Below are 72,089 nucleotides of genomic sequence, written 5' to 3'. Positions count from 1 at the left end.
TTAAAATCCTATTACTAAAATCTAATATAACAATTACTAAATTACAATTTTAAAAGAAACCCTCTAACCTAAACATAACACTAACCAACTTCTTACTAACTTAACCCAATTCATATCTCATTAACCTATAAACTAGCATCCTTACATCTAACTTATTACTAACCCATACTTTGATATGCTAACATTTAAAACATATTAATTACTAACAAATAAAACAAAACTAATAATGTTTAAACACTAAAAACTAACTTAATAAAAGCATGCTAATTACTTTCTAAAACTTTATTCAAACAAAATACTAACCTAAGTCCTTACTAACATCTAATCTTTAAAACAAACCTAAACTAATACTAACATGCCACATATATTCTAACCAATCTATACCCCCAAGAGCCACGTACTCCTATTCTAACCATGCATTAAGACATGTGCCCAAACCCCTTCACTAAATTCTGCCCCCACCCCACTCTACTTAGCCCTTCCCAAGCGCTTACACACCAACCCCACGTGGGCTCTCAGTCCAAGGGTTGTCCCATCCCCATGCACGCTGACCAAGGCTGCAAGGACCGTAGTAATGACTTGGGCGGCCAGTAAAGTGGAGGGCAAGGGATTTATGAGAAGAAAAGTGTAACTTTTTCAAACACAACCTGCCCCATCATACATTCGTCCCTTAAACCCCATTTCTCCTTACTTCTTGCTCAGGGTGACATCATCAACACCATTGGTGGCTCTTTTTCCTCATTGCTATGCCTAGGGAGAAATGAGTGGGTGTAGTTTAAGGCACCGGCTATAGTGGAACATATTTGCACATGTCGAGCCCCTCCACGCCATCCCATACTGCTCACATAAATGCGATGCATTTGTACTAGTGTGTCAGTACTATTTACATATTCATTTCCGTGTGTTTTCAGTGACACGATGTTACTAATTTTTCACTTTAAAAATCATATATGCATTCTCTATAAAATATTTTCAAATGTAAATTAAAACTAATGTAATGTAAATGAAGTTTTTGTTTTTAAGATAAATAAATGTTTTTATTATATATTTTAAAATACATTACGTTTTACTATATTTTTTAAAATCAATTAAAATTCATTATATGCTATGTTAATTATATTTTAATATTATTTTTTATTTTTTATTTTTAAAAATAGTTACAATATTTTTTAATAAAAAAAAATATAAATTGAATTAAAGATGTCAATTCTTTAAATTATTTAATATAAACATTCTTTATAGTAACTAAAATTTGCATTTTAATTGACAAATTATTTATGTATAGTATTTTATTGTTAATAAAATAAATTTTGAATAGTAAAAATAATTATTATAGTGTTAAAAAAAGTTCAAATGTTTTAACTATAAATTAGTAAAAGAGTAGAATATGCATATACAAATTTAGAGTTAAAAGTGATTGCATTCATAAATATAGTTAACATAAAAATCTCACTATACATAAAGAAAAGGACTGACATTTATCATTTATCATTGTTAGTGTGATTTACATTATTAAAAGAGTTCCTCAAAGAAGTATTTATTTCTCTACTTCGTCATTTTTATACTTATAGTTTTCTTGAATTATATAATAAAAAATATATAACAAGTGCCACTTTGTAATAGTTTAAGATTAAAAATTTAATAGCTAGAAAATAGTGAGTTGAGGTAAGTTATAATAGTTTAAGAATAAAATTTTTAATAATTAACTTTAATGATTGTAATGATATTAATTTAATATAATTTAATCAATATTTATTTAAGATTACTTAAATATTTGAAAATAATAATTTCTTTTAGCAAAAAGGTAGAATATGAATATACAAATTTAGAGTTAAAAGTGATTACAATTATAAAATATAATTAAAAAAATCTTGTTAAGATAAGCTAATAAATATTCAATATTCAATACACAAAATCTATTAAGTGTTAAAACATATATTTTAAAAAGAAAAATTGTAGAAATTGATTATTAATTAATAAAGCTAATAATATTTCCATGTCTATTAATTGACTTTCTTAAATATTTTTATAATTAATTTATAAAAACTTATCTTATAATTATTAAAAATATAAAACATAATAAATAGTAAATATTTAGTAACTTAATATATAATGAAACATTAATTTATTTTAAACAATTGATTGAAAATAAATATTTATCATTAACAAATCAAAATATAAAAATATTTAGAAAGAGTTATATGCTCATTAAAAAATTAAATTAGTAAATATATTTAAATCAAAGTTTGCTCAAACTTTTATTATATATATTTTGTTATATAATTTAAGAAGTATAAAAATGACAAGCACAGAAAAAACTTTGAAATAGAGACTTCTTTGAAGAACTCTTTTAATAATGTAAATCACAGTAACAATGATAAATGACAATCCTTCTCTTTATGTACATACAGTGAGATTTTTATGTTAATTATATTTATGAATGCAATCACTTTTAAATCTAAATTAGTATAGTCATATTCTACTTTTTTACTAATGTATAGTTAAAACATTTGAACTTTTTTTTAACACTAATAATTATTTTTACTATTCAAAATTTATTTTATTAACAATAAAATAATATACATAAATAATTTGTCAATTAAAATTTACTTTTAACTCTAAATTTGTATAGTCATATTCTACTCTTTTACTAATTTATAGTTGAAACATTTGAACTTTTTTTAACACTATAATAATTATTTTTACTATTCAAAAATTATTTTAATAACAATAAAATACTATATATAAATAATTTGTCAATTAAAATTCAAATTTCAATTACTATAAAGATTATTTTTATTCAAATAATTTAAAGAATTGACATCTTTAATTCAATTTTTATATATTTATTGTAACTATTTTTAAAAATAAAAAATAAAAATAATATTGAAATATAATTAACATAGCATATAATGAAATTTTAATTATTTTAAAATATATAGTAAAATGTAATGTATTTTAAAATATATAATAAAACATTTATTTATCTTAAAAACAAAAACTTCATTTACATTACTTTAGCTTTAATTTACATTTGAAAATATTTTATAGAGAATGCATATATGCTTTTTAAAGTGAAAAATTAGTAACATCATGTCATTGAAAATACACACGGAAACAGATATCGTAAATAGTACTGACACACTAGTACAAATGCATCGCATGTATGTGGGCAGTATGAGATGGTGTGGAGGGGCTAGCCGATGCAAATATGTTTCACTGTAGCCAGTGTCATAGTTTAAAGACTTAGGATTGTGGGGGTAATAAGTTTTAAAAGTTTATTAGGTAAGGACTTGGGAAATTTTAGGATTTCCTTGATGAATTTAGTTATTTATTTAAAAATTCTTTTAGTATTAATTGAATTTAGCCATAGATTTTCAAAGGGAATCTTAGAAGAGTATTCTTTGTTTTCAACAATGGATTTATTCATTTCTCCCATACAAAATCCAGAGCATAATTGCTCTTGGGAACACTTTTTTTTGAAGGCCTATATTTTTCTAAGTATGAAATTTCAAATTTATTTATTAGTCAAAGGGTATTTTTTTTCTAAGTTGATTTATATCATAGATGTTAAATGTAATACTTGAACATTTGAAAAGGAGCACTATGCTACCTACTGCTCATGAAATTTACAAAGTGAAATACCCAACGTGTCATCGAATTCTCTTTAACATAGTTTGAACTTATAATTGCAAGATTATATTTCATCATTTTATCAAATTAACTAATTTGAATGAATATGATTACAAAACATAAGAATGCAGAAGTAAGGTAAACACCATCACAATTGATTTATAAGTACATATGCAAAAACTGCAACAAACTAGAACTATCATAAGCAAGTATATTACTCAAACATTTTTTTATTGAACCACTTGATTCAAAGGCTCCGCTGGGAAGGAACTAGGAAGAAAATTCAACATCGTTGCCATTTCCACAATGAGTTAAAATAACATTTTCACATAGGATTTCAATCCTGAGGAGAAATCTCCCAACATAACTGAAATCTAATACAATTATGAATTTCCTTCTTGGCCCTTAATAAGGGATCCATTTCGAATTTTTGCAATACATCATGGTGATTGTGGAGAGAACAAAAAATGACCAAGAGACAACCAATCATAACATGAAGACAAAATCAAATATTCACTCCCATCCCAAACTTCCACAATAGGTTTGACATTGAACCAAACTAGGGAGAAGGTGGATTTTTCCAACAGGAGATGTCAGACACAACACCAAAATAGGTGCCCTTTCAGGGCTATAACTCAAGAACTTCTGTTCTTCCATCCTTACATTCCAAAACTCATATGTGGTTTGTGCTGACGAGTAGGGGCCCATAACACCCTATCCTCTCTCCCTCTTCTCATCCTAAGAAGAGACTCTACACTGTTGGAGTCCAACTAAGGACCTTCCCCCATACATGGCCACTTTTTCCCTATCCAAGGGCGAGTAATGCCAATACACCCATAAAAATTCCTTTGAAATTCAAGCAAAACACAAAGGAAAGACATTTAAGAAAACATGTTATAATCTCTCCCAACATACTCAACACACACCCAAACATACATAAGCAATATAACTAAAACATGAACAAAATGAAGTGAAGTATTCCTACCTTCAAGAATCGGGTTATGGCAAATGAACAAGTTTGAGATGAGCTTGCTTTCCTCTCCTTTTCCTTCAATTATGAATTCCACTCTAAAACAAGAGGTTGGATGAACACTCAAAACCTTCTCAAAATTGCCTCTAAATAAGATCCTAAACTCAACCACCTCTAAAATGCAATAACTCCCCCACTTGCCCAAAAGCTCTAAAGGCTTCTAACTCAACTAGACCTAAGGCTAACCTTAAGGTGGAGTTAAATCCATCCAACCCATGATGAAATCAATCAATTTTCGCAATAAAACAAAAATTGGGCTTTTGAGTGACCATAAAAGTCAACAAAAGGGGCTAAGGGGGTGGAAAATGCCCCCAAACCATACCCATACCCCTTGGGTACTTAGATTTCATGATTTTAGGCCTTAGGGATTAATTAAGGACCTATCAAAAGTTAGAAAATTTTAGGACTATCTAACAACCTTCAAAATGCAAATTAAACACTAATCCAAATTAGGGATAATTAATCTCGATTATAAACTAATTAGCAAAAAGGTCACTAACTTAGTCTGACTTAGATCTTTAGGTTACTTAGTTAACCTTAACTATCATGTTGGAATGCATATACAATTCACGAGTGTCGAGTGACACTAAAAATCACTATTACAAAATATTAACATTTATTGATTACATAATGATATATTCATTCATCTCACGATACAAATAAAACACGAAAAATGAAGTTTGCATCTTTTGTTAGATTCAACCCTAGTTTTCACAATCAATACATAGGGTTTAGTTTCTTTTCTCCATTAGATTTTTCAGCTAAAATATGATAGACACTTGTTGCACACATCAGTAGCTCAAGAAAATCTCATGCATATATTCAAAACTTATCTGGATAGTTATAAAAACCATGAATCTTTCATTTAAGTAATCCTTTCTTATTTCTACACACCTTTAATCATCAGTAATTACATACTCAATATAACATAACTTTATTCATTAATTCAAATTAAAATACTAGAATAATCATTGTTAGGCGTGCATATAATTAAACATCATAAACATCGTTAATAAGGCATACTGAACTATCTGAAAGCATAAAACTTAATCATCGAGGTACCAAAATCAACACCCTCATTATCAGGTGAAAATACCTCACATCATTGTTAATGAAATTTTAATGTTTAAACACTTGAGATAGTGTAGTAGTTCTCAAATCATTGAGTATTAAAATATGGATGTATCAACTAATCTCAATTTTCATTAGGACATTCACAACATAAAACATTACTTCATATTCATTTCAATCTTCTATAACAATTTTAACAGAGAATTCATATTTGATAATTACATATGAGGAGGGACCTTACACAATGCACATAGGCCTAAGTTCATCATTGAGTATAATAGTTTTATAACAAATGAATGGACCCATGGGCATCTTATAGAGGAATTATTTTTTTAATATATTTGGCCTTCACCTCCGGATGTTAGTCTACATAAATATATTTCAGTGGATTTGGTTGTTGACGTGATTGATAATAATTGTTGGTGGACAGGTGTTGTTGTAGATAGTTTTGAGTCTCCTTTGAGTCACCAACAATTATTTGAAATTTTCTTTCCACATACTCAAACTATTCAAGCATATTCTCATTCCCAGTTGTGTCGAGCCCATGATTGGGTTAATGGAATATGGATACTAAAATAGTGGATTTGAATATGACATTGTTTTGTTTGTGTGGAGATTCATATTTCTTTGCAAGTGTATTACGTTTGACATAATATAAACTATTTTTAGCGAGTAAGATATTTTATTTCCAAGATTTAATCTTTCGTTACACTTCTTCCTACCATAAAATATTTCTTGCATCAATTATTTTATAATGTCTAGCTATAATTTTATTTCCATGTTTTAATATTTTATTGCATTACTTCATGCCATTAAATATTTCTTTTATAAAAATAATGGCGAATGTGTTCATTTTATATGTGTTTACACTTTTGTTTTGTTTGATCTAAATACATTTCTCATTTTCCTCTTAGGTTTGTTTGATTTTTTTTTTTTTGAATAATAATATTTTCAAGTTACAAATGTTATATTGTTCACTATGAAGTTTAAATTTACAAGGAATCTTTGGAAATTATCTAAGTTTGATTCAGCTTACAAAGAGATAGGAGACACGAATTTAGGGTTCATTGATATTATGGAATTTTCAAATAGAATGAAAAGGGGTGAGGACATGTCTCTTTTGTAGAATAGATTGACAACTTCAAGACTGGTTGAAGCAATTGCATTCCCTATTTCTTTTCAATCTGTGGAAATCTATGGAATTGGTTTTGGCATGTGCACAATATTACGATGCAGATGATAGGAAAGTTAAAAATTCACAGGGTGTAACATTGTTGGATAATACACCTGAAATTGTGAGAGAAGCATTCAATATTCCACATTATGACCAATATGCTATTGTTGACATGAGATTGCCAATGATTACTATTGTCAATCCGATTCAATTGCAAGACTATTTTTGAATGATAAATAAATGCATCAACATAGTACCAATGTTAAAAAATTGGCCAAAGAATTGGAAATCACTAATGTCATGAACAACATGCAATATTCCAACAATTTTAAATGATGATTTTGACAACAATGTTTATTTATTCTCTACAAATGATAATGTTCACAAACATAATTGAAGAAAACTCCATTCTCTTTGAGAACCAATTGCACATGTAATTGCAACAAAGTTGTCAAATTATAGTTCAATAGATGATAATTGTGCAGATGAACTTGATATTGAATTATTGACTTCAAGGAGATCAAGAGTTATGCTCACATCAAACTTGTGGATAGAAGCAGGCCTTGTAAATGGAGCTTTGGGTTATGTTGAGGAAATAGTTTACAAGCTAGGTAGTGCACCACCTCAACTACCATTATATGTCATGGTAAAATTTGATGCCTACTCTGGCTTTCCATTCAATAAAGAACACCCTAAAATAGTACCTATTAGTGTTGTACAAAGAGGTTCTACAACTTAGATGCCGTTGAGATTGACATGAGCACTAACAATACATAAATTGCAAGGTTTGACACTTGTAAAAGAAACAATTGATATTGGACCAAGATAAAGAATAAGAATGACATATGTTGCAATTTCTCATGTATAGTCACTACATGGTCTAAGGATAATGCCACCATTTTCTTTTGATCGTTACAAGAAAATGAAGAACGAAAAACAGTTAGAAAAAAGAAAAGCTGAAGAAAAAAGGCTAAAGGCTTTAGAAATAAACCATCATGTTTGTATAGTTTAATGAGGTCTTTTCTATAACTATTAAATAATATGCATTTGTATATAGACATGTTATAAGCATAGGAGTTATTCTATTTGAGCAAAGAAAACAAATTTGGACCAAAAATTAATAGAACAAATATGTTATTACTTTGATGTTCATCGTTCTCAATGCAAGTTGTAATTTTTCTATAATTTCTTTCTTCTTTTATATAACAAAAAATAGTTGGTAAAGATTTATCAAAAAAGAAAGATTTTAGAAAGTCTAATATTCTCATTCAATATTTTATTATTATTGTTAATCAATTATTTTTATTTAAAATGTTGTTGGAACTTAACATGGTTCAATCAATATTATTTATAGAATAGATAGAAAATATAATTTGTCTCTTTTAATCATTTTTAAAAAAAAATCCCAGATATTAGAAGGGAAAAAAATGATGAGGCAAAGAACAATTAAAGTTGATGACACATATCATCATTTTGATCTTCAAACAATACATGCCCACAAAAGAATAAATTATTTATCTTGTAAAAGACATCTTTTAGAAGTAGAATTGTTGAAATTTTATCAACCAGCTCTTCAAAATGTTGGTCACTTCTACCCAAATCCTATTTTTTCGCAATTGCTTTGTTGTGAAGATTGTGACCCCATAGAGCTTTATTTTGTTCCTGCAAAGATTTGGATTGAGCAATTTCCTTATCTAATGGACTCTGCAGAAAATGGTCCCATTTGGTTAGAAAAAATGCTTTGGTCTCCACAAACTAATACTTAAGGTCTAGCAAACTATCATTATCATGGTCAATTTTTTAGATATTCAGTGGATTACAGAACACCCTATGGAATCAAGTTGTTGTAGATAGATGGGGACCTCAAGGGGTCTTCCTAACTCTATCAATCCATGAAAGAATAAGGAAGATTGTTGCAGAGCAAATACCAACATGGACACATGCTACTTGTGATTTTCAAAGAATAAGGTGAGGAGTTACAAACACATGGTGTTTGCAACGCAAAACTTATGGACATCTTTATTTTCGATATTTTAGATCCTACAGACTCTATTTTGTTTCAACGAAACATTGTTTGATTTGATGATGATAGTGATTCTAATTAGAATATTTATCTCTTTGTTAGTTTCGAAAAAAATGTACCTTTCATGTTACTATAAAATTGGTGAACATTCCTACTTCATTTATATGAATTATCTATAAAGTTTAGTACTGTAAACATTACAATTTACATTCAGATATTTTATATGTCTATTTTATTTTTACAAATATATGATTTATATCCTTTTGGGTGTAATAATTTGATATATGGTAAGTATTAACATTTATTTTTTCACATTAAAAGATTACATAGATATTTTCAATTGTTTTAGAAATTGTTATTAATTATTAAAATTTTCATAAGTTGCATTAATTATGGAAATAGTTTTTCATTATCTTTTGAGTTGACATATGTTATCTTTGCAATTTACCTATGTTATACATTAGATTCATTTTTCTCATATATATATTTTACATATATTTTTCCCTTCATCTATGTCTCAAACTCAATATGATTATTTTTTTCCTTCTTGTCATTTGTTTTTCCTATATTTGTATTATATATTTGTTTCGTTCTTTAATTGATAAGTAATAATAGAATCTAATTCTTTCTCCAAATATTTCCATATTCAGGAAAGATAAAAAAATGGATTTATTAGACAATGAATCTAAAATTATCACACCAAGTCTCGTTATTTCTTTAAACTCGGATGGCTCACCTCAAACACCAATCGATAAATGCAAAAAGTCAGTACTGTAATTTTGTTACCAAATGATTCAACATTTTGAATCTACAACATTGTCAATAGATTATGTTTCAGATAATGATATTTTGTGAATGCAGATTATTGTTGATAAGGTACAAGAGATGTTTAATCGAGTATCTCGATTTCCAAAATATTTGGAAGAAGTGCAACGCGGTCATGATGAAAATGAAGGCCGTAACACTATTCTTATTAGTGACTATTTTATAAGGTCATTGCATCGTAACAATTAGTTTGTATCGTAACTTTTATGAAGGGACTTGTTTTAAAGAATTATGTTTATAGTTCAGATACATACTTCATAAAAAAAAGACCAATGTATTGAAGTATATATACATAAACAATCACATTTATGTTTTGTATTATATGTTAGACTTTCATTTGGCTTGAATTTGAAATTGTATGTTTTTTCTTATATTTCATGATTAGTAATTTTTATAGTTGATAGTAGTGTATTGAAGAGATATAGATTATTTTATACTACTTACAAATAATCATATTATTGTTTAAATAAAAAATATAAATAATCTTTACAATTAAACACTCATCCACCACAGATATCAGATATTTTCATATCTCATATTTGTGGTGGATGAGTATTTTCCTTCCCATGGTGACATAATAGAAAAATATGTCTTTATGTGTTTATCACTTCATTTAGGTATTAAAACATTATTTTACATTAGTATTTGGACCATCACATCATAGAGTATTAGGAAACAATGTACTAGCTTTGGTGGAGAGTATATTTGATTTTTTAATACAATTATGGGAAACAATGGTAATGAAGAATTTTCAATATACTAATATAATAGTATGAACTAGGAGATGTAACTTTTTAATTTTACTCATAATAGTATTTATTTTAATATAATTTTGAAGTTTCAAAGTTTATATCTTTTTAGTTTCACTTGTAAAACTAATCAAATCTGTCACTAAACTCGCTTACCTAATCTAATCTATCCTTGAACTCTTAAATGCAAGTACTATAGGTAACCAAGTGGCTCGATGTAAAGGACGATGAATGGATGTACCAGGGCTGGAGAACAAATAGAGATGTAATATTAAATGGAGCAATTTTCTTCCTATTCTAATCAAAAGCATAACGTTAGATTTTGAATTAGTTTCAAATTAAAGGTACACATAAAAATATGAACAAAATATTAAGTGCACACAAAGCGAGATTTTGTACCTGGTTTAAATGGTTTCCAGATGGTTTCTCACTCAATCTCCTTCGTTTTTCCTCTCTTTTTTTATTTCTATAATAGAACAATGACACATAGCTTAGTGGTTCTAAGGTATAAAAAGTTTAAATATTTCTATTTTCTCCCCCTATCTCCTTATTTTTTCTGATCCTCCTACTCTCCACCCACCTCCAAATTTCATTCTAATGAAAAGCATAACATTAGATTTTGAATCAATTTCAAGTTAAAGTCACACATATACATAAAATATTTTGTTGACATTTTTATGTGTGACTTTAATTTGAACCTTATTCAAAATCTATTGATATACTTTTGATTAGAACATAATTTGGAGGTGACTGGAGAGTAGGAGGAACAAAAAAAAGAAGGATATTAGGGGAGAAAATAGAAATATCTAAACTTTGTATAGCTTATAACCACTAAGCTTTGTGCCATTGTCTTATTATAGAAAACAAAAAAGAGAGAAAAAATAAGAAGACTAGGCGAGAAACAATTTGGCAACCATCCATACCAGGTTCAAAATCTTGCTTTGTGTTCACTTAATATTTTGTTGACATTTTTATGTGTGACGTTAATTTGAAATTGAATCAAAATATAATGTTATGCTTTTGATTAGAACAAAATGTGGAGGTGACTAGAGAGCAAGAGGTTCAAATAAAAGAAGAAGATTACGAGAGAAAATAGAAATATCTAAACTTTGTATACATTAGAACCACTAAGCTATGTGTCATTGTCCTATTATAGAAATAAAAAAAGAGACATCTAAAAGCTTTTGAGAAATGAAATCCATATTTTCTATGTTGTGTTATTTCTAGAAAAATATCCAACAAGAAAGATAGAGAAACAATTATTTTAATTATTTGTTGTTATGTTTCTTTCTTATCTTATCGATATCATGAAGTATATGAATAAGAGTTTAGGTGGTCTATTGGGTCCTTTCACACTTTCATACCTTTCCAAATTTACTGATCACAACTAACCTCTCACTTTATGATCGGTCTCATTGGTAATCTCTCCTGATTTTAAGTTACTTGAATTGTAACATGGATAGGACATGAAACCTTTGATAAATAGGCAAACAAAATGACAATGTCTTCTATCTAGAGAATCTAAATAAAAATGGTGTATTAATAAAGCATACTAAACATAACATAAATTAACTTAAACCACATTCTATATCTAGGCTCTTCCTTGAGGACTATAAGTGGTTTAGGATCAATTGGTTTCTTCAAATTTTCTTCATTTCAGATCTTTGACATTAATAAGTAGAGGTAATCAAAGAAATGAAACCTGTTCTAATGCTTGAATTTTAAGTCTATTATGCAACAATAGATTTAATATTATGCACAAAAAAAGAGTAGGTAGTTATGGTGAAAGGAGGGAGGTATAGAGATGGAGATAAAGATAGAGAGTAAGTAATTATACTAGGTAGATAAGAAAGAATGGGAACAAGGTGAGAGACATGAGGTAGATAAAATAATATAAATAGGGAGAATACATCACAAGAGTAGGAAGTGGATAATGTGTGTGTGTGTGTGTGTGTGTGTGTGTGTGTGTGTGTGTGTGTGAGAGAGAGAGAGAGAGAGAGAGAGAGAGAGAGATACATGTATAGTATATATAAGGTTACATATATATGCCCACATATATTAAGTGAAGTTGAATTATGTAATCCTTACCCAAATTGAACTATAATCTTAAACCTAATTAAATAATACACCAATTTTAATGAAAATTATAATGATGAGATGAGGGAGGGGATAAGAGATTTTAAGAGGGAATGAATGAAAAGGGACAAAAGAAGAAATAAAAATTAAGAGGGTTTAGAGGGATTCATATGAAATGGATATTGAAAAGGTACAAATTTAGGGATAAAAAAATACAAATGGTAATGGGGGAAGAGAGAGCTACTGTAGGAAAAGAAAGATAATAATTAGAAAATGGAACACACACACACACACACAAAGAGTAATTAATGTGAGAGGAAGAGGGAGGGGGTGAGATATGCAAGTTTTAAGTATATGTTATGTAGGGGAGAGAGATTATTAGAGAGAGAGAGAGAGAGAGAGAGAGAGAGAGAGAGAGAGAGAGAGAGAGAGAGAGTACATTGAAAAATAGAGTCAAAACTAAACCAAACTCTAATCACAAAATAACCTTAAATACAATTTAATGTTAAACCTTCCATTAATTCATTACATAATAACCCTACCCAAAAGCGAACCCTATTAGTGATTAAATTTTCACCCAAATTGAATCATAACCTTAAACCTAATAAACTTATAAATGGTAATGAATCCTAAACATAATACTAAATCAACTAAATACCATATCTTTAACACTAAACTAATTTTAACCCTAACTATAAACATCAATAAACTATATACATATTATATAATTAAAGACTACCTATAATTAAAAAATAAATCTAGATATGATAGACTAAAAAAACTAAAAATAAATATTATTGTTGACCAAATGATTAATCTAATGTTATATAGTAAATTAAGTTGAAAACTTACTTTTAAGAAAATTGTATCATCATAAATTTTCCTAATAAGTCTAGATATGACACACTAATAAAATTAGTGTTTCATTTAATTTTTAATGTGATATCAACACCCAGATTCTATTTGATTTTTTTAAAATAATTGAATAATAGGTTTTCTATTAAACTAAAATAAATGATAATACAAAACCAAAATGAAAGATAACCCTAACCCCAATTGATTAAAAAGTTATTTTGAGTACTAACTCATACATTCAATTAGGTTAAACTTTGCAATCTAAAACCTATTTTTTATTCTTTATATAATCTTATAAAAGCTCAATTATACATATAATCAAAACCCAATATTTAATTAATATACAATCCTATTATTAAAATAATAATAATAACCTAATTGTTATTCTTTATATAATTATATAAAAGTTCAATAATACATATAATCAAAACCCAACATTTAATTAATATATAATCCTATTATTAGGAAAAAATGTTATTTCAACCTAACCATATAAACCAAACTAAAAAGAAAAAAAACCTTGTCCCAAAACCAAATAGAACCTCAATCCTACTCAAATTGACCTTTTTCTATATTGAACTAAAAAACCTCAACCCCAACCACGTATAAAATTAGACCCATTTTCCCACTTAAAATCTAATTGTCTTAGAAAAGTAAATATTTAATTACAATTTTATACAAATCTGAATTAGAGAATTAATGTACTAATCTAATATTATATAATAAATATTAGAATTTTGTTCCCACAATGTCCCCTCCCAATGCTACTAGCTATATACATATTATATATTTATATAATGTATATAGATAAGCCTAGAGATATTGAAGCTTTAATTTATTTGCAAATTATCACAATCTAGATATTCTTGGCTTATCTAGTAATAATAATTTTGTAAGAATGATCTCCCCTCCTCTTATAGGACTTTTAACTACCTAATAACTTTGATTTATTTATTTTGTATGTTTTAATGTTTTGAGTTGAAACTCCATTTCTATATTAGAGAAATGACTTCTTCCATCCGTTTTTTAACATGTAATATTACTTTATAATTAATAACATATAAATTTATGTGTAAGAATTTTTTTTTAAAAATACACATTTAAAAATTCAACAAAGCTAAGATAAAGTCTCATTAATATAGAGAGAGACTTGATGTGAAAATCTCATTTACCTAAAAATCTAAAAATAATAAATAAAACTTAAAATTTTATTTAATAATAAAAAACTATTATTTTTTAGATTTTTTTGAAAAAAGTAGCTTTATTTTCAATGAAAAATAATAGAAAAGAAGATAAAAATAATTATATTCAAAAATTATTTTTAAAGAAAACTTTTTATCTAAAAACTGAAATAACTTTATTATCATAAGGAAAATATTAGGAAAAAAGAAGAAGAGAGATAATAATCTTCATTCAAATGTAAATCATTGACCTTACCAACAAAGTATTTCGAATATTGCTCTAAATAGATCACTCCATATTTTTATTTTCTTTTATCTAATTATATTTCCTAATATTTTTGAAGCAAAGTATTATTTAACTAATTAATGAATATTTAAACTAAAAAAAATTAAAACATTTACAATCAAACATACCCCCACCTTCCTAAAATAAATATTTCCCCACATGCTTTTTAAATAGGGATAGGGATATGACTTATTCCATGTGTACATGGCTTCTTCCATTTTATATAAATGTCTTATCACTTTGCACATAACCGATATGACTTCTTCAATCATTTTTCTTTATGTAATATTATTTTATTATTAATAATAAGAAAATTTATTTGTAAGGAAAAAAAAAAAAAAAAAACCGTATCCACTTAAATAAATCATACCAAGAATCAAATCTTTTGAATGCAAAAAGCTCTTCCACCATAAAGAAGAATGAGGGTGAGAAGTTTTAAACTTCAATAAAATAATAATAAATACAAATTAAATATTTATTTAATAAAATTTACTTTTATTCAATAATATTTTTAAATTAAAATTATATCTAAATAGTCTAAATATAGTCACCTTCCTAAAATAAGTATCTCCCCACATTTTTATAATCGATAGAAATTTTAGAAATAAAATAAAATCTAAATAATGAGAACATGGACCCCAGACTTACCAGTCCACCTTCCTTATATTAAAAAAAATCTGCCAACAATTTTTTATTAATAGGCTTACTTTTCATATAATATCTATAATAATAATAAATAATAATAATCTTCCAAATTATAAGTCAAATGTTTCCCTGCTTTTTTACGGTATCTCCACAATTATTGCATTGTTTATCCTATTTAAAAACAATTCTTCAAACGTGGCGTCACGCAACGGTAAAAAAAAATGTGTCCCCAACGGGAAGGGAAAGCAAAGAGAAAAGACCGGTCAAGGCCGTTTGGCTAGGACCAAAAAACCCCGGCCAAATTTCCCCTACGCGCTTTCAACAGTTGAATAAAACTAGTCGGTATAAATTATAACACGCTCTCGCTTCCTCTTCTGCTCGTCGGTTACCAAAACTCGGCTAATCGTTTACAAAACGGCAGTTTGGGATCTTTTTCATTGCCACGATCATTGCCGTGGCGAAGCTTCGCCCTTCTTTCTTGTTTGACCCTTCTTAAACGCCTCTGCCCTTCACACATTTCTCATTCTTTCGTCTTCCCTCTCACAGAAATTTCCGAGGTGAACAAAAATGGTGAGATTCAGTAACAATCTGATTGGCATCCTGAACATACTGACGCTCTTGCTCTCGATACCAATCATCGGAGGCGGAATATGGCTGTCTAACAGAGGCAGTACGGACTGCGAGAAGTTTCTCGACAAACCCGTCATTGCCATCGGCGTCTTCATCTTGCTCGTCTCCATTGCTGGTTTGGTGGGCGCCTGCTGCAAGAACTCTCTGCTTCTCTGGATCTACCTGGCTGTCATGTTTATTCTCATTCTGCTCTTGTTCTGCTTCACTATCTTCGCCTTTGTTGTCACCAACAAGGGCGTAGGGAAAGTGGTGGGAAACAGAGGGTATAAGGAGTACAAGCTGGGGGATTACTCACATTGGCTGCAGAAGAGGGTCAACAAGGCTTCGAATTGGAACAAGATCAGAAGCTGCATTCACGATGCAAAGATTTGCCAGAACCTCGGAAAGGATGACGCCGGCATTGTGGCTAACGAGTTTTACAATAAACATCTTACCCCAATTCAGGTTTGGCGGACTATAACCCTATTTGGGGATTTTTTGAGGGTTTATATAAAATGTTGGGTAAAGTTGTGAGTTGGCTATGGGTTAAGTTGGTATAGTTCCCTGCAAGGTGAGGTGTAGAATCTGTAGTGAGGGTTAAGTTAGTGGATTCAGATTTTTTCTCAACAGTGATTTTTCAAGTTTATGTAGCAGTTACAAGGTTCCATGAAATATGACTTCCCTTCACTTCTGGTTTCATGATAATCATTACCATGATTAAGATTGATTCATTTGAAAAAAAACTAATGCCCTAAAGTAGATCGCCATTCGGTGCAGTAGGTACCGCTGCTGAGAATCCTGAGCTATTTTGTTGAAAACTCCTCTGCCTTCACTACACATTTTTAGGAGCCTTATTGCTCTTAATATTAAGTCAGTCATTTAAATCAAAATTGTGTCTAGAAATGGATTTTCTGTTGACGAAAACCCCCTTCGATAGGCCTTTACGATCTTTATTTCCGAACTACAGGATTACTGTTTCAAACTATTCATAGACCAGAATTGGATTGCCATTCAGTAGAACTGAATTACAAAGTTATATCTCCAAGCTTCAGTAATTGGTTGCAACTGGCATGGCTAGGTTATGCTTGAACTCACAAGATCATTTAAATCAAAATTGTGTCTAGAAATGGATTTTCTGTTGACGAAAACCCCCTTCGATAGGCCTTTACGATCTTTATTTCCGAACTACAGGATTACTGTTTCAAACTATTCATAGACCAGAATTGGATTGCCATTCAGTAGAACTGAATTACAAAGTTATATCTCCAAGCTTCAGTAATTGGTTGCAACTGGCATGGCTAGGTTATGCTTGAACTCACAAGATATGGAAATGAATTATGGCGGCTGCTGCTGCAGCTGCTTTTTATCTTGGTCTTTGTAAATGCGATGTTTATTCAATGATAGGTTGGAGAGATACACTTCATCCGCTTCCTTATTCTGTGAGTTATAGGAATACGTTGCAAGTCAACTGAAGATTACCCATGTGTATATTGAATTCATATTCACACCCACTGTACTAGATCCCTTGGCTCAACTAACGGCAGCATGAAAATGGGTGCTACTCAGTAGTTTCCCTGAAGAGATTTAGTATAATTTTCTGAGTATATGCCAAGCAGAGATTGTCAATTAATCTAACATCCAATATTTTCAAATAATTTTATCCTACTCTCCCTTTAGTGAGTAACCAAATGCTCTCCTATACCTTCCAACTAAATTCCAGTAACCAAAAGCTCTCCTATACCTTCCAACTAAATTCCCTGACAACCATCCCTAACAAAGTCATTATAGCTGGGGATATCGGTTACAATCTAAGTTGTAAAATGGGGAATGTGAATGGGGATCGGTTTGTGAGTACAAAATGTTGGTATGGTAGGGGGTTGTGTGCGTTTTTGGTCTATATATAGACAGAAGCAGCTTTAAAATAGAATTACGTTTACATATGGGAAACAAAATCATTACAAATTTCATTTAACATTTACTTCTAATTTATATTCAAGTTTCTGCATCAAAGGATCAAGATAGAATCTCATGATAGATAACCTCAGAGCTCACGAATCAGCAGTCAATATCTAAAAGATCAAACTAGAATTACCAAATATTTCAGCATTTAAAAACACAAATCAAATCTCAGATGTGTTCTTGGAAGAGCTTCGAAACAGGTTCTGGTACATTAAACGTACTCTGAAATGCCCGGAAAAGTCCCATGATTCAGCAACCTAAGTTAACCATTATAATTATGCATCTGTCCAACTTCACATGTTAATATGTGGGTAGAATACTTGTTCCCTTTATATTTTTTATTAATGTTCAAGTAAATTTTGGTGTCTTTCTTCGATGCATGCGTAGGGCCTTGAAACCTCTGTAGCTATAATTTCAGAATGCAGTTTCTTTAAAATAGGAGGGGAACTTGTATTTCTGAATGATTTGAGAGCTCACTCCCTTTCTGCCTGGACTTTTTCAATTCCCAGACATATGTTTGTAGATGATGTTTTCTATATGATAGTTCCCGCATAGTGATTTCATATTGAGAGATGCATACATATTTTGAATGCTCAAGCTAGATACCATTTCAAGCTTCCTGCATTCATTTTAAGCCGTGGTAATTTGCTTCAAAAATTTCAAGCTTCCTTAATTCATTTGTTAAGTCTTGCTAGTTTTTACAAAGCTATTAATGCAATGGCTATATATCAATAAAGCTTTGACAGGGTACAGTTTGTGGGTTGATGTGTTAGTATCCTCTCTCTCTGAATTCCTTGCGTGCACCTCCTCTAGCCTTGCATGCTTTGTGTGTAGATTTAGTTGTGGTGGTTGTATTTAATTGATAAGCAATTTAATAGAACCAACAGCTTGCATGCTTTGTGTGTAAATCTAACTTGTGGTTATGTTCAACTAATAAGCTATTTAATAGATACACCGACAGCATTAATGGTTTGCCAACATTATAAATCTCATTACTGTGATGGCATTTTAAGAGAAAACTAGGGTAATTCATAACCGCAAGAGTACTACCTTGGTTATATCCCACAGGGAGCTAGTGGCAGAGAATATCACCAGCAACTGCTATGCAGTATGCACCCTTTGCCAGCCTGATGCCAAGCGATTTGGATGTGCCGCAACCTTGCTCTGTTTAAACTACAATCTTACCATTTTTGGGGGCAAAACTTTTGGTCAGCTGTCATCTTTTTAATTCTGTATAGCAGGTACCACTCCTGACTAAGTTGTCAAACACACATTTCAGTCAAGTTTGACCGCTCAGCTTACAACTAATGATAATTTCCTAAAGAAATATCCTATATCTGTTGATGAGGGAACACCTAAAAGTATATGTTCCACTCAGTTGCACCGTACTCGAATAAAACTATATTAATGTTAATATGCTGGTCCTGTTGCAGGGGTTGCATGAGAGTTGGCTTTATAGATCTATTGTAATTCTTCAATCTTGTTTATGTTATAATTATTGAAATATTGTAATAGAAAGTCTTACGAAAATTATACTTTTGTTTGCAGTCTGGATGTTGCAAACCCCCAACAGCGTGCAATTTCACATTTGTTAATGCAACTTACTGGAATGGAAACCCTGTTGGCACTGCCGATCCAGACTGTGGCAGCTGGAGCAACGACCAGGACCAGCTATGTTATAGATGTAATTCTTGCAAGGCCGGTGTGCTTGCCAACTTGAAGAATGACTGGCGCAAGATTGCAATTCTCAACATTATCATGCTCATAGTTTTGATTATCGTCTATTCAGTTGGGTGCTGTGCATTCAGAAACAACAGGAGGGACAATGGTGCCTTTGGCTACAAGGGTGGTGTTTAGGGTTTCATTGTTCCAATTCTTCGAAGGAAGAAAGTTCTGGATTTCTTCTTTTTCCTGGATTGTTTGTGTCTCTTAATGTTACTGTACAGCCAGTGCATACTGATTAATTTCTTTTACGCAGTAGTTCAGCCTTTTATATGAGACATAAATTGACCTATAAAAGTTCTACCTTTCGCTGTAAATGTTAATTAAAGACATATATTGACCTTATAAAAGTTTTGTATTTCCTTGTAAATGATTGTCACTCAGCATTCGAAAGTGGCTTGGCTTTACTTTCAGAGGGATCAATGGAGAGAATTTTTTAGCTTACCTTTCCTTGTAAATGATTATCACCTTAGTGTTGAAATGTAGCTTCGCTTCACTTTCAGATGGATCAATGGGGAGATTTTTCAAATTTTAATTGCATTTATATTACAGCCTTGAAAAAGCAAGATTAAAAAATCAACTAAGTACGATGTTGATGATATGGAGTGGAATTGAATCTTTCGACCTGTTTTAAAATAAAATAAAATTCTGTGCCTTTAAAGTACTTATTTTCTCAATACAATGTTGACAAATAACAGCAATGATTGTGAAACTTACGAATCATGGTTCGTCTATCATTCCTCTTACTTTAGTTGACCCAATTTATGCCAAAGGTTTATTCCTTTTTTGATTGCTTGAAAGATCAAATCTCTCTGGCCCTCGCCCAAGCCAAGTCCTCTTATCTTTCTTGCAGCAGTCATAAGATCTCCACTAACACGCCTCCCTATAGCGCTTCTCTTCCTTTTGTGGAGTGCATCTCCCAAAAAATTGGTAAAATCTTGACCAGAAGGGGCATTCGTGTGGCCTTCAAACCCCTTTCTAGTTAAGAAATTGTATCCCCCCACTCAAGGATTCAAAAAACTCTCTTCTAGACTTGGGAGTCTACAAGATTGAGTGCTCGTGTAGCATGCCTTACATAGGTGAAACTGGTCGCTCTGTTATCACGAGGATCCAAGAGCATAGTGCCGACATCAAGCATGAGAGGATACAAAAATCTGCCCTGGTTGAGCACTCAACTTCCACCAATTATCATATTTGTTCGGAGAATGCCAAAATCTTATCCAAAGAGGACAATTATTTCAAGAGGAAGTTGAAAGAGGCCATCACCATTAGCTATCATCACATTAACCTCAATCAGGATGATGGGTCGTTCATTAACCATTCGTGGCGCCCCACCACGCTTGATGCTTTTTCGGCTTCCTTTCTTGCTTGCTCTTCTGGTCCTTATGTTTGGTTGTTTCCTCTTCTCCTCCCCCCTCTCTTCTCCTCTTTCTTCTTTTCCTCACTCTTTTCGTTGGCCTGCTAGTTTGTGTCTACCTCTCTCGGTCTTGGTGCTTGTTACTTCTTCCGTGGTGTGCGTTGATCTCTCTCTCTCTCTCTCATATGCACATCTTGCATCTTTCTTTTTAGTGCGTCTGGTGCTTAGGCCTTTTGTTCTTGTCGACTTTTATTTTTGGGTCCTCTTGCTCTAGATTTATTTATTATTGTTGCGGGTTTGTCGCCTTTCTATTCTATGCGTCTCCCTGTCTGTTTTTATGTTTTTCTTTTTTATCAAAGCTACAAAGCACGTAAGAATAGAAAGATTTTCTCTTTTATCCTTACGTGCCCAATGGCTTTGATATATATATATAGCTATATTATAATATAATTGCTATTGTACTATTTACTTTTAATATATATACATAAGTATATATATATATATATATACTTATATTGTATATATTAATTTTTTTTTTTTTTATATTTAGCTATATATATTTATATATTTCTACATATATAACTTTATGCTCATTTAGCCTTTTTAGATTTGTATATGCTCACCTCGGGTGCTTCGATTTCAGATGGCTTTTATTTGTGCTCTGTGTTTTTCTTAGGTTGGATTTAGGTTTCTTTTTTATTTTGTCCCCTTGTTCCAATTTCTCCTTTTTAAGTTTTTAATTCTTTTTGAACCCCCTTTTTTCTTTTATCTCTTTTTATATTTTTTGTGGGTGTACCTTTTTATTTCTATTATAATTGTATTTTCTCGGCATTGCTTTGCGTGCTTCCCCCTTCTCTTCTTATATTCCTCGAGAAAGGTCTAGTCTGCATATCTTACTATCCTGCACTTTCTCATTCTGATGATGGATGCGATCCGAAATGTTGATGATAAATAAACACACACAATCGAATTCAGAAAACTTGGTATTTTACAAATAGATTGTGGAAATCTATTACTGTTAAATTATACATCTTGTTTCGTGCATGTTCTTAACTTTTTCCCAGTTGTCTACGTCGTATTGTCTGTACTGATGAATATGCGGCGTCATGTGTTGTTAACAATCTATCTTTCGAAAGAAAGAAACACGGACAATCTACATTCATCCACTTAAGACTAAAGTCGAAACTATGCACGGTAATGAGCGTGCTGCTTTTAGTGATATTTGCCGTTCGCCTTATAAACTTTTTCCCATTTCTTTATATCATTGCTCATAATTCACCAAAATTCTTTGCATATATATTTATTGTACATGATAATAAACCAACAGTTACATTAATTTTCTTAAGATATGGAGCCTGATGCTCTATATAATCTATCTCTGAGAATCAAGAACATGGATGTCCAACTTGTTTAAAAATTTACCACTGAAGGTTTGAACTAGTTCAAGGATATTCCTTACGCCCAAATCTGTCATATGCCTTCTCCTCATTTTTCAACGCACAGCAACCAATGGAATAAACAATGACGAGAGCAATGAGTACAACAACATCAACTAGGGCAATGTTTTGCCAGTCATTCTTCACACTTGCGACAACACTGGCTCTACAGGAGTTGCAGTCATAGCACAGTTTGTTCTCATCATTGCTCCAAATCTTACAGTCACTATCTTTGGAGGCATTCATTCTTGTGTGTTGATACCAGTGTGTACCATTGTCAGGGTGCAAGCCACAGATGGTTGGAGGTTTGCAGCAACCAGACTGCACAATTCAAATTTAAAGCCATCAAATGCCTTGACCACAATGAAATTTGTAGAAGGGCTTCTATAATTTTGTTACTTCTTTTGGCTTTTCAAGTCATTAAACATCATAGTTCAAATTTGGACGACCACAAGGAATAATTATGGAACCAGCTTCAAAATACAGACTATAATTTTAATCCAAAAGTTTGTTTTACAGCAATCCTTGTAATATTTTCTACATAGTACTTTTTCTTCACTTCAAATGTTTTAAAAAAATTATATGATCAGAAAACTGGAGACAATATAACTACAGAAATACCAACGAATTAATACTTTCATTACACTTGAAATCGAATACAGACTAGAAGATAACTTCAAAATGTGAAGTTAAATGAAGCCACCAATGGCGGAAAAAGTTACAGTCCTATGGATACCTTAATAATAAATCACACAGTTGAGGGAAGATGGGGAAGCTGCTTGTGTCTTTTTCCTAATACTAGCTATCAATTTGGAGTTCATACAAAACCTTTATTTTATCCTAATAAAAAATGATAGTCAAAAAATGGAAACAATAAACAATAATTGTTACAGACTAAGACAGAATTATCTTTATTATGTCCTTTAGTTTACCCTAATAAAAAAATCATACACTTCATACATGGGAAGAAGTTTGATGTATCTTCAAATATAAGTGATATGTTTTACCTATTATTAGTAACAATAGAATTGGAGTTCCTATAGAATCTTTTCTTTATTCTTAAAAAAGAAATAGTTGTTATAGACTAATCAAATGAATGGTGGTTTGTTGCATCTTCAAAATATATATCGCATTTTCCCATTACAACTAACAACTAATTTAAAGCCTTCATAAAATCTATAATCTACCCTAATAAAAAATAATACAAATAAAAAGATGGAAGCAAAAGTTGTCACACACTAAGCAAAGGAAATTGTGAAAACTTGATATATTTTCACCATAAATTTTACATTTTTGCCATTATAACTGGCAATTTATTAAACAAATTAGAAATAAACAAAAAGCAATATAATACTATCAGTATCTTGATAACAATTTTTAAAGCTCAAATTTCATACTAATAAAGTGAAAAAATTTATATTATACTCTAAATTTTAATTAATTTATTAACTAATATACAGTTTTCCAAATATTATAAATACAACTATAAAATGTTTAAAACTAAATTCTAATGAATTCATAACAAATTACTAGTGGCCCAAACTCACTCTCTAAATATAGATGTAGTTCTGTGACTTAGTAATTGACACTCAGAAAGAATTTTTTAAAGTTTTTTATACAAATGTCCTATAAATGCTGCTCATTATTTATAGCTTAATTTTACCCAGTCAAAAAAAAAGGTGATGAAAAAAATATATGAAGATGTGTCATTTTTTCCAATAAACAGTTGCTGCTCCAATCTTCTCTCATAGAGCTTCTAAATTTTCCTTTTTCCATTATTTTTATTTTTGCATTTGGAACACTAAATAAAAAGTATTGACATGCATCCTACTCCTTGAATATCACACTTTGAAAGAGGACTACGAAAACTCACAAACCTTATCTCTAAACAGTTATGACATCCAAACACAACAAGCCCTATCAAAAGATGAGCACAGAAAAATATTAATTTTTTCCAATGAACTACTGATCTTCGACTACAAGATTTTTTTAATTATTTTATAGAAATCCCATGTAGAAGGTGTTTTAATGTAGACTGTTTTGTAAATATACACTTTAAAAGACTATAATACAAATTTCTTTCCATTTTAATCAAAAGCTTTTTTCACCAATAAAATTTAAAACATAGATTAATAAATTTGATTTAAAAATTATACAGTTGATTCTTCCTAGCAACCTAGCAATATTACAATTTGACTTATTGAAAAAGTACCTTCTAGCTTCTATCCTTAGTAGCCAGATTTGTCCCAGACAGGATCCGAATTCGTGCTTGGATCCTTGATTCTGCCTGCAGATCCTGCCACGGATCCTCAAGGATCCACTGGCAGAGTCAAGGATCTTCCCGAGACCCTCAAGGATCCAAGCCTCAGTCTGAAGATCCAGCATGAATCCGTGGCAATACAAGGCACAAAAACATAAAATCATGAATGTGAATGTGCTGATTTTCTTTATAATCATGAAAATAGACCAATTATCAAGTATGCTAGATTCATAGATGCATACTAGAATCATAGATTCATACTATGAAATGATTTAGTTTTAGAAGTATGCATATTTATATACACACACAGTATACACGAATCCTCCACGGATCATTACTGGAAAAAAAAATTCGGAAATTGGATTCATGATTTGACAACTAAGCTTCTATCATTAAATTGATAAACTTGAAAAACTATTAAAAATGAAGAAGCAATAGCTGTTATAGTGTAAGCAAATAAATTTTTAAATAAAAAATATAATTTTCAAATTTTGATAGAAATTTAGAAAAGCTTTTGAAATGCAATAAAACTCATGAACTTTGCACAAACATAGCTAGATCCTCAAGACCAATGGTTCAACAGGTATAACCTTACAGTAAGGTAAAGTCAACAGGTTCAGTAGAGCCATCATCATCCATTCCAGTAAGGTACACCCTTTTGTCATCAGAATATCATGCCAACTGAGGGTTCATACAATTAGAAACTCCAGACTGTGGCGGCAGTCTGAAAAGGCTCTCCAATGATCAGTGCAAACAGTGTAGGAAAATAGAAACAACACTCTGAACTGAAGAGAAGTAACAGGATAGGCTACTATTTCTGGGGCAAAATCCTCTGCACCAGCACCAGAAGCTGTAATTTCATTCAGTTATAACAGATTCATATAGGAGAATAGTGCTTCTGAATTTTAATTACTGTAAGATTTTAGTGTGTGATTGTTTTGGAGTAAGATTTTTGTGTGTGATTGTTTTGGATCACATTCTCTGATCTATTATCAAAGCATATATCATATAATCAAATTTTAACTCGTCCGTAAGAGTTGGTCCATAAGAGTTGATAACAAACTGATGGAATTGTGTTGGTCCATAAGAGTTGATAACAAACTGATGGAATTGTTTTTTTAGTTATTATGATTGGATCGAATTTAAACCCTAAGCCTCACGGACATAATGCCTAGAGCAATTCACAGAAGTCGATTCTCGTCTTACAGCAAAAAATTAAGTTCATATGCCTGCCGGCCTCGCAGCATAGGTTGCAATCTTGAAATCTGTAACTAAATCACACGATAAAGTTAGAGAAAGATTTTAGACCAGAAATTACCTGAATTGGCGATAATTTCCTCTGAGATTCTCCTGCAAAGTTCTTGCACACTTTAGAATCTCGAATGCAGATCCTGATCTTGTTCCAATTGCCGCTTTTCTCCACCTGCTTCTGCAGCCACTTTGAGTAATCCCCCAATCTGTATTCTCTATATCCGTTCTTCTCTACTGAATATCCCGCCCCTTTTCTGGTGACCACAAAGGCCACAACGGTGAAGCAGAGCAGCAGAACTATGAGGAAAAACATAACAACGAGATAAAGGCAGAGCAGCCATTTTACCCTAAAGCACGCGGCAATGAATCCTATCAGAGAGACGAACATTAAAAAGATCCCTAAACAAATGACTGGCCACCGCAAGAAATATTCACAGTCGGATTTTTCTCGGACAGCCAGCCATATGCCTGCGGAGATTATGGGAATCGACAGCAAAAATGTGAGGAAATTTAGGGTTACAACAAGGTTGCTCAGACGAATCATGGCTGATTTCTCAGTTTAATTGAAGAAAATGTGGAGGATTTGTTGTGGCTGTAAGGGCTCATCTGCACTTATATGTTCTGTTGAATGCGCTGGAGATGGCGATTGCTTGTGAAGTAGACTGTTGAGCGTGTTTGACTGATTTCTCAAGTCTTTCAGTGATGAAATTTCTTAACGCGGTTTTCGAATGACCAAAACTATTTGATTGGTCACACTGGTTTTTTTCAATATTGTTATCCTACCACGCAGGAAAATGAGAAGTACGGTCATATTTTGCTCCATTGAGAGGTCCACATTGAAAACGGGTGGGCTCTTGGGTCATGTCATGTTCGTCCTTGTGAAGGCAAGGTAGGTGAACCTTTCAATCCAGTATGTACTATAGAAGATATATTCAATGTTATGGGCTATATTCCAGGTGGTTTTTTCATTGAGGCACATGTTTAGAGGTGAAGTATTTTTAGTTTTTTTTTAAATATTGATAATGCGAGGTCTGAACTAATGATCTCTTCTTCCAATTCACCGTTGTATTGTTTTTTTTCTAATGTGTAAACACTACACTTTTTTTTTCTTCAAAATTTTACTTTATCTTTCTTAAGCTTTAAGTTTTAAGTTTTAGTTTGGGATTTAGCCAATTTCTTCCAATGTTTGTGGAGAGATGTATGATAAGATATTTTTGTTGTTTATAAATAAATTTAAAAATTATAATACAAGAACGGAAAAAATGTCTTAGGTGGTTTTATATGTTATTGTTCAAACAATTCGATCCTTGATTGTTACACGTCTACTTGATATGGATGTCACAAATTTTAATTTGAAGTGGATAAAGATATTTAGTTTAATGATAAAAGATGAATGATTTTGAGATAGATATTATTTTGTGTTGAAATGGTACATCTCTTTATTAGTTACATCAAATTTGGTACAAGACTTATATCTTTTTTAGGTTGATTTCATTCATGTAGGTCACTTTTGTGTCCATAGATCTATTTTTATAGTGTAGTTACAATCTTGTTGGATTTGTGCTCTCATTCTTCGATTCACCAACTTTGACAACGGCTAAAGGGTAAACTATTTTGTTTGCTTTGGCTATGTCGATGGCTAGGCCTCCTACCATGCCCGTACACGCACCACACTGCCCTGCGCCCTATTCTTGTCAATTATCTCATCCTTCCACTTCCTTAATTCATTCTCTCAACCGTCAGTAATGTTGGCAACCGCGCCTTTCACAAGTTGTGTCATATTTTTAATTATTATTATTATTTAATAATGCTTTTTGATATATTATTAATATTATTATTATTAATGGAACTAAAAATGATTTATTTTTATTTTTTTAAAGCTATTTGTATTTATATGTATTAAATAACAATTTTTTAAAGTGTATTTATAATTTGTATATTATTTTATAGTTGTATAGTTAATTTAAATTATTAAATAATTATATTACAATATATTAATTATATTAAAATATATTAATTATATTATAATATTATAGTTATAAGTTTAATATATTATAATATAATTATTTAAAAGTTAGAAATTAAAATTATTATATTTATATATAAGTTTTTAACATAAATTGATATATTTTAGAATTATTGTAATAACTGACACAAAACTTGATTTAGTAATAATGTAGAACTGTTAACAAATATTAAATGAATGATTTCAAACTAGTGAATAATTTTAGTTTGCATTAATGTTCTTGGCATATTTTCACATAAAAAATGGTTATAGTATTTAATGGTTTATACTTGGTAGAGATAATTTCCATAATTTTAGTGGTAATGACTAAAATGAATGGTGTATAAATTGAACCAAGGATTGAGCCTATAATTAAAAAATCAACTACAAAAAAAAAATGATTAAGCACAATAGTCACAACAAAGTTAAATTACATAACTAAAATCAACACACAATAGTCACAAGAAATTTAAATTACATAATTAAAGTTAGATTTTCATAAATAAACATATACTTGTAGAAAGATAAATCTAATCTTTAGCCATTACAAACAACTCTATATGAAAATATAATAATTTTCTTTTTACATAAATTTAACAATTGTTTAGAATGAATTTTAGTTAGTTATATACTATGAAAATTATTTCATATTTTAGATTTATTTAGATATAATAATTTTTTTTATAATTGCAAGAATGATGTGTAATAATATGAATATGTTAATGATTTTTTAAATATTTTATATGAATGTTTAGAAATATTTAATAATATTTATATGTCCATATATTAATATTTGATATAATTATTTCCAAGAAAATATGATATATTAATATTTGATATAATTATTTTCTTTCTACATTATTTTTATAATGTAAAAAGAAAATTATTATATTTTCATATAGAGTTGTTTGTAATGGCTAAAGATATGATTTATCTTTCTAAAAGTATTTGTTTATTTATTAAAATCTAACTTTTATTATGTAATTTAGCCGATAGGCTATTTGTGGGAACTTTATTTCCAAACTTAATTTTTTGATGAAAAATTTGCAAGTTGACCGGAAAGTTGTCAGTTTGACCAAAAAATTGAAAATCCTTCCCATTAATTATTTACCAGCAAGTTTTTATCTCCCTCTACTTTTAACTCTTGTTTTAATATTTATTAGTTGTTATCTCCACTCTTAACTATTGTTTTTCTTTTTCTATTTATTAGTTGTGATCTCTACATTAGCCCATGTTGTGATCTATTCATTTAACTTTTGATTTTTAAAATTCATTCAGATTTTAGTTTTTAATTTATTTTTTATTAGTTTAATTTTTTCTTTAAATATTATTTTTAGTTTCTATAATTTATTTAGTCAATATAATATTTGTTAAACATACCTTTTTTTGTATTCTCTTATTAATTTTTCATAATAGATTTTTTGATGGATTTTTTTGAATGATTTTTTTTTCTATATTTGATAAATTTAATTTAATATTTATTAATTTATTTAAAATATTTTAATAAATATTATTTTATTTAAATTAAAAATTATTAATAAGCTAATTTGTTCACATAAGATTATATTTTAAATATCCACTTTTAACTATTATTTTTCTTTTCTTATTTATTAAAAAAAAATTACTTGTAATCTCCACTTTAGATTATGTTGTGATCTCTATTTATTAAACTTTTGATTTTTTAAATACATTTAAGTTTTAGTTTTTAGATATATTTTTTTTTTCAGTTTCTATAATTTATTTAGTCAATAGAATATTTGTTAGAGATGTCCCTATTTTTCATAATATTTTTTTGTATTTTTCTTATTAATTTTTTGTAATAAATTTTTTGGTGGGTTTTTTTAAATGTTTTTTTTTTCATATTTGATAAATTGAATTTAATTATAAAATCTTGAATTTTTTTTTTTTTAAAATCGATAAATGGTCGAAGCCTAGAGTAAATATTATTATTTGTTAGAATTAATTATTATTATTATATGTTAAGCAAAGGTAGATTCGAACTCAAGACCTCCCACATGAGAGGCTCGCAAGTTACCATTGCGTTGTAGGCTTTTGCCTATAAAATTTTGAAATTATTAAACATGTTTCTTAAGCAATATTTAAATTTCCTAAATATTGTAAATTTTATATCTATGTTTTAATCTTCAACTTTTTTATTTTTGTATTTTCATTTTAAAAAAACTTATATTTACATTATTTTATGTTCATTCTACATTTTTCTCTTAAATCTCATCTCCTGTCGACGCACTCGTTGCATGTACAAAAGCATGCGACTGCTAGTTTAACTTTGTTGTGACTATTGTGCTAAATCATTTTCTTTTGTAGTTGATTTTTTAATTATAGTCTCAATGCCTGGTTCAATTTATACACCATTCATTTTAGTCATTACCACTAAAATTATGGAAATTATCTCTACCAAATATAAACCATTAAATACTATAACCATTTTTTATGTGAAAATATGCCAAGAACATTAATGCAAACTAAAAATATTCACTAGATTGAAATCATTCATTTAACAGTTCTACATTATTACTAAATCAAGTTTCATGTCAGTTATCACAATAATTCTAAAATATATCAATTTATGTTAAAAAAATTATATATAAATATAATAATTTTAATTTTTAACTTTTAAATAATTATATTATAACATATTAAACTTATAACTATAATATTATAATATAATTAATATATTGTAATATTATTATTTAATGATTTAAATTAACTATATAACTATAAAATAATATACAAATTATAAATACACTTTAAAAATTGTTATTTAATACATATAAATACAATTATTTTTTTAAAAAAATCATTCTTAGTTCCATTAATAATATATCAAAAAGCATTGTTAAATAGTAAAAATTAAAAATTTGATACAACTTGTGAAAGGCGTGGTTGCCAACATTACTGACGGTTGAGAGAATGAATTACGGAAGTGGAAGGACGAGATAACTGACAGGAATAGGGTGCAGGTACAAGGTAGGGCAGTGCATGTATGGGCATGGTAGGAGGCCTAGCCATCGGCATAGGCAGGGCAAACAAAATAGTTTACCCTTTAGTCGTTGCCACCAACTTTTTCTCTATATGATTGTTATGTAGACTAGATGTACTTATGAATATATTTAGAGGGCTAATAAATCTCTAATGGATAAGTTTTCCTAGGTGAAATTTTGAAAATGACTCGCTACATGGACATATTGATGATTGAAGATAGCAAGCTTTAATATGTGAATGCTTCAAGAATGAATATGCTAATTTTTAGTCTTTTTCTTCAACTATTTAAATGTTCTAATTCTTGTTCTTGAGAATGAGAGGATATTTAAATATGAGGGAATGTGAAATGATTGCAAATTAACACATTTAATATTGAGACATAATAGCAATTAATAAAGACATGTGTCGCTGATTCATAGCGATTTCCACTATGAATAAAATTTGAATTTAAATTTTACAAATTTGAGGGTTTGATCCATAGATGTTAGAGAGATTTTACACTTGTGAAAATGACCCAAAATGTATAAGGAAAAGTGCTTATAAACCCTTAAGCATTTTGTTTGAATCAAACATGATTATAACCATTGTGAGCATTTTTGCATTAACCATTCAAGGATATTAGCACATAATTAAGATTTGTAAAAATCTCAACAATATTCTAGCATGCAAACAACATTTAAAAATGAATAATGAGAGATAAAGAGAAACTAACCACAAGAAAGAGAATGACATATCTGTAACCTAGGAAAATCCTTTAAGAAAAGTGCCACCCTCTAAAGCCCCAAATCTTTATATTATTAACATTGAAATTGTAATATAATATTAGATTTTTTAATTTATGGAGATCAACATCCTATTTCTATGGTAGAAATCTAGTTACATAACCTATAAAATATTTACTTCTTACACTATGTATTCCTTGTCTCCAATATATAAACTTTTGAGGCTTTTTAAACCACCCATAAAAGAATAATGTGATCCCCAAAAAGGTCCAAAATAATATGGTGTTTATTCTCATGATCCCCACATGTATTGAGCCATCTCGCAATACAAATTAACTCTTATACTAGAATATTAGACTAACATTATATAATTTAGCATCTGTAACTCCCATGTGCTACCTCATGAAGCACTACTTATACTCTTAGAAGTCCACTATATAAACCCTCATTAATATTTTTGTAACTCATAATGTGTGTGATACCATATCTTTGAAATAGATCCTCTTACATGTCCTTCATGACAAGTTATTATTTTTCAAACTTGTTTATGCATTTAAATACCAAAAATAAAAAGATTATGGATGGAACAATGGCCAAGGCCTAAAGTCAATATTAGAATATATGAGAAAACATAAAATAATATATAATTAAAATAAATCCAAATTTTAGGACGTGAAAGGGGTGTTATATACCCAATCCTTGCACTCTCTAATTTTTCTTATATATTCCCAAAGAAAAAAGGGAACTCAAAAAAATATAAAACTAATTGTTTAGGGTATAATTGTGCATATAAGATGCGGTGAGCTACAAAACAACAAACTTCAATAGAACATTACATCATTAGGGTTAGTATATCAAAATCAATCAAGAAACAAAATAAAAACCCTATTGAAATCGATATATTGTTCTCTATCTAAGGAAGAGTTTGAATATGCTATTAATATCCTTCAATAACAAAGCACTCCTAGAATGAGAGATTCAACTATGATTATGCATCATAAAGCTAGATTTGGGATTCAGTTCCATTATCAAGATTTAAAGATGTGGTAATTAGTAATCAAGCTTTATGATGCATAATCATAAAGCTATGATTTTAGTAGCATAACAATGATCCAAGAGAATGGGCCATGTGAGCTTCAAACCCATTCTATTTATAGAAATGAGGATCAAATGAGTGGTTAAGATTTAAAGTTAATGAGTGGTTGAGATTTAATGTAGAGTGATCCATGTGAGATGCCTCACATTGGTCTATTCTTAATTTCCTTGTCTGTTTGTCCACTTTAAAATAACATGTAATTAGGAGATATTTATTAATTCTTTTTTACTAATGAACTTAGCCAAGTACATTTAATTTTTTTATTTAATTAAATGAGCTAGTGTAATTAATGTTTGTTTCTAAATTAATTGACGAGAACTAATAATATGATTAAGGATTAAATGATAAACTTTGATGAATTATGTCATTAATTAAGTCAACATAATTAAGTTTAATTTTAATGAATTACGCTAGTAATGGGCTTGACATAATTGTGAGGATATCTTGGTTTAGAGAAAAGAGGATTCCTAGTTTATCAAACCATTTTAGGTTGATTACATTTACCTCTCTTTGAATCGATGTATGAAAAACTTATTGACTCAAAGAAATGATGATTTTGACTTAGAGAATTTAACTTAATATGAAGCCATGAAACTATTCTTGATTCGTGGATTGAGGATTTTGAGTTTGATCAAACAAAATTCAATTAGTTAAGAAGATTCTAAGCCATTGATTATGAACTTAACGGAACAAGAACAACCATATAGACTTTGAACTTGATGGAACAAAGATCACTAAAATCTTAACTAGAATATCTAGTTTAAATCACGGTGTTGAAACTGAATACCCGAGATCATGATTTATTGATAAATACCAATTTGAGTCATAATGTTGAAATTGACCAAAGTCGAAAGACATCAAAAGAACTAATGTTTTATTGATAGAATAACTAATTTCATGTCATGAAATGAAACTAATCAACTATGACACCGATTCAATTTAGGCATGGATAATCAACTTGATATGGTGTGATGAAGTCAATTATCCAACAATCTCAGCTTGATCAAAGATAACTATTATGCCCCTACTGTTGATAGATTTTTATTTATTTATTTTTATTTGAGATATGATCATTCCCCCTTAGGAGAGAAATCAAAATGAATCTTGATGAATCAGTTAGAATATGATTTAAGTTGATATAGTCTTGATAAAGCATAATGTTGACCAATTTTGACTAATTTTGACCATGGTTGACCAGTTTTTTGGTGAGTTGACAAGATTCATTACATTAGATATACCCTTCTACAACTTTTGTTAAATTTCTATAGCCATTTGATGTCATTTTGACCAAGTTTGACCAAATTTGACCATAGTTTGACTTAATATTTTGTTTTATCTAACCTATAGTAACTTTCCCCTAAGATTTTGATACATTTTGATATAATTTTATGATTTTGAGCTAAAAATGAATTTCTACTCCTTTATTTGCCCTAGTCAACTCATGTTTGACCATAGTTGACTTTTCCAATTAGGGTTTCAAAATTTTCAATTTGTGTGTCTTTTTGATATCTGTGCATTTTGATTTCAATCCCAAAAAGGAATTTCAAGTTGATTTCTACATTCTTGGTAAATCTTCATTTTTAGGGTTTTAGAACCTTAACTATTATAAATAGGTCCTAGAAGACTCATTCCTTGTCATTTGAATTGTTTACTTTTTACATTCTAGAGATGAAAATATGTTGTTCCCTATAGAGAAGTGCATATTTGAGCTCAATCGATGTTACCTGAGACCTGAGGACTATCCTCCCTTGGTGAATACTTGATAACTTATCTTGTTTTACCCTTTGGCTTTCCATTTTATGCATTATTGGTCATTTTTTATCTAGTTTTAACACTTACTCACTTGTAGGAGCTAGAAATTTCTTCAAGGAAGTTAGAAGGTCATTTTTTACAAGATAGTCTCTTCTAGTAGCAACGAGTCACTTCTAGTAAGCTAAAAAGTTTCTTTTGAGTAGATAATCACGTTGAGTTCTAGGAGGTCATTTCTAGGGCCAAATTTAGGTCTCTTCTATCTAGAAAGTTATTTCTAGGAAGCTAGAAGATTGCCTTTGGGGAAAAAGTACCTTTGGGTGAGAAACTCATGTTTCATCAGTTTTTAGAAGTGTTGACTATCTAGTTTGTTGAATGCTTTAGGGTTTGTCCTATTTGGTGTAGCTTGAGTTTAATTTCCTTTCTTAGAAGCCTTGACTGGCTTCCATATGTTATTTTTTAGATGCATTTTAGCCATGTGTCCTTTAGGGAGTCCCCCCTCTCTATGTTCTCAGACTTGCATATGAGTTGATTGATGATGAGCTTCATCATGTTGTTGATCTAAGGCTTGAGTACTTCCTTGATATGTCTAATATTCGGTTAAACATAGGGTTATTGACAACATTAATAGAGTGTTAGAATTCTAAGTATAACACTCTTCACTTACCTCCCCAATATATAAATATCATGCCATAGGACATATGACAGATTACTCACATCCTTGTGATGGGTTAATTAGTGTGATTCAAACAGAGGGCCCATGTGGCTATTACAGAAGTTTGTCAAGTCTTTGGAGATCCGAATATAGATCAAACATTTATTTGATGGGACCACCTTGCTAGTTATTATGACATAGTGTGTGTACTTCTTTCTAAATTGATGGGGAGTACCATGATGCTTGGTCAAGGACTTTGTAGTTTTCATTATAGTTGGGTACATATGATTGGAGAAATGATCAAATGTCCTCTGTGATATACATTGGGTGAATGCATCTTAGCACATATGTACTAAGAGCTCCATGAGGTCATGTATCATCGCATTCGTTCTATGACCATTATGATTTTTATGCTTCAAGTATGGGCTTGGGAGCATCTTCTAGTGACTAGGCTTGCAGTACAATGTCACTAGGAGCCTGAGTCTCCTTACATGTATAGTTATGCCAAACTTGGTCAATAATCATACATTGGTTAGGTTGGATATTGGAGACATTCTTTGAATGATCTTATAGATGTGGTTTGGAGACCATGCTTAGACTATGAGGAGTGGGATGCCAATGAGGTACATATGCATTTCCTCTTCCAAACTAGATACTTGATTAGCCATATTACATATGTGATTGAGAAGTTTATTGTCACCTATGTGCTAATACAATTTGGAAAAGTGTAGGCCTTACTAGAGGATACAACCACATGCACACACTCATGAGGAGGAGGTATCATGGGGAGATCATCTTGATTATTAGGTTGAGGATGATGGATTTAACTTGTATATCATGACTATATGGTAGAGCACCCATTTTTTAGATTTACTACCCCAGGTGACCTTCTTCCATGGATCAAGGATGAGGATAGTTATGAGTCAATAGGTGTAGGTGTAGGTGATAATCAAGGAGGAGATGATGATGGTGACAATGAGAATGAGAAGCAATGTGTCATAGTTGGAGATGGTGAGGATGGAGGGGACGATGGTGGTGATACTGGTGGTTGCAAACTCCACTTCTAAGCTATACCTCCTCATCTAGTTGACCAAGTTATTCTAGTTAGTCCTACTATAGGGATCATCCAACAAGATCTCAGAGAGAGACATAGAGATCACCAATAGATAGACCTTAGTCATATCAACAAGCCACTCAGATATTTGAGTTATGGATATAGGTGCAAGTATCATAGCCATAGAGGCAAAAACAAAGATCAAAGCCATAAAGGTAGAGATAAAGATCAGAGCCATAGAGGCATTCTCAATGTACATAGGGTGAGTCTAGTAGAGTTGTCATTGATTGGGGATCATAGGATCCTCCTAGGGACAAAGCTAAATCAAATCCTTATGTTGGTTCTGTATGGGACCCACATACATGTGCATTATATCCTTAGAGGTTTTTCTTGAGGAGAGAGATAGACAACATGCTCAAGAGTTAGCCTTGTTGATATTATAGCATTCTAAATAACTAGCTTCTTTAAGTCCTAAGCATATCTAGGAATTGGGTGTAGTGAGAGAAGAGTGTGACCGTCATCTTCAAAATGCTACCCATTAGGGTTAGTGTGTAACATATTATGTTGCATTGTATTATGGAGTTATTCTAGAGGATTATAGATCATCTAGATCTACAATTGTGACCCAGTAGTTAGAGGGAGATATGTTACCACATAAACCATATAGGGAAAATATTCCTCCTCCTCCTCCACCTCCTCATGAGGGAGGTAGTCAAACATGAAATAGTCATTCCTTTGATTATGTACTTGATGTACATGATATAATTCTTATGTGCATTGATACTCTTTGATGTTCCAATATATAATCAGATATTTTGATATCACGTACATTTTATCATTGGGTCCATGTATATTCAACTAATCACTGATATACTTGTGTATGTGTGTGTATGGCTCCAATCATTTTTATGTTTATCTTGGTCCTACATGATGGTTTGTATTGATTATTAGATCATTTGATTATAATGCCTTCATGATATTTATAATTCCATTGATATGCAGATGTATGGTTCTATTTGATTATGCACATGCATGAATATTTTTGTACTTTTCACATGCTATATATGTATGGATGCAGTACTTATTATATATTAGATTTTCTCAAGTACAAATATGCAATGTCATGTTATGTATGGAATATTTATTATGCATATGATGACAATTATGATGTTACTGATACTCTTATGCAGGAGAAATTGGTTAATTTAGTTTTTATCCATTATGTATAGTTTGATGTTTGATTTTTTATTATAGTGATCAAAATTGGATTTCAATGTTGTAAATATCATATGTAAGGAGACTCAGGTGCAGAAACAACTTCCTACACTAACCTCATAAGGAAAGTATGATGCAAATCCTATTAAAATCTTCTACACTTGCAGATTCAATATCATGTAAACAACAATATTGCAGCCAACCATGCATACAGAAAATAGACAGAGAAAGGAACACATAACACAAGGATTTTTCGGTGGGGAAAAACCTTTCGGTAAAACAACCCCACTCCTTCAGAACCTACACAATGTATTATCTTCAACAAAAAGGTTACAATACACTTGCAGTGCAAGCTCAACACCGACAACAGAAGACTCCAATAGCAACTCACAGTACCAACAATACACTTTCACGCATCACATCTCTTCGCAACCCTAAAAAATGCTTATAACATGCGCTTCACTTTTAGGGCTACTCCCAAAGGTAAACCGTATTAGGGTTTTACCATTCTTCGAGAAAATAGGAACTCAAATATCTTAGTTGCCACATGTCTTCACCTGTCATTGAATCTTCCTAACATAGCTCTTACGTGTCATAGGAATCCGTCATAATCGTTTTAGTCATTATCTCCTTACACACAATTCAAGATGTTGACACATCAACATTATTTGCAAAAATACATTTTACAAAACAAATAATAAGAATAGGAATTATACAAGGTTGAGACACCTTACTCCTAACATCATATTCTTTTAACTACGCATACATGAGTCAAAGAATTATTTGAAGCTCAAATAACCCACCCAATCTATTAATTATGAATGCACCCAAATTAAAATAAATGCATCTAAATTAAGACCGTTAGGAATTATCACTGATTATTCAAAGTGGATCATATTTTCATCATCAGGTGTTTTTTGTAACAAACATCATATGAGATTACAACCTTCATTGATAGATTTAGCAATCATGAAGGTATACCTTAAGTGGATGCAATGTTGATAGTGAACTTAAGCATCAAGACATGTAAGCTAAGATATTTTGTTAATTATTTTCTTTTGATTAGATAATATTTGTTTTCTCATTTGTAAAATACAATCAATAGCCTGCAATGAACCTTATTTTTGTTCATATCCTTGGGTATATGATCTTGCAAAATTTTTTACCAAGAAGTTGATTTTAGAAAAAAAAATAGATTAGGAGAATAAGCCAACCTCACTAAAATTATATATAAAACAATTTGAGGCACACAAGGCCAATATCCAATCATAATGGAGGCTCTTGCAGTGGCCACCCAATTTATGGGGATCCTTAGGATCATTGGAACAATCACAACAAGATGGGGAAAAAAAGCATCATGTCACTTGTCCTTGTAACTCTACCCATTTAGACATCCTTGAGTCACTTAGGGTTTATGATAAGACAAAACCATCAATGATGCAAAGAAAATACAAGATTCAAGCATATTTCTCTAGTATATAAGACATCATAGAGTCAAGCAAATAGATATAAAGAAATCATTGTTTTGGATTTTGTCAAATGTTTGTGTTGTGATTTAAGTGTGTTTTAGATTTTTTTTGTCCAAGTGTGGATGTTTGTTTGAAAGTAGTGTTGAGAAACACTTGTGTTTTAGGTTTAGTTATTGATTGCAATCAGATAGGAGTGTTAAGAAATAATGTTAATTATAGTTTTGAGAAACAATAATTGTGTTTTATGCTATAGGTAGTTGGTGTTAAGTAACACCTTTGTTTGTGGTAGTGTGTGTGATAGTTTTATTCTAAGAGTGTTAAAAAATACTTATCCTATGCTAGTGGAAAACTTCCTTAGACCACGACCTAGGGTTCAAAAAAATTTGGTGGATCAACCATGACTAACATATTAGACTTGACAACTATAGTTGATAGGAAAGAGGTTCATAGTGAGATATATCAACCTAGGATTCAAATATGTGCAAATTCCAAATTTAAGCATATATAGCATTGCATAGTTAATGCCATGTTTAGTGGTGTCACAAAAGTGAGTGAAAGATATATACAACCTTAAAATAAGATAGCCAAATGGTTAAACATTGTATTGATAGATGGAGCATTGATCACAAGTGATGCCCATTCACCAATTTTCACCACTTGGTAGAGATTCTATTTTTGCTACCAAGATGCCTATTTACCATGTTTTCATCATGAAACTTTTCTTCTTTTTCAATTTCTTTTTTCTTTTCACCTTTTTCTTTTTTTCTTTGTTGTATTATTTATCTTTTTATATTTTGTATTGATACATCAAAGTGCCCATTTGCCAGGTTTTCACTAAGATGCCCATTTTTTTCAGGACACTTTCCAATGATTTTGCTTTTCTTTAGAATTCATATTTGTTGTAAAAGGTTTTTCCCTTAAAATATTAGGCATAAAATCATTTTAGATATAGAGTCTCGATGGGTTCTTGGAGATTGTCTCCCTTTGGTGTTTCTAAAATCTTTATAGAATGGTATATTACACTTTGTCCAAACATGTTTCACATAAATAAACATTACAGCATACAATGTTATGAGCTATTACATTGTTTTATAAGAAATTTTCATGCCAGAAACTGATAACCTAACAAATATTCAAATAACAAAAATTATAATTGACTGCAAACAAGTTACAATAACAAAAGTAGTAATTTGACAACAAAAAGAGAGTACCATATACTCTTACAAGTTGACTTTTATGTTGTATCCCATAAGGCATAAAGTTGTTAACATTCTTGTCTACTTATACTTGTATAATATGTATAACAAATAAAATTTGCAAATAATCATTATGAAATATAAGATCTGACAAAAGCATAACATGTATTTTTATCCATCATGGCCATTATTCTCTTTATACAACATCTATAACCATTTTTTTCAATATATCTTGTATATGCTAAAAAAGAAAGGTACTATAATTTCTAATGATTTTGATAAACATACTTGGCCAATAGATGTCCTTCCAACCCAAGACTGATATGGAGTTCATTCCCTTTCAAGTTTATACAAAAAATTTAAGGGAAATTTTGAGCTAGGTTGATAGGATAAGAAATATCAAATGTGTTGCCAAAAAAATGGAGATATTATTTGGAAAATAGTATGAACCTAAATAAAGAGAAAAGGGTCTACCACAAAATCTCATAAACAAGTACCACCAAATATTAATGCACATGTAAATACATGATTAGCAATAGGCCAAACTACACCCCCATCATTTTGTTGGATACAATTGTTAATTGTGTATTGTCTTTGATGTTACACAAATGTCATATTAGCCATCAGACAGAATCTACCGAGCACAGATAGCCAGCAAAGAAATTTACAATGTCTACTGAACATTCTTGAATAGTACAAAGGAAAGTTAGCTCTCACCGAGCTCATTCGGGCATCAAAAGATTTTGTAGCAAAAATTTAATGTTAACCGAGCTCCCAAGGTTAACAAAGGGAAAGTCAATGTCTACCGAGTTCACTTGGTCATCGAAGAGAAAGTTAGCTTTTACCAAGCTCACTCGATAAGTGAAGAAAGATCAGCGTTTACCGAGTTAACTCGGTCTCCGAAGGAAGTTGCAAGGTTTGCAGTATTTACTGAGCTTCACTTGGTTAACACTAGGAAACCATTCTGGAGCAGTGGTCACTGAGCTGGGTCGGGCAACAAAGAATTTTATGGTTCTAAAGAATTAAGTTTAATTGTTTTGTGAAATGTTTGCAGCCGACTGATTTAATATTTTTTAGTTGTTATAACTTGTAATTGCGCCGACTTGACAATCTGTAAGGTATATATGGAAGGTCAAGTTGTGAATTCAAAAAAGAAGTAAGAGTGTGGATGCATAAGAGTGCGATTATATGGATGTAAATGGAATGAGAAAATATTGAAGATATGAGCGAATGTTGAGGAAGGATTAGATATCCTTGTGGAGCTGCAAAGTTGAATTGGATTAGTGAGGATCTAGTGAAGCAAAACAAAGATCTATATTCAGCAAAGATAAGTTGCATATATTTCAGATCACTTCATTGTTGCTTTCTAATCATTGTAACAGTGATTCAAAATCTCTTAACAGAGTTGGTTTAACAGCCATTTTGTAAATCCTCTAACAAGGTGACAATTCAGTTGAATTGTTCTTAAGACCTCCAACCAAGCCACTCCTAACAGGGTGATTAAATCCTCTAACAGGGTTACACCTAACAGTGTGTTTTGTAACCTTTAACAGGGTTGGCTCCTAACAGGGCTCACTTCAGAAGAGTGAAAATTGGTAACTAGTTACTTGGTGGTTTTTCCCATATTGGGTTTCCATGTTAAATATGGTGTCTCTTGTGTTCATGTTATTTCCTTTATGCATGCATGTTAATCACTTTAAATGCTTAATAAGCTAACAGAACATCTATCAAGTTTCAGCATTTATTTGTGTGGTTACCGAGTTTCAGCAGCAACTATATTTTAAGAAATCTAAGGATCTAAGGATTTATTTTTGTAGTAACTGATTCACCCCTCCCCTCTCAGTTACTCCATCTTTATTTCCAACAATTGGTATCAGAGCTTTTGGTGCTTGCAGGATAAGATTTCAAGGATCTAAGCTAAAGATTAGGATGTCTTATAAGAGGGAAATTCCAAGACTTAATAGGGACAACTTCTCAGCATGGCAAGGGTTGATGAGACTTCATCTAGCTTCTATTGGAGATACAAGACTAAAATACCTTGATGAAAAATATGCAGAACCATTTGGTACATTATCTATCAATGATATTGCTGAAAAGAAGACTCACAACATTATGATGATAGATATAGCATCTGCTCTGAGTTATGAAGAATTTGATGACATTAAAGACTGCAAATCTGCTTTTGAAATGTGGGAAAAGCTGAAAGAGATCTATGGAGGAGATGATAATGTTAGAAGAGCCAAAGCAGAAAGTCTGAGAGGACAATTTGATCAAATGAGGATGAGAGAGGATGAAAACATTGCAAAATATGTTGAAAGAGTCAAAGCATGTGTCAGTGCAATCAAAGCATCTAGAGGAGATATCAAGGAGGGGACAGTAATAAGTAAATTTCTTAGAACTCTACTTCCCATCTATGCAATCATAGTTTCTGCAATTCAAGAAAGAAGATGTGAAGCAAATCACAAGATAAACCTAGAGGCCATAGTTGGAAGATTAACTGCATTTGAACTAGACAACTTTGATAGCTATGTTCCAGCTTCCAAAAACATTGAGTTAGTGTTTGAAGCCAAGCTTTCAATCAAAGAGAAAGGCAAAAAGAAAAAGGAATCTCAGTAAAAAAGTGAAGATGAATCAAACCAAAGTTCAGACAGTGATCTTGAAGTAATTGAAGCCCTTCTAGCAAAGAAATATTCTAGAAGCAGAGGAAAATACAAAGGTAAAGTACCTCTAATCTATTTTTCTTGTGAAGAAGTTGGTCATATTGTTGCTAGGTGCCCAAACAAGCAAAACAAAGATGAGAAGAAAGGCTACAAGTACAATGGCAAGAAAGACTTCAAATCATTCAAGGATAAAGGTAAGAAAACATGTTTTATGGCTAAAGATTCTAATTATTCTAATGATGAAGAAGAAGATGAAATTGTCTACATTGCTATGAAAGATGAATCTGATAATGATGAAGAAATGACACTCATTTCTCATATGAGCAAAAATGATACATGGATCATAGATAGTGGTTGTTCTCATCACATGACTAGTGACAAAACTAAGTTTGAATACTTTGAAGACTATGATGGTGGCATTGTAAGATTTGGTAACAATGAACCTTGTTGTATAAAAGGAAGAGGGAGAATCTCTCTAACCAAAGAACTTATATGTGATAATGCCTATTGGGTAGAAGGACTAAAGCATAATTTGTTGAGTGTGGCACAACTACTCAATAATGGATTCAAAGTAGAATTCATGCATGGCAAAGAAAGACTACTAGATGGAAAAGGAAAGCTGATTGGATCAGGTACGCAAACTAAAGGTAACTTGTTCTATCTTGAACTAGGTGAATGTTCATGTTTCATTGCTCAAATTGAAGAAAGTTGGTTATCGCATAAAAGGTTGTGTCATGTAAATTTTGATAATTTGGTAAAGATAAGCAAATTCAAGAAAGTAAGAGGCATTCCTAACATAAAGAAACCTGAGGTCGGTCTATGCAAAAATTGTCAGATTGGTAAAATGGGAAAGACTTGTTTTAAAAGTAAAAACTATCAGTCTGAAGATATATTAGAAATTGTGCATACTGATTTATGTGGACCCATTGGAATTGAAAGCTATACTAGAGAAAAGTTCTTCATTCTTTTTGTTGATGATTACTTAAGAATGATGATAGTCATGTATCTAAGAAATAAATCAGAAGCATTTGAAAAGTTCAAATGGTATTTGGCCAGAGTAGAAAATGAAATAGGAAAAAGATTAAAATGCTTGAGGTCAGACAGAGGTGGGGAATTCATTTCACTTGAGTTTAATAACTTTTGCATTGAAAGAGGAATCAAAAGAAAAGTATCAATCCCTGTAACACCCCAGCAAAATGGAATAGCTAAAAGAAGGAACAGATCCATCATGGATTGTGCAAGAACTTTAATGATTGAAAAGAGCATTGCTATCAAATATTGGAAGGAAGCTATCAACACTGCAGTTTATACCCTGAACCGAGTACAGCTGAAGAAAGACTCATTCAAAACCCCCTATGAGTTATGGTATGGCTATAAACCTAATGTAAGTTACCTTAAAGTATGTGGAAGTAAATGTTACATTTTGAAAGAATCTAGAAAAGGAAAATTTGATGTGAAAGATGATGAAGATATATTCTTTGGATACTCATGCAAAAGTAAGGCATATAGATGATTAAACTTGTCTACTCACAAAGTCATAGAAAGTGCACATGTGAAAGTTGATGAGTTTGCAGAAAGGACTGAAGAAGAAAGCAAAAGGGAATTAGAAGATTATAAAAGGTTTGTCTTCATTGAACCTTATACAGTACCAGTTACATCAGAGAATCAAGAATCTTCCACTCCCGAGTCATCTGTAACCGAGTTACAGGAAGTTCAAATTGAGCCACAACAAACCAAGTTAAATTTAGTGTCTACCGAGCAAGTGTCTACCAAGTCTGAAGGACCCGAGCCAACATCTACCGAGCAAATTTCTACCAAGCCAAAACAGATAGAACCTAAAGTTGAAATGCAAGAGGATAATAATGAAATTCATTCAAAAGGCAAGGAACATGTATTAGCTAAGTATGTCAGGAGACATCATTCAGTAGATCAAATCATTGGAGATAAATCTGAAGGAACCATGACAAGAAATAAGTTGAAAGGTACTTGTTTACTTGCTGATTTTGAACCTAGAAATATGAAAGATGCATTGGGAAATGATAGTTGGATTGAAGCTATGAATGAAGAGATAGAACAGATAGAAAAAAATAAGACATGGACTCTTGTGCCTAGACCTAAAGACAAAAATGTGATTGGAACTAAGTGATTATTCAAAAACAAGTTGGATGAAGATGGTAAGGTATCAAGAAACAAAGCTAGACTAGTATGCAAAGGATATGCTCAAGAAGAAGGAATAGACTATGGAGAAACTTTTGCTCCTATTGCAAGATTGGAAGGAGTCAAAACCTTACTAGCATATGCTGCTCAGAAAGGATTCAAAGTTTATCAGATGGATGTCAATTCAACATTCCTCAATGGTATACTGGATGAAGAAGTTTACATTAAATAACCTGAAGGTTTTGTTGATCCAGATAAGAAGAACATGGTCTGCAAATTACACAAGGCATTGTACGGTCTGAAACAAGCCCCTAGAGCATGGTATGAAAGATTGCATAACTATCTTATTTAGATTGGTTTTCAAAGAACTAATAATAACAGTAGCTTGTATATAAAGGGAGGATCAGATGATAAGATTGTTTTAGCAGAGATATTTGTAGATGACATTGTGTTCACAGGAAATGATGATCTTTGTAAAGAATTCTCAAAACAAATGAACAAGGAATTTGAAATGTCTATGTTTGGAGAGATCAAATTCTTTTTTGGTCTTCAAATTCAACAGAATAAAAATAGTATCTACATCACTCAATCAAAATATATCAAGGAGATATTGAAAAAGTTTGGAATGGAAGATTGTAAACTAGTTGGGACTCCTATGTGTATTGGATTAAAACTTACCAAAGATGATGAATCAAAAGAGGTAGATCAAAAATTGTATAGATCTATGATTGGAAAGTTGCAGTATGTAGTTCATACTAGGCTAGATATTGCCCTTGCAGTTGGAATTGTAGCAAGATTCTTAGCAAAACCAAGAGAAAATCACATTATGAAAATCAAAAGAATAATGAGATATTTGAAAGGAACTGAAGAGTATGGTTTATGGTATAAATTTGGAGGTAATTTGGATTTGAAAGTGTTTACTGATGCTGATTGGACAGGAAACTTTGATTATAGAAAAAGTACAAGTGGAGGTGCATTCTTTCTTGAAAAGAGGTTGGTTTCTTGGACAAGCAAAAAGCAGAATTGTACATCCCAATCTACAGCAGAGGCAGAGTATGTTGTTGCAGTAGTAAACTGTTCTAATATTGTTTGGTTTAAAAAATTGTTGGAAGGCATGAAGGTGGAAATCAAAGAACCAATTGTTATGTTCTGTGATAATACAAGTGCAATCAACATATCTAAGAATCCAATGATGCATTCCAAAACCAAGCGCATTGCAATAAAATATCATTTTGTCAGAGAATTGGTGCAAGATAAGGAGATCAGATTGGAATATGTTCATACAAAGGAACAAATTGCTGACATATTCACAAAACCATTACCTAAGGATGCATTCTTGTATCTAAGAGGTAAGTTAGGGGTCACTCCCCTATTTGAAAATCACTAAAATGAAGTTTTAGTGATGCATCAACTCATACCAGGTTGAAGATCTATCAGTTGATGTAGCATAATCAGAAAATATTACATATGAATCCGTACTGAAGGTACACTAAAATTCATTTGAGTTGAGTTGTCTTTGGCATGTGTTGTCAAAGAGGGAGAGTTTTACTTTCATATCTCTCTGAAATTTGTTTAAGATAAAGAGTTTGCTATGTAATTCCTTCACAGAGGGAGATTATTGTAAGAGGGAGAGTTTTCTATCTTAGAGGGAGAATTTTTATGTTGACATGTTGTGTTGCCATATAAGAAAAAGACTTATTTTCAAATTTCATTCTGATATGACATGTTGTGTTGCCATCAATGCCAAAGAGGGAGATTGTTGGATACAATTGTTAATTGTGTATTGTCTTTGATGTTACACAAATGTCATATCAGCCATCAGATAGAATCTACCAAGCTCAAACGGTCAGCAAAGCAATTTACAATATCTACCGAATGTTCCTTAATAGCACAAAGGAAAGTTAGCTCTTACCGAGCTCACTCGGGCATCAAAGGATTTTGTAGTAGAAAGTTAATGTTAACTAAGCTCCCAAGGTTAACAAAGGGAAAGTCAATGTCTACTGAGTTCACTTGGTCATCGAAGAGAAAGTTAGCTTTTACTGAGCTCACTCGGTAAGCGAAGAAAGATCAGTGTTTACCGAGTTAACTCGGTCTCTGAAAGAAGTTGCAAGGTTTGCAGTATTTATCGAGTTTCACTTGGTTAACACTAGGAAACCATTCTGGAGCAGTGGTCACCGAGCTGGGTCGAGCAACAAAGAATTTTATGGTTCTAAAGAATTAAGTTTAATTGTTTTGTGAAATGTTTGCAGTCGACTGATTTAATATTTTTCAGTTGTTGTAACTTGTAATTGAGCCAAATTGACAATCCATAAGGTATATATGAAAGGTCAAGTTATGAATTCAAAAAAAAAGTAAGAGTGTGGATGCATAAGAGTGCAAATATATGGATGTATATGGAATGAGCGAATATTGAAGATATGAGCAAATGTTGAGGAAGGATTAGATATCCTTGTGGAGCTACAAAGTTGAATTGGATTAGTGAGGATCTAGTGAAGTAGAATAGAGATCTGTATTCAGCAAAGATAAGTTGCATATATTTCAGATCACTTCATTGTTGTTTTCTAATCATTGTAACAGTGATTCAAAATCTCTTAACAGAGTTGGTTTAACAACCATTTTGTAAATCCTCTAACAAGGTGACAATTCAGTTGAATTGTTCTTAAGACCTCCAACCAGGCCACTCCTAACAAGGTGATTAAATCCTCTAACAGGGTCACACCTAACAATGTGGTTTGTAACCTTTAACAGGGTTGGCTCCTAACAGGGCTCACTTCAGAAGAGTGAAAATTGGTAACTAGTTACTTGGTGGTTTTTCCCATATTGGGTTTCCACGTTAAATCTAGTGTCTCTTGTGTTCATGTTATTTCCTTTATGCATGCATGTTAATAACTTTAAATGCTTAATAAGCTAATAAAACATCTATCAAGTTTCAGCATTTATTTGTGTAGTTATCGAGTGTCAGCAGCAACTATATTTTAAGACATCTAAGGATCTAAGGATTTATTTTTGTAGTAACTGATTCACCCCACCCCTCTCAGTTACTCCATCTCTATTTCCAACACATTTTGCACTCCTTCATGTTCAATTATATCATTTACAGATAGGACACTTCAATTCAATATTCTTTTACAAATGGGAGCACAATGTTATCCTACTAGACCCTTATTGCAGTTGCTTGACATAATCAATAACATCCCCCAATATAGGCCCTATGCATCCACAATCAAACAAAGTCTTCCTTTTTAAACAATTAATTAAATAGTGAGAAAGATATGAGGAAAGTTTAAGAGAGCTTATGATAAAAATTGAATACTGATTCAAAGCTTCAAACATATTTTTAAAGAGAACTTGAGGTAATATAACTACCCATTAGTCCTAACCCAGATTTTTATTTTAAAAATTTAGAGCTTCATTTGAACAATTTTCTAAACCAAAGGATAAACCATATCTCAACAGTATGCCTAAAAATAAATGTGTAGTGCAATTATTTATTTTTGGGTGTTTACAATAAATGATTTACAAGCTATTTAAGATTAAAAAGTTTAGGAATCAATGATATGTCACCCATCACATTTAATAGAAACATATTTACCTTTAGACAATGTACAAGAGAGAAGTTCATGGAATTCAATTGAGATTACTTGAGAAATATAAAAATAGGTTTTTAAAGAATTAGTATTGTAATTTTTGAAGGAAGATTATAGAATGAAGAAACCTTTATGATCATGTGGACTAGGGCGCACAAGACATAGAGTCATTCATTGAGACTCTTCCTCCTTTTTTTGTCCAACTACAAGATTTTTGGAGAGATGTCTTCTTCTGCAATGACCAACCAATTTATGATGATGATTATCATCATCATCATCCATATGATCACTATAGTCTAAGGAAGATCTTTGTGTATAAATTCACTCTTCACCTCTATCATGGTTTTCCTTATAGAGATGAGAATTGTGTGCTAAAAATGTTGCACATTTCTATAAACCATTATTCTCAAGTGATCCCATGGATAGAGCGACTCAAGAGGTAACTTATAGATTCCCATCTATGATGTGCAAGAATCTAAATGGTATGACAATGGCTCTCAAATGAACCTTAAGATGGAGTCCCTTGCAAGGTGTACCATAGAATGAAAGATTCAAGGAGTTAGAAAAAGAATTCTAGTATACAAGATCTTCAAGTGATAATGTAAATATAACCTAATCTCTAGTGAGGATGCAAGATTAAGCTAGAATGTTCAAGTATAGAAATTAAAGTAAGATAAAAAGATGAAGATTACAAGCCTCATAATTAGAATCAAAATAATAGCATGACATTAGCATTAAAACCTAAGATTATTTAATATAGCGAGAATAAAGTTTGCTTTATAATAAAAAAAGGGTGGTAGAGATTAAGAGGCAAAATCAATGGTGAAGAAATATTTTGAAGTTGACTTATGTGCACAAGATTTTCAAGAGGCAAAATCAAAGGCTACGTTTAAGAGGAAAAAGATGAGTAGAGGAGATTAAGAGGCAAAATAGGTTAATCGGTTTTATTTGATCAAAAGGGGAATTTGAGAATTAAATTAAATAGGTATTGTGATTTTAGTTAATTCAATAGAAGAAGGGGGGATTAATTAATAATCAGACTATTGGATGTCAATTGATTTATTAATTGGACCATAGCCAATTAATTATATTAATTAACTAAGGGATGACATAAGTTAGTTAAATATTAAATACCTAATTAATAATGCCTCTAGAGATGACTAAATAATATTATGTAATTATGCAATCAAATTTAGGTGTCTACAATAGAAACTGTCAAGGAAAAGAAAGGTTGAGAAGTTTGTTGAGAAAATTACAGAGAAAGAAGGCATAACCAAGAAACAATGGACTACATTGAGAATGGGCAACAATGATACTACTAAAGCACATATAAGGAGTTCCAGTGTAGAATCAATAGAAGAAACTAATGTAGAGAATATAGAGGTGCAAGATATACATGTAGTTGCGATTTTAGAGGTAGCTCAGTTACATGTCAATATCATTGAGACACTGGGAGGTCCACAAGGACTACACCTGCTATCAAGATTAAAAATCTAGTTCAACCAGCACTAGTAAGGTCCACCAAAAAAAAGACCAAAGAATAGGAGCCTAGTCCCAAGAAAGATATGGTAGAAAATGAAAAGATTGCATGTATAAGAAAGAAAATAAAGAAGAGACAATAGAGAAATAGGTTGCATAAGTTACAAAATTTTTATGTACAGGAAGAAAGAAAAAACTGGAAACTAGATTTGAAGAAGATTACAAAAAGAATTGAGAAAGAATGTAAACTGGATCAACCAGAAAAGTATTGTGTAAGATATGAAGACAATGATAAAGAATTGATTAATAACCCAGTTGTTAGATAGCTTTTAAAATTTAAAATAAACCTACTAGAAATTAAAGGAAGTATACCGGATATAAATTATGACAAGCTTGATGTGACAAGGCAATCAGTGTTAGAAGAAGACCAAATATTTAGAGAAAAGACATTATGTGAACTATGTAAATTAGTGACAGTCGATGAAATGAAGATGATAGTGGAAAAAGAAAGACTAAACATGAGAAACAAGATGAGAATGGTGAAAATCATGGCTAGCTTGTATGAGAAAATTGCAAAGGAAACATGTAAGGAAATACTAGAAGTATTGGATGAACTAAGTGAAAAGAGAGATCATATGACAAAACCATCATACAAACTAATTGGTATAGCTCTTAAAAAGAAGACTCTATAGCCAACAAAAGAGTTGGAAGATGTAAAACTATTTAAGCACTATGAGATAATCAGGTTTTTTTAGGTGTACCAATTACACTTGATGCTACACTAGAAGAAAAGTAGAAAGAAAAATATACTCTTGCGAAGAATTTTGTATCTAATGATGAAATACAAGACATTATGATGGGGGCTACTACAGAGGCTGAAGAAACCCAAGAGGAATAGAACCATGAAAATAAAAAGGAAGCAAAAGCAAAAGAAGATGTTATAACTAAGGAAGAGGTTAGATCAATGATTAATGAAGTTAAAACTTCATTTATCATGATAAATATTGATAATCAAGGTGACATTCCATTATTCACACCTTCTGATCAAGGCACAATCACTCAAGAAAATATCACAATTACATTAGAGGTAAAGGACAAGGTATTGGACACTATTACATTAAAACCTACCTATTCTATGCAAACATTATTGGCAAGTGATCTAAGTAGAGCAATTGTAAGCATGGAAAAAGATTAAAAATTGCATGAAGATGGACTTACGAAGATGTCATTGATGGATTTTGTGAAAGGAAAGGACAATCATAAAAGAAGATAAATAAACATGAGAGGATCTTAGGAAAATATTGGACAAATTGCATAAAGCACTCCTTACTTAGAGGACATTTCAAGGAAATGATGTTTTTGGGAACCTAAGTATTATACTTGATGATCTTGATACCCATTTCACTTCACTAGAGGAATATGCCAAGGCTAGATAGGACAAGAATATGTTATAGAGAAATTTTTGAAGGTATTTGCAACCATTACAAGTGATGTTATTGCTCACAAAGTATCAAAAATATTAAGGAGTGTGTCGATGAAGGTAAAAAAATGTATATCACTTGTACAAATTCTATAAAGTATATAAAAGATACTAATGAGGGCATTAAGGAAGAAGAAAATAATTCTAAAAAGCTTACACAATATTTTGACAAATCTAATTAGAGTATTGTATAGATAGACAAATCAATGAGAAAATTATTTTAAGTAATGAATGTGCTTTAAAGGGAAAGAGAAAGAGTTTTAAACATATTTTCTCTATTGCAAAGTTTTCTATCACAAAACTTATAACTATTTCAAACTTATAACTATCAGCATTGAAAAGGAACTTTGTAGACATTTTAAGATTTGTACAAAACTTTTGGGAGAGAGCCAAGTTTTTGAAGTTTATATAGTATCTCTTTGTTCTCAAATTTGTCATTGATGTCAAAGGGAGAGTATAGCAATTAAAAATAGAATATAAACTTGAAAAATAGAATTATAGAAGTAGAAGTGATAAAGGGAGTATGATATATTCATTCATAGCATATACATATCAAGTTTTGAATAAGTCTTTGAGCCAATTTTGGATTAGGGTGTTTTGGTATTGGTAATTAGCCAATTTTTCACTAAGTGTTTACATCAATGTTAAAGGGGGATATTTTTAACAAGTGACTAGATACAAGGCATGTTGTCATTGATGGAAACATAATCATTTGGAAAGGTATGTTGGAGTGATGATAAGTTTTGGTTTTGGTTGATAATGAAAAAATGACCAAGTATGTCATAGAAAGACAATCAACCATTATATTATTTTCATCATAGAGCTTAGATTGTAAGTTTTATTGGCCATAATTTTGGACATGGTTATAATTATGTTTGATTATGATGCAAGTATGTTCACCTATGTTAATATGTTAGTTGGTACATGTTTTGGTTGAAGAATACAAAGATAATTTTATATTGTTGAATATAGAGAAAGTAATAGAGATCGAGCACTTTGGCCTAAGGAATTGAACTACATTATCAATTTAATTACTTGGAAATATAGGGATGATGTCTTATATTTTAACCCTTGGTTATAAAGTTTTAATATTCAATTTTTGAGATGTTCTACACATATTATCTAAACAATTTGGAAGGCCAATTGGACAAAGTATTTGGAAATGTATATAAAGGAATTAGTTTTGACATGAGAAGTATGGAAAATAGTGTGCTTATGATATGAGATATTTATGGATGATGCTATGATGATGTATCAATGATCAGATGTAATTTTTTGATTTATAGTAAAAATATGATGCTAGATGTCCAAAGTGTTGGAACTATAATTGGAACAATTATTATGTTGTCATTGATATCAAACCTTATTGGTAAGAAAATTGCTATTTGAGTAGAGAGCCATATCAAGATGATTGATGAAGAGGATATGAGAAGAAGAGATAACAAAAGAACCTAGGAGAAAGATTGAGTTATGAGAAACTACAATGTGAACTTGATTAGTTAGACCTTGACAACATAATGCGATTATTAAATCATAATCTAAGTGGACAAGACTATGGAATTGAAGCCTAGATGAAGTGATCAAAGAAAGACCAAATGCATAGGCTTGACCAAGAAAAATGTAGAAGATTAAGGAACTAGAAGTATATGCTGAGTGATGCTAGAGTTGGCTGAGTGACACTATAAGTTGATTAGAATACAATGTCAATCGAACATTAGTATCCATCGAGTATTAGAAAGTATCCTAAACAAGAACATTTAGTATCAACCAAGAAATTCAGTGATGACTAAGTGTCAGAACCTAGTGTTGGCCAAGTGACATCAATTTATAGTTTATGAGGAAATCTTGATTTCTAACCAACGTAATTGAATTCTTGGAATATGGAAAACATGTTGAAGATAAGGATGGATGACCTAGAGCATTTAATACACAAAAAAATGTGTTTGAGCATTTCTATACATGGATTCAAAGAGAAGTTTTGAGAATTTTCTAGAAGAGAATGGAGGAAATGAAATGATGGAAGGATTCAATGAGTCTAACCTAACCCTAAGATCTACAATGATTTTTAAGTGATAAAATATTTTTAAGAAATACCTAATTAAGGAGGCCCAAGGGTTAACCTAATAGAAGTTGGAGTATTTTTTGATGTTATTGACTAGTGAACTTAAGCAAGAGGCTAAGAAGATTTATGAAGTGGTGAAGTGTGATCGTTTGAAGCATTTTGAAGCAGATCAAAGACAAAGATGACAATGAAGGAGAATCAATGAGTCAGTTGTTGAACCAAATTTGTGATATGTATTTACAAAGTGAGTTGTATTTATCAAATCAACCCATTGTTACTTTCTAACCATTGTATCACTATTGGAATCCTCTAATCAAGGTTTACCTAACAATCATTTGTAAATCCTTTAATCAAGGTGACATTCTAATATAATCTTTTAAAGCCCTCTAACTAGGCCTCTCCTAATAGGGTGATTAAATATTTTAACAAGGTCACATTCAATAGTATGTTTTGTAACCTTTATTAGGGTTGGCTCCTCACAAAGCTCACTTTAGAAGAGTGAAAATTGGTAGCATGTTACTGGTGTTTTTTCCCACATTGAGTTTACACATTAAATCCTAGTGTCATACTTGCGTGGATGTTATTTGAGATTTTTTATTGTTATTGTTTTACATTCTGCAAATTTTGTAAATACTAGGACAATGGACTGCAGGTTTTATGTTGTTGATGATTTGCTACAGAGACCAAGCTACTTAATGATTAGATCTAAAGTATTTGAAGTAATTAAAAGTTGAATTGGTACATTTGGACCTTAGGATAACTGATTCCCCCCCCCCGAATTATTCTAAATCATTCTAATAGAAATGACTAATCAGAGATTGAGATATTAGTAGAGTCACTTTTGGTATTGTATCTATTACTTATTGTATAGATTGTATATCATTATACACTAGTACATTTGAGCTCATTTTTCGACCAAAATTTTTGACCATCTATTAAAATGTTTTAGATTGATCAGAATATGGAAGGAAAAATATCTTTGTTTTAAAAATCCATGCCCATGTTGGTCAAAATTTAGACCAACACAAGCTTAACATGTTAAAATGAAAAAGGGTTTCCTATTTCATTGTTATGTTTCACAGAGTGTGCGCAAGAGCTGCATAAGCATTCAATTTGGTTTTCATGGAGCACGGGAGCTGCAGGAGCGAAGGAGCTAGAGCACCTTATACCCTTCAAGCAGCTTATATCTATCAATAAAATCTTTTAGTATCTTGTTCAAGGCATGCCCAATATGAAAATCTCCATTGGCATAAGGGGGACCATTGTGAAGAGTAAAAATATCCCCCGTGTTCTTGTTTGCAACCCTATTTAATAAATGTTTCTCATCCCATAGCTTCTCTATTTCTGATTCACACTCTATTGAATTGGCTCTGAGGTTGAAGCTTGTCTAAGGTAAGTCAATCGTATGCTTCCATGGATACTTTTCAACTTATTCTAGTTAGGAAGAACTGGGTAGAAGTAATTTTAGAATCAATGCATCTCCAACGTCATTGGCGGTATTTATAGAGGGCTTTTTGAATATATTGAGTGTGTTCATCCTCTAAAATTCCATAACCTCCTCCAAGGAGAGCTTTATCGCTTTGTTTCTAGCTTAATTACAATGACACTTCGATCTATTGTAGATAGATTCTGGAACCCTTGGGAAAATTATTGATCTGATTCATTACATCTCTTCAAAGAATCTTGCAACATAATGAAATGATGCTCAAAACTTGAAACTATTTCTTTCTCCAAGTTAGCACCTTGAGTAAATGGATCAGGTTAAGCAACAAAGCTAAGAACTTGTCCCAATTTGACTCTGATGGTGACATTCTTTAAGATGTACTTACAAATGACATTTTTCCTGAATCCTATGCAGGGCTACTGAGTCCTAATCTAAAATTAAATGACAATTTTTTTGTGATGTTTCCATTCGACTCCAAATAAAGTTCCTTGGGCAAGAATCACATTGATTGTACCATTTCTTTACCCTTTGGAATCGTCATATTTTGTGACCTATTTCAACTTTGTCAGCAAAGACATTATGCATTTTGAAGTAGTATTTTTAGGTGAAATAAAGTTGTTGATAATTTGATACTAATTATACTATTTGTTGTCTTTGAGATGGATTCCATTTCCTTTTCTTCCTATGGTGAAGATGATGGCTTGGACTTAAGTATAGGTTATTGTTTTCCACTTCCTAAGAACAAACAATCTTCTCCATATAATTATATACTTATACTAGAGGAATATGTTTGAGACCCTTCATTTAGAAATTATTAATGGAAGTAGGCAAGTTATTGATGGAATCAAGAATAGTAGAATGTCTAAAACTTACAAGGAAACTATAAACAAAAGACCATCATTCACAGCAAAAAATGCTTGTATGAAAAACAAAGTCAAGTCATCCTAGTTTTATCATGACAATGTCTGGCATGTGTAAATATAAAGTCATTCTCTTTTTAATGATTTGGGAATGGGAAAGGTTGACTAGGTTGGGAGTGCTTATCAGCATTGGTACCTTCATAGGCTTGCCTTGACATAATTATATGTATACCCTCTTCTTGATAAATCATTGTGCTCATGTGCACCAACTATTTCAATTTTTATAGGGTATTTCTTTTTATTTGGCTGGCATTGTGTTTCTAAATTTTGTAGATGTCAAGGGTGGTAGCAATCATATGGATTTGTATGCTACTAATACATAGATTTTTGGGCTATGACTATATAGGTTTCTCCATAACATAACTTCATAAATGTGTAAGTTTGGCAATATTGGCAGGAAGGCTATTTGAACTTTGTTAACGGGTATAATTTAGGACTAATGTAGTAAATTTATGTGTATGTAAGCCTATTCTATTAAGACTTGGATTAATGAGGCTTCACTGAAAGGATATATAGTTCATGCCTTAATTATTGTGTGTAAGACTATGTTATCCTTTTCATATTGCATTTTATCCAGAAACTAAATTGATTGCTATACTTTGGTTGATGGCTAGTTAAAGGCAACACCTTTCTTTTTCTATGCGCCTAATCATAGGCATGGTCAAAGTTCTAGACATTCCATCAACTAGTTTGAAAGACCCAACTACTTATAGGTTGAGAATCTATAGACTTAAATGAACATTTTTTGTTTGAAACCCAACACAATTTTATATTTGGTGTCTTTACTATTGTATCATATTTTGTAATTAAATTTGATGATTGTATAAGCTATATGTTTCTAATGGGACTAGAAGTTTGAGCTATTCTTTCACAGTTGTTTACTTTTATTTAATTTTGAGTAAATTTTATTGACTGATTATTGATTATATAGCTAACTCTTTTAATTTGTTTCAAATAGATGGCTAGGAGAGCCATTGGGTGTAGTCTGATTGGAAAAAGGATGAAGGCACAGCTGGAGAGTGGGTTCACACAATAGGGAAATGGCATGGGGATTCAGAGGACAAGGGTGTGTAGTTATATCTTGCTATTTTTTTTTTAATAACCTTTGAATACTTAAATGATTTGGCTAAAATCTTAATATGTTTAAAAAGATTTAGGACTTGGTTATTAAAGTGCTCTTGTGAACACAAAAATTGATTGTTTTATATTCTTCTTATTCTTCATGGAATGAACTAGTTTGTGGAATCAGGCATCCAAACTAGTCCAGACTATAGGTTTTTTTCCACCTCAACCAAATTCCTTGAATTTAGCAACAAGGATAAGACCCTTGTTCTTTAGTTTTCTGTCAAACATGAACAGAAACTTGATCGTGGTGGTGGCTATCTAAAGTTGATAAGTGTTGAATTAGACCAGAAGATGTTCAGTGTAGAGACACCTTATAGATATTTAGTGTGCACTATTAATCATCTCTAGAAATATTGTTCTACTAGGATTTCTAGTTATATCTTTTTTGGAGTTTGGAGTCTCTATTGACACATTTGCTTGTTTTTTTTTTTACTGCAGCATCATATTTGGACTTGACATTTGTGGTTATAGTACTAAGAACGTTCATACTATACTAGCCTATAAAGGAAAGAAAAATCCTATTAAAAAGGAGGTCGCATGTGAAACTGATCAACTAGCAAATGTATATACTTTTATTCTTAAACCTGATGCAACATATAGCATTCTTATTGAAAAAACTAAAAAAGAATTTGGGAGTCTGTATAAGGATTGGGACTTACTACCACCAAATAAGATCAAGGATCTTGATGTGAAAAAGGTGTGGGTATTTTTCCATTGGATCTTATGGACCAGATCTTTTGTGCACTACTGCACTACTTTTCTCATGATGAATCCAAATGCTTGTGGTTGCAACCTAAGGATTGGGATGAGAAGGAATTCATTCCTGATCTAGAAGACAAGAAACTTGAGGTATAATGGAGTTTCTTACAATCACAAAGTGTTCTACTAGTTTTAACTAATGGCTATGGTCTATAGTGAATAATTGCTAATTGATGCATTTAGTTAGGAGGGGAGTTTTCTTTAAAGATTGATGCCCTCCTTTGTGTAGGGTTATGATGACATACCACAAGAAATAACTAATCCAGATACCACTAAGGTAGGCATTTGAATCTTCGGTGATTACATAAAGTCTTGAACTTTCATTTTATATCCATTTATTTCATGGAAATTTATTCTCACTTTTCAATGGCCAAATCAAGTTCTAGTAAAGCTTTATATGTATTGATCATGACTACTATCTATAATTATCCATTCTTATATTTTGCAGCTGGAGGATTGGGGTGATGAGGAAGATGGTGAATGGAAAGCTCCAACTATTCCAAACCTAGAATACAAGGGTCCTTGGAAGGCCAAGGTATAGATCAAGGGAAATTGTGTTAAGTGTTGATATTTGAACATTGTTGGTACCCTGCATCTATCTTGCTTTTTTTAGTGCTTGTATCAGTGTGTTTCTTATGATAGCACATAGAAAAATTGACAAAAAATCAAGAATCCAAACTTCAAGGGCAAATGGAAGGCTCCATTGATTGACAATCCTAGTATGCATTTTAATCTTTAATTGCTTATTGTGTCCAACACTCTAGTATTTTTTTTTCAAATGATGTATCATTGGGGATTTAGGTCTTTGATTGCTTATGGTGCTCGATACTCTAGTATCTGACACTTAATAGTAATCTTATTGTAAATAGAATTCAAGGATGATCTTGAGCTCTATGTATTCCCTAATTTGAAATATATTGGAATTGAGTTATGGCAGGTTTGTATATGTATTTCATCTTCAAAGCTGTTAACTGAGTCTACTTGTAGTGTCTTGTTGACATTGAGTAATTGATTCCATTTGAAAATCTATGTTCTTCTATTTTCTTGTACAACATATCAAATTAGGACTTTATTTGATAATATTTTAGTGTCTGATGACCTTGAATATACAAAGAAATTAGCAGAGGAGACATCGAGTATAAACAAAGATGTGAGTCAATCTTGTTTTGAAATTCTCTCTTGTAGATGTTTAAGCTGACTATAGAGCCAGTCATTCTTATTTTCTAATGATTTTGTTCCTTGTCTTTTTAGGCTGAAAAGGTAGCATTTGAAGAGATTGAGAAGAAGAAAGAGGAAGAGGTGATATATCTTATAGTTCTGTCTACTCATGATTCATGTTGCTTATTTTCTAGTAAATTGTTGGGCTTCTTGTTTGCCTATGATTACAGACACATTATTTAGGACCATGCAAATAAGATCTTGAAAATTATTTAGTTTGTTGATGTTAAATCTTGGTCTAAAATTATTGTAGGAGAAAGATAAGTCTAGTGATGCAAACCCTTACAACAATAGTAGAATAGTGATGTAACCCTTACAACAAAACTATATGTAAACCCTTAAAAGTCAACTCAGACACCAAGACTAAAATATAGAAAAATTCTTCTTAGTCACCATCTAGATACCATGCCTATTGACAAATATGTGAGAACACTAGCAACACCCACTTTATGAGATGGTTGTCAAATCCTACAATTGTAAAATTGAAATTTCCAAAATCCATCATGAAATTGATACCAACATTATATGTATAGAAAGCTATGTCTACAAAGAGACCACATTTCTTTGAGGCATTCTATAAAATAGTTCACATGCCTTGCCTATGATTTGACATTTTGCATGCATCCTACACTCTATCATCCTGATGATGGATTATAGAGAGTGGTCTAAAATGATGATGCTAAAAAACACACACAATCAAATCCAAAATGAACTTGCATTACAAATGGATTATGGAAATCTAATATTGTTAATTTTGCATGCATGTCTACTAGGACTATCACAACTTAAACATATATATAATCTCATCACATCTATTTTGATGCATTTATGGCAATCCTGGCATGCCATGACCACACTTTTTTCATGAATTCTGTCAAAAAATTCACATGCCTTGTCTATGTATGCTTCTATTTTTCAAACATGTCTACCATGGCAATTGTGACTACAACATCTGACAAAAAATCTTTATGCTTTAATGCATGTCCATAGCTTATGCTAAAGCTCTTTTTTTGGCACAGACAGTAATAATGCTAGACAAAGGTTGTGTGATTTAGCTTTATACCTGCCAATTGCATTTTCTTGAATATAAACACACATGTTACATATGTGTTTAAACATATATACTTATATGTACATATCTACATATGCATGTATGTATGAATGCATATTTATATACCTTGAGATGTTTTATGCAATGTTACCATGACAAAAACCTTCTCTCCAAATGAAAGAGTTGAGCAAGACCTATCAAAAACTAAAACAAGAAATGGGTATTGTTTTTTGCAGCAAATAGATGCATTGCTAAATTGCTTGAAACTGGGGATGGATGTAGAGCTGTATTTAAGAAAAACTTACAAAGAAGAAAGTGCAAGGCCAAAAGAAGCAGCCTTAAATCAACAATGTTGACCAAGTCGAGATTAGAAACTCAATCTATTATATATATATATATATACACAAAGAGAGAGAGAGAGAGAGAGAGAGAGAGAGAGAGAGAGAGAGAGAGAGAGAGAGAGAGAGAGAGAGAGATTTATATATTTATATATGTATGTATGTCTCTATATATATATACAAACTATCTCCTATAAGTATATACCTATATATGTATACATATGTAGATCGGTAGTATAGCAAGTGTCTTTAACAAGCCTACTATAATCAAAGGTATCAAATATACTCAATTGATCTATATACATATCTCTATGTATATATGTATTCATATACATATATGCATACATATATATACATAGGTATGTAAAAGTGAGTCAGATAATTACTTTGATAGATGCTAAACTTCAACAACAACGAAATCGCATGCTGCAGCTCCTTCGCATGCTCCATGAAAACCAAACAGTGAAATAGAAAACCTTTTTTCATTTTACCTGGACCACTGCATAAAGAAGCTGACCATTGAATGAAACAATAGTGTTTCCAGGAATTGTCCATGGAGTTGTTTATTTTGCATGCATGTCTACTAGGACAATCACAACTTAAACATATATATAATCTCATCAAATCTATTTTGATGCATTGTCTATGCTTCCATTTTTCAAACATGTCTACCATGGCAATTATGACTACAACATCTGACAAAAATTCTTTATGGTTTAATGCATGTCCATAGCTTATTTCAAAGCTCTTGTTTTGGCACAGGCATCAATAATTTTGGCAAAGGTTGTGTGGTGTAGCTTTATACCTGCCAATTGCATTTGCTTGAATATAAACACACATGTTATATATGTGTTTAAACATATATACACATATGTATATATCTACATATGTATGTATGTATGTATGTTGTCCACACATAATGAAGTCCACATTTAATTGGAGCCTAACAACAACAGTTAATTTGATGATAGTGTTTGATTTCTTGATTGGATTAATGTTGAGCCTTGAGAATTTGGCTCTATTTCTTATGGCTTATGTTGCAAGTAATGGCATCTTCCTCTTTTTATATATCAGAGGCATCCTTTATCTTCATTTCTTCTTATGGTGACCTAATCATGAATTAAGAATTTATTTGAAAAATGCATTTTTGCTTCTTGGATTAAACATTGCATTAATTATGTTAATAACCTTTCAATGTTCCTTATATGTGGGTATTGTATACTATTCAACTTTGAATTTAATGGCAATGGAGGACAAAATTATTTTTATATTAGAATAATTGCATTTCAATATTTTACCAACAGGTTTTATGATTTTCTAATCGGCCTTATAATGCATCAGATGTTGCTTGGTGTCTCTAAAAATTGATATTAGCTTCATAATTATATCTATATGGCACACTTTCTTTTATAACAAATGATACATTTAAATCATTGTGCCCACTATCTAGCTTATGGGAATGGGACCTTGTTAGTTGAGATGTATTGTATCATGTTGTCGAAGTTCCAAAACTAATACTTAAGTTTGCATTGTGTTAGCATTTGAAAATGTCAAATCTCTTTGAAAACATGTGCATGGCCTATCCAATGGACTATAAAAAAATCACAAAGAAAATGTCACCTTAATCTCTCAAAAATGTGTATGATATGTCCAATGAATAGTGACTTTTAGTTCAATCCCTAATAATATTTGTATAGCTCCTGCCATGGGAAGGGAAAAGTAGCGAGTGATGAAAAAATGGCTAGACTTTTATCTATGATGGGAGAGGAGGTGCTCTTATGTATAGATAGGAACAATCTCCATTGACAGTGAAAATCACAAAATATGATGACTTTTATGTAGATGGGGGTGTCTTTATAGAAAGGAACCAACTTTTTCTTTTCTTTTAAGATCTTGTTAAAAATCCATTTTCTCTATGGTTTAATGTTGCTGATTAGATAGGGAATGTTGAATACCATTGTTGTTTCCCACAGGTCTACATCTTTTGCTGCAACTAGCCAAGTTGGAGTGATAATGTCAACATAGAAGCTATCTTGCAAAATATCATGCACTCCCCAGCTTGAAAAGAACACATACCTTTTAGATTCAAAAATATGCATGCACAATATGAAAGCTTAGGTGAAGCACACAATCTATTGGATAGTATGTCTAAGCACATAAATATTAAAATGATAGTTGATGTTCATAAAGCCATTTTGTCAAGCTTTTTGTCATTAAAAAAAAAATGCTCTCATACAGATGTGCATGGAAAATATGGATTGATGTAATGGTCTAGAAGGATTACCATGCAAAGGAATTTGATGCAAAAATATTTGAAGTTCTTAGACAAATGCAAAGCTACCACCCTCTCACATAATAAGATTCCCTGTTATTGCATCTTAGATGCTATCTTTTAAGATATCAGGCTGGGAAAAAGGTAGATTAGGAGAAGAATGATGCTTTTATGGATTTGGGTTGTGATAAAAAAGTACAAGGAAAGAAAGATGGGTGCTTCATCGAAGCAAATTTTTGAAGAGTTGGAGACTCAGATGTGCCTTTTGTGTTTATTTGTCCTATATCTCTAGAGCATCTATCGGATCCTATTACCTTATGTACTAATGAGACCTATGAGAGATCCAATAGCTTGAGATGATTTTCGATAGGGCAATACATTTGTCCCACAATAATGCAAGAGCTTTGGGATGTGTCTTTTAGAAATTTGCAACAAGAGATTGTGATATCATTCTTATCTCTTGCAGGTTTTCTTAAAGTAACTCTTTCCCACCGTCTCTCTTATTTCAATAATTAGCTCCCAATAATATTTAGTCATGTCCATATGATAAAATATTCCTTTTACAAGTTTCTAGCTATTTTCTTACCATATATGATAGTTAGATATAATTTCCTAGACAGATCAAGGTTTCAAATTTGGACAACACACACACACACACACACACACACACACACATACATAAGACAAAACTAGTATTTTCTAATGCAAAATCATGCACAATCTGTTGTAACAACAGTATACCGTATAAGGAAATGATTAGCAACCCTTGGTTAATGTTCCACAGCCCTTAAATAGGCTCCTCCTTGGTGTACAGGTTAAGTTAGGGTACTTTTAGCCACTTAAACAAGTTAACTTGCTTTCTAACAAAAGTTTCTTAGCACTTTTACACAAGTTGCAAGTTAATCTCTAATATGTGTGTGTGTGTGTGTGTGTGTGTGTGTGTGTGTGTGTGTGTGTGTGTGTGTGTGTTTGTGTGTGTGTGTATACAATTGTACTTATGTAGATATATATGTTTAAATGTATGTTTCCATATATGTATATATGTATGTATGTCTAAATATATATATATATATATATATATATATATATATATATATATATATATATATATATATATATATATATATATATATATATATATATATATAACTATCTCCCATAAGTCTATATACCTGTATATGTATACATATGAAAATCTGAATCATTCATACGCTCTCCTCTGTATATGTATATTTCTATTTGTGACCAAAGCTAGAAGTGTAAGGTGCTAAATAGTTTTACGGATTCCTATTTTGAGAATAGGTGACTTGTCAGATTTTTTTTTTAGGGGGATAAGACCTATTAACCCCTTAACCCCCTTCTTTTCATTGCCATGGAATATTATTTTTTTATTGCACATTATTCAAGGATTGCAACATTTACCTCCAGTGTCCACCATGTCTTTAACCAGACTAGAGATCTCCTCAAAATTTTGTTGCTCCAATTACCTCCAACATTAATATTTGTAACCTTCTCAACTGCTATTATTTGTAATCCCCAATATGTTGGGAAGGGAATTTGGCTGAGATAGATTTTGATCCAACCTTCTATTTGTTTTTGGAGGTTCTTCTATTAGAAATATCACCTTGTATAAAAGGAGGTATGCCTTCTTAGAGACCCTTATAAAGGGCATCTGTAATGTATACAGGACTCTGGTCCTAGGCTATACCAAGGGTTTTCTTTGCCCTATTCTTTTTCCTTGGTGCCTACAGTTGAACAGGGGAAAACTTTTGTAAAATCTTCTGATAGTATAATATAAAGTCTTGATTACTATTGTGTATTAATAAATTTTATATCATATTAATGAATGTTATGTTGTTGTATTGATTGAATGTTATAATTCATAAATGGATAAATGAAATGAATGAAGTATATAATTAGTTGTTAATGGGGAATTTAGATTGATGTTAGGGGGAGGGGGGTTGAGGCCAGATGAGCTTCCACCTTCACATGGTTGGCTTTGTTAAGTAGAGAATATTAAAGTATTCTCGAAATGGAGTGAAGCTCAAACTAACATACCTTATTTCCTTTATTATTAATGTTTTTTAAATGAAGCTCAAACTAACATACCTTATTTCCTTTATTATTAATGTTTTTTTAGTTGTTCTCTTAATTTTGTATGAAATAGAAATAATCATCTTCATCTTCAATTGGCTCTAAGGGTGAAGCTTGTTTGAGGTAAGTCAACTGTATGCTAAACTTGGCACATCTTTTTGTTCCAATAAGTTATTGTTTCCTACTTGGGTTCTATCTAAAATTTGCTAAATTTTTAGGTTCTCATGCATATGTATAGAGGACATTGTGAACAAGGATGGTTTGGATAAGTATTATTTCATATTCATAATGGATGATTGAAAGGTTTATGAAAGTGGAATGATGCTTTTCTCTTTGGTTTGGAGCATGGTAATTAACCAATGTCATTCAATTCACATTGTAGGGCATATGGTAGTGGAAATGAAGATGGTCCTTTGTGTAATGTCCCGGGATTTGAAAATGCACACATGAAGATTTATGATATGTTTCATTTGTTGATTGCCTTGTGTGTATAATAATAACTTAGTTTAGTGATTTGTAATCTGATTATGCAAATCTTCAGCATTTTATTATTCTACAGAACAAAATTGACCTGATCCTGGAGAGTGTAGCAAACAACCAGCATGAGGCAATTCAAAAATTTATTCAGGTAAGTTGAAATTCATTCTATGCATTTTAAATATATTTAATCTCAATGCTAAATGCATTGATGATTGTTACCAATTCTAATATCAGCATTTGTTTTTCCTTATGACTCTAAGGTGTTGTAAATGTTTTGGTTCTATTAGGGTACCACTACTGATGGATCTCCAGTTGTGCCAATATTTGTACAACTAAAGTACAAAATTGATGTTGTATGTGAATACATAACAAAGAAGATTCCTATTCCTAAGTGTAATTCAAGTTTCTTTATCATTAATAGGTTCTCTAATATTTTCTTGTTGTTTTTAATCTCAATAGTTCCTAATTTGATTTGCTAATCTTTTTTGTCCTCCAATCATAAGGATATTTATGTTTGTATGCTTCTTCCATGATAAGAGATGAGTGTTCATCTAAGCTCTTGACAATTGCCACATTTTCATCACCCAAGATATCCAAACTAGCAAAATCCCCACTTTCTTCAGTAAACTTGCCATTATCATCCATAGGAGATGATACTAGAAGCTTATATTTCATGCCAGTCAAAAAATCTTCTTGGCCATGGCCTGGGGTAGTATGAACCAGCCTTGTTCTAGATTTCATTGTTATGTAATCTCCACCCACAACAACAGGGCATTCCCTATTTTCTAAGGGATGGATATATCTATTATATTGACCAAGTTGAGATTAGAAACCTTATTCAACATGCTTTCACTTATTTTTTCACTTCAACTTCTACATTGGCACTCACATAGGGGATAGGAGCCCACAACAAAGATGAAGATTGTCAGTTTGTGGTGTAAGTTAATCAATGAGGAGGAGTTCTTAATCCATTTTTTGTGTATCCTACAATCATGGCTTGCAAAGAGACCACATTTCTTTGAGGCATTCTATAAAATAGTTCACATGCCTTACCTATGATTTGACATTTTGCATGCATCATACACTCTCTCATCCTGATGATGGATTATAGAGAGTGATTTGAAACAATGATGCTAAAAAACACACACAATCAAATCCAAAATGAACTTGCATTACAAATGGATTGTGGAAATTTGATATTGTTAATTTTGCATGCATATCTACCAGGACAATCACAACTTAAACATAAATATAATCATACATATGTTTAAGTTGTGATTGTCCTGGTAGACATGCATGCAAAATTAACAATATTAGATTTCCACAATCCATTTGTAATGCTATTTTGGATTTGATTGTGTGTGTTTTTTAGCACCATGCTTTCAGATCACTCTCTGTAATCCATCATCAAGATGAGAGAGTGTAGGATGCATGAAAAATGTCAAATCATAGGCAAGGCATGTGAACTATTTTATAGAATGCCTCAAAAAAAATTGACCAAGCATTGTTCGAAATTTTGACCAATGCTTGGTAGTTTTCGACCAAGCATTGGTCAAAATTTTGACCAATGCCTGGTAGTTTTCTACCAAAAATTGGTCAAAATTTTGACCAATGCCTGGTAGTCTTCTACCAAGCATTGGTCAAAATTTTGACCAATGCCTGGTAGTCTTCTACCAAGCATTGGTCAAAATTTTGACCAATGCTTGGTAGTCTTCTACCAAGCATTGGTCAAAATTTTGACCAATGCCTAGTAGGTTTTGACCAATACCTGGTAGAAATTGCATCAAGGCTTTTCAAATAGTTTGACCAATAGATTGGTCAAAATTTTGACCAACCAGTGAGTTGGTTAAAATTTTGATGAGAAAATTTTCGACGAACTGGTTGGTCGACATTTTGACCAACTTGGGTAAAAAATTTGACCAATATTCATCAAAAAAGAGGTCAAATGTACTAGTGATAGACATTGAGATCCCATTATAATTGAACTCCTAACATTGTTGAGGCCTTTAACACGGTCTAGTCCTCTTACAAGGACTAATTTGTACCAAATATATATACTAAATCCTAACATAGAACTTTCATATAAGTACATAGTTGTGGGTACCATCCCCATTGGGATATTAACTTGGCAAGGTTTTTTTTTTAAATAAATCATGTTGTTATGAGTTTCTGGGTGTGTGTAGGATCATGGTCAACCAAACTATGGCCTTAAATGGCAGTGAAAAACCAACAAATCAGGGTTATGTCAACTTGACACATAATTTTAAAGTGGTTTTGGACTTTATATAAAAAATTTGTAAGAAAATAATCTGTAGGAAATTGAATGTAGTTTCTAAACTACTAGGCCTTATCTACAAAAAAAAAAAAAAAATGTTTGGTCAAAAGTTTGGATTTTAATGTAGTATTATGAAAATTTTAGGGCAAAAATAAAAAGTAGGTATATGTCTGACCACCTTAACAAAAAAAAAATGATAATATTTTTTTAATATAATTATAGATATAAAAAGTAGACTCATGCTCAGATGTGACGCATATTTTTGGGTATTTTTATTCCAAATAAATAATTAAATATGAATTTTCTACTAAAACTTTTTCAGAAAAAAAATCCCGTGTCTGACCACCTTAACTAATTGAAAACTTTACCAAATTAAAAAAAAAATTCCTTATACTAGGTGAAGCATAGAATGTGATGCAACTTTTAGATTTAAAAAATGTTATACCATTTGAAAGTTATAGCTATTTTTCAATCAGTATGTCAATTAGCACTTTACAATCATCTTCATTGAAAATTAACTAATAAATACTTACCAAACTCAAAATTTGATAGCAATTATATCGATGGAATCTTGAGAGTGTTATAAAAGAACCATTTTTGTTTCATTCAATTTCGATGAAAATAACATTGTTAGATGGCTACTCGAAGTCTGAGTGTCAGTGAAACCCTTCTCAAACACATTTTTTGGGTTGACCAAATAGGCTTGGTAAATACTGAGCCTAATCAGATACCCAAAATAAAATCAGGTATCTGATCTATAATTATATACCCGATATGAAATCGAGTATCCGATCACTGCAAGTTTTTTCAATTGCAATTTTGGAGGGAGGGAAATTTGAGAGAAAAGAAATTTTGTAATTGCAGTTTTGGAGAGAAAATTGAGAGGGAAAATTTAGAGGGTTTTAGATGGAAATTTATTTGGGGGAAGTGTGGACATTAATATTATTATTACATATGATTATGATTATTATTATTAACTATTATTATTATATATAGTAATATGTATAATTATTATTATAAAATATAATATAGTTATAAATATAATAATAATTATTATAACTAAATATAATATAGTAATATATATGATAAATATTATTATTATTAAATATATCTAATAATATTATATGACTCTTACTATATATAATAATATATATGGTTATTAATATTATTAAATCTATAATCTAGTAACATATATGATTATTATTGTTATACAATCTAATAATATATTATTATTATATTAAAATATAAAGTATTATATTATTATTAAATATAATATTGTCATGAAATGCATCGGAAGGGATCATAGGTTAACCTATGAGCCCTTTCGACACATTTCATGAATACATATGTCCTAGGGACCCTAGTGACCTCTCTCGACACATTAGAACCAACCATATGCATCCCTGGGGGTCTTAGGGACATAGGTTGTCATGAAATGCATCGAGAGGAGTCATAGGTTAACCTATGATCCCTCTCAATGCATTAGAATCAACCAAATGCGTCTTTAGGGACATACGTTGTCATAAAATACATCGAGAGGGGTCATAGGTTAACCTATGACCCCGCTCAACGTATTAGAACCAACCACATGCATCCCTAGGGGTCCTATAGCCCCTAGGGCCATACGTTGTCATGAAATGCATGAGTAACCTATGACCCCTCTTGATGCATTAGAACCAAACAAATGCATCCCTAGGGATCATAAGGCCCCTAGGGACATACGTTGTCATGAAATGCATCGAGAGGGGTCATAGGTTAACCTATGACCCCTTTCGATGCATTAGAACCAACCACATGTGTCCCTAGGGGTGCTAGAGCCCCTAGGGACATACATTGTTGTGAAATGGATCGAGAAGGGTCATAGGTTAACCTATGACCCCTCTCGACCCATTAGAACCAACCACATGCATCCCTAGGGGTCCTAGGGCCCCTAGGGACATACGTTGTCATGAAATTCATTGGCTTGATGCATTAGAACCAACCACATGTGTCCCTAGGGGTCTTAGGGCCCCTAAGGACATAGGTTGTCATGAAATGTGTCGAGAGGGGTCATAGGTTAACCTATGACCCCTCTCAATTCATTGGAACCAACCATATGCATCCCTAGGGGTTGTAGCACCCCTACAGACATATGTTGTCATGCAATGCATTGAGAGGGGTCATAGGTTAACCTATGACCTCTCTCGATGCATTAGAACCAACCACATTCATCCCTAGGGCCCCTAGGGCCCCTAGGGACATACATTGTCATAAAATGCATCAAGAGGGGCCATAGGTTAACCTATGACCCCTCTTGACGCATTAGAACCAACCACATGCATCCCTAGGGTTCATAGGGCCCCTAGGGACATAAGTTGTCATGAAATGCATCAAAAAGGACTCTTGACACATTGGTACCAACCAAATGCATCTCTAGGGGTCCTAGGGCCCCTAGGGACATATGTTATCATGAAATGTGTTGAGAGGGGTCATAGGTTAACTTATGACCCCTTTCGATGCATTAGAACCAACCACATGTGTCCTTAGGGGTCCTAGGGCCCCAAGGGACATAGGTTGTCTTGAAATGCATCGAGAGGGGTCATAGGTTAACTTATGACCCCTCTCAACACATTGGAATCAACCAAATACATCGAGAGAGGTATGCATTAGAACCAACCACATGCATCTCTAGGGGTTCTAGGGCCCTTAGGGACATATGTTGTCATGAATGCATTGAGAGGGGTCATAGGTTCTCGATGCATTGGAACCAACCACATGCATCCCTAGGGGTTGTAGGGCCCCTAGGGACGTATGTTGTCATGAAATGCATCAAGAGGTGTCATAGGTACATGCATCCCTAGGGGTTGTAGGGCCCCTAGGGACGTATGTTGTCATGAAATGCATCAAGAGGGGTCATAGGTTAACCTATGATCCCTCTTGATGCATCAGAACCAAACAAATGCATCCCTAGGGACATAGGTTGTCATGAAATGCGTCGAGAGGGGTCATAGGTGACCCCTCTCGACACATTAGAACTAACCACATGCATCCCTAGGGGTCTTAGGGCCCCTAGGGACATATGTTGTCATGAAAAGTGTCGAGAGGGGTCATGATTTAACCTATGATGTCGAGAGGGGTCATAGTTTAACCTATGACCCCTCTCAATGCATTGGAACCAACCACATGCATCCCTAGGGGTCCTAAGGCCCCTAGGGACATTCGTTGTTGTGAAATGTGTTGAGAGGGGTCATAAGTTAACCTATGACCCCTCTTAATGCATTAGAACCAACCACATGCATCCCTAGGGGTCCTAGGGCCCCTAGGGACATACATTGTCATGAAATGCATCAAGAGGGGTCATAGGTTAACCTATGACCCCTCTCGATGCATTTGAATCAACCATATGCATCCCTAGGGGTTGTAGGTCCCCTAGGGACATACATTGTCATGAAATGTGTTGAGAGGGGTCATAGGTTAACCTATGACCCCTCTCGATGCATTGGAACCAACCAAATGCATCCCTAGGGGCCCTAGGGACATAAGTTGTCATGAAATGCATCAAGAGACCTATGACCCCTCTTGACACATTATAACCAACCACATGTGTCTCTAGGGGTCCTAGGGCCCCTAGGGACATAGGTTTTCATGAAACATGTCGAGAGGGGTCATAGGTTAACCTATGAGCCCTCTCAACGCATTGGAACCAACCACATGCATTCCTAGGGGTCCTAGGGCCACTAGGGACATACCTATGACCCCTCTCAATACATTAGAACCAATAAAATGCATCCCTAGGGGTCCTAAGGCCCCTAGGGACATATGTTGTCATGAAATGCATCAAGAGGGGTCATAGGTTAACCTATGACCCCTCTCAACGCATTAGAACCAACCACATGCATCCCTAGGGGTCCTAGGGCCCCTACGCACATACATTGTCGTAAAATGCATCGAGAGGGGTAATAGGTTAACCTATGACTCCTCTTGACACATTAGAACCAACCACATGCATCCCTAGGGGTCCTAGGGCCCTAAATTACTGAAGGAAAAGAAAAGGTATGTTAAATGTCAGACAAGTTGACAATTAATTGGTCAAAGGCAAAATCATAGAGTTAGATAATGAATATGTGCACTTGGGGAATGAAAATCTACCAATTGATAACGATAATGTTGGGATTGAAAATTTAGAGAATGAAAATTTGCAGGATGAAATGCTACCAAGTCATAATGTAAATTGCATGATTGACCATGCCGAACATGACAATGCACATGAACCTTACATATCTCCTAATTATAATCAACATGAAGGTTATAGAACACCAAAATGGATAATTGAAATTGATGAAACAATTATTACCAATTTGGAAGGGAAAAAATTAGAAAGAGCCATTTGCTTATGGGCTTCA

General features: G+C 31.8%; 2 protein-coding genes and 1 pseudogene across 4 annotated transcripts; 2 read left to right on the top strand and 1 right to left on the bottom strand.

Annotated features, from left to right (window-relative positions):
• Nucleotides 1-15,987: 15,987 nt before the first annotated feature.
• Nucleotides 15,988-20,208, top strand: LOC149566125 (tetraspanin-8-like). Its single transcript, XM_089819557.1, has 2 exons — nucleotides 15,988-16,622; nucleotides 19,665-20,208. The coding sequence occupies exons 1-2, from the start codon at nucleotides 16,116-16,118 to the stop codon at nucleotides 19,971-19,973; spliced, it is 816 nt and encodes a 271-aa protein (XP_089675683.1). The 5' UTR covers nucleotides 15,988-16,115; the 3' UTR covers nucleotides 19,974-20,208.
• Nucleotides 20,209-22,469: 2,261 nt separating this feature from the next.
• Nucleotides 22,470-26,944, bottom strand: LOC149566124 (tetraspanin-8-like). 3 transcript variants are annotated; one of them, XM_089819556.1, is made up of 3 exons: nucleotides 26,210-26,944; nucleotides 24,844-25,001; nucleotides 22,470-22,952 (listed from the first exon to the last, which is right to left on the bottom strand). In XM_089819556.1, the coding sequence occupies exons 1-3, from the start codon at nucleotides 26,684-26,686 to the stop codon at nucleotides 22,874-22,876; spliced, it is 714 nt and encodes a 237-aa protein (XP_089675682.1). In that variant the 5' UTR covers nucleotides 26,687-26,944; the 3' UTR covers nucleotides 22,470-22,873. The 3 variants fall into 3 exon arrangements, with proteins under 3 accessions (XP_089675682.1, XP_089675681.1, XP_089675680.1); XM_089819555.1 differs by lacking the exon at nucleotides 24,844-25,001 and having other exon boundaries at nucleotides 26,210-26,553; nucleotides 26,611-26,928; XM_089819554.1 differs by lacking the exon at nucleotides 24,844-25,001 and having other exon boundaries at nucleotides 26,210-26,926.
• A 9,273-nt stretch (nucleotides 26,945-36,217) lies between these two features.
• Nucleotides 36,218-59,380, top strand: LOC149566123 (calreticulin-like; annotated as a pseudogene).
• The last annotated feature ends 12,709 nt before the right edge of the window (nucleotides 59,381-72,089 follow it).

The sequence above is a fragment of the Cupressus sempervirens genome, chromosome 3, assembly GCF_028749045.1.
Source record: "Cupressus sempervirens isolate cs-2001-9-10 chromosome 3, ASM2874904v1, whole genome shotgun sequence".
In the NCBI taxonomy this organism is placed as follows: Eukaryota; Viridiplantae; Streptophyta; class Pinopsida; order Cupressales; family Cupressaceae; genus Cupressus; species Cupressus sempervirens.
This window is presented reverse-complemented; position numbering and strand designations above follow the sequence as displayed.

What these genes read in the sequence shown, in the direction of transcription:
- LOC149566125 (XM_089819557.1), top strand. Translation starts at nt 16,116, where the DNA reads ATGGTGAGATTCAGTAACAATCTGATTGGCATCCTGAACATACTGACG. An exon ending in AACATCTTACCCCAATTCAG is followed by an intron (nt 16,623 to 19,664) that starts GTTTGGCGGACT and finishes TTTTGTTTGCAG; the next exon opens with TCTGGATGTTGCAAACCCCC.
- LOC149566124 (XM_089819554.1), bottom strand. Translation starts at nt 26,686, where the DNA reads ATGATTCGTCTGAGCAACCTTGTTGTAACCCTAAATTTCCTCACATTT. An exon ending in GGAAATTATCGCCAATTCAG is followed by an intron (nt 22,953 to 26,209) that starts GTAATTTCTGGT and finishes TGAATTGTGCAG; the next exon opens with TCTGGTTGCTGCAAACCTCC.